Raw genomic sequence first — 72,089 nt, 5'->3', positions numbered from 1 at the left:
GTTCCAATTCAGGCGATCCAGTCTATACTTGTATGTTGTACGCATCACATAGTAATCTAGGCTAATAACCAGAATAAGAACACATAATGTTTTCAAAAATAGATATCATGGTTAGTAGAGGTCGATCTTTGATTGGGCGAGCGGGGGTGCTCACGAAGTGACCTTCCCCAATCGTACCCAAGTTCCCGAGCCGAGGCAACTTTGGTGATGACGGACACGTGGCCTTAGGCAATGAGTCAGGGTTTCCTAAATTTCTCAAAATAAAATATTTAGGTGGCGACTCTGTATCTGACAAAGCAGTCCATGTTTGGCACTTCTTTCAAAAATCTGTTTTCTCAAAACGATTTGCCAGATTTGGACTCTTTGGTTCAGATTTAGAACCGTGACAATTTTAGAGTCCTGAGCTATAGTGACCCCAAATGAACAGAACGGAAGCTCATCCTCCCGGGGCGTTCGGGGGACGTCTACACCACGCTCGAGCGAGATCCCTATTTTCAACAAATTTTGAAAAATGTTGCTAAGTGCATTTTTGCATCCTCATCCCATCCTAGGCATTCCTAGGCCATGTTTAAGGCATCTTAATGAGGATATATATGAAGAACCATACCAAGTCAAGATATGGGGCTAAGGGGCTAAGTTATTACTCCCGAGTGTGTAATTTAGTGTGTGTTCGTTCTACTACTGTGTAGGGTTGGCATCCGAGGACGCTGATTAGCCTGCCTATAGCCCAGTACTCTGTGAGTAACAATGTTGTAAAGCTATGTTCAATTACAATTATTTTCTGAATGATTAACTATACTGCTTTCTGAAATCATATTGTTTACTGAATGAATATTTGTCCTATTTTACGAACTATACTTGTGGCATCCATAGCAATTGACTGTTACTGCTACTGCTACTGCTACTGTTACTGTTACTGTTACTGTTACAGAGATCTCTGTCAGTTCCAATGTTTAGAACTACTACCGTTTACTGTTTTGATAGCCATCAAATGACTGTTCGGTCTATTAAGACCTACTGTACTGTTCTGCTATTGGATGTACCACGTATGATTGATATAATTTCTAAATGACTGATATGTCGTGAAATATGAGTCACTGATTAAATAACTGATCTACTTATGCAAATGACTATTTTAATTACTGAAAGGACATTCATTCTTAACCTCTTTACACAGTTGTTATTCACTGGGTTTTAGCTCACTGTTTATATTTATATGTAGGTGTCCAGGCACCAGACCGGAGCTAGAAGTGTCAAGTTAAGCTCATGTTTTGTCAAGCCAACCATTGTGCCTCACTTCGAGGTTCCGAGTTTTCTCGAGCCAAGGCTGTTTTTAGGGTGTTCCAGATTCACCCTTTTTGTCTCTGTTTTGCACTTACTGAATAAGACTTGATTGTGCAGTTATAATGAAGGGATTAGGTCCCTAACCTGGATGTTATGTGTATATGTTTATAATTATGAATGTGGTTTTGTCCATAAAAGTCTTTTCCATTCAAGTTTTCACAGCTCATTAGACATCTTTTTATTTACTAATTAGCTTCCACCAGCCCCTTTATAATATTATCTTTACTGTTAAGCAGGCCTCTGGTAATCACGGATTACTGGCCGGTTACGATACTAAACCCTTAGGGGCGGGTTTGGGGTCGTGACAATATTAAAGCACGTTGTCATATACAATGACTCATCAATTCACATATTCAATGGTTTACTCAAACCGTCACATTCAATGACATAATTCAATTAATTAGTTTCAATTTTCCTAATCCTTATGCATTTTCTACAACAATCATAGTTATCCTCCATCGATAGCCCAAAACAAATATTTCTAAACAGATAAATAAATCTATCAACAAATAATTTATCAAATTTTCCATAGGTGAGTGATTTATCAATCCAACCACACCATTTAATCACATATTCCCCCAATTTCATAATTCTCAAACCAATTTCATATTTCCACATTGATTTCATTATTTATACAAAATAATTTATTTAATTCAAACTAGGACATTTTTCCCCCTTTCCCGGATATTGCACCCAAGGCTAAATTTCACCTATTATACACAAATAATCCCATTTTCAAGGCCTCACATACACATATGGAGTCCAAAATAGAAAACCCCTCTTTCACAAAGTCAATCCCAAACCCTAACTTCACCCAAACTTTCCAACTCCACCATTTATGCAAAGATGACACACATCTAGGTTAAAACTCATAATAAAGAGTAGAACATCCTTACCTCAAATGGGAAAGCTCAAAGAGAAAGGAGGAGAAACTTGAAGATGCTCCAAACTTGAACTTTTTCTGATCAAAAGGAAGCCCACGCCAAACTCCACCCTTTTTACAAAGGAAGTAGGGTAGAAGGACTCTAGATCAAGGAGTATTTATAGAAAGAGAGAGAGTGTGTGTGTGTGTTTTAGAGAGAGGGGCAGCTGGTCTAGGGTTTTGAGTGAAGGAAAGACCAAAAAGTGATATAAAATCACGCTGCTGCGAACTGATATATGCGAGGCTCGCTCGAGCGAAGGAGTTGTTGCTCGAGCAACCAGACACAACAAGTGGCCTCGCTCGAGCACAGGAAGCGTCACTCGAGCGCACAATGCAGACGCACGCTCAAGCGCAAGAGTTCTCGCTCGAGCAAAGGAACAACTAATACGCGTCTCACTCGAGCGCAAAAGTTCTTGGTTGAGTGAAAGCTACGTCTAAGAAAGAAACCTAAGGACTCTCAATCCTCGCTCGAGCGTAAGAACCCTCACTCGAGCGAAGAAACAAATACCCAAGGCTCACTTGAGCGCAAAAAGCCTCACTCGAGGGAAGAAGCCAAAACCTGGGTAGCAACCATTTACACCAATAGACGACCAACCTGTTCCAAACTAGCCCAACAAGTCCCAAAACTCAAATTTAAAGAATTAAAGGAAGGAAACAAGACAAAGACAACAACATACAACTACGGAACCCGAGTCCGGAACACAACGAAGGTCAGGGTAAAACCTGGATCGCTATAGTAGAGGCAGATGGAACAATAGGAGTAAAGCCAGAGACAAGAAAAGTCAAGGTAACTCTAGCTTCACTTGCTATCACTGTGGCCAGGAGGGTCACATAAAGAGAAATTGCCCAAACTAAAAAGATAAAGGCCAAAGCAGTAAGTCAAAGAGAGACAGGAACACGACAGCCACAATAACTGATGAAATACTTCTTGCAGTTAGTAAAAATGAAGATTGCCTTCACGTAACTGACCACAGCTATATAGAGTGGGTGATAGACATTACTGCATCCTATCACGCCGCTTCCCATAGAGACCTTTTTAGCTCTTACAACGCTAGAGATTTTGGCACTGTTCAAATGGGGAATTCTAGTTATTCGAAGATTGTGGGTATTGGAGACATTAGTATTCAAGGTAATGTTGGACACAAGCTGGTTCTCAAAGATATGAGGCATGTTCCAGATTCGCGCCTCAATCTTATCTCCAGAAGTGCCCTGGACCGACAGGGCTATACAAGTACATTCGAAAATGGTCGTTGGAAGCTGACAGGAAGAGCTTTAACAATTGCCAGAGGAGAGATGTCTTCAACACTGTGCAAGACTCAAACGAAGATCTGTTTTGGAAGTCTTAATGTAACAGAAGACAAGGAGTCACCAGACTTATGGCACAGAAGACTGGCTCACATAAGTGAGAAGGGATTGCATCTGTTGGCAAAGCAATCGAAGATACCCTTATCCAAAGGGAGTGCCCTAAAGCCGTGTGATCATTGCCTTTATGGCAAGCAGTATCGAGTATCATTCAGTTCAACGAGCAAGAGAAAAACAAAAGTGCTCAGTATGGTATACTCGGATGTTTTTGGCCCAATCGAAGTGAAGTCACTTGGCGGCTGCAAGTATTTTCTGACCTTCATTGATGATGCATCAAGGAAGTTGTGAGTGTATTTTCTGAAGACGAAGGATGAGGTATTCCAACACTTTCAGGAGTTCCATGCAATGGTGGAAAGAGAGACCGGGAAGAAGTTGAAGTGTCTTCGCACAAACAATGGTGACGAGTACACTTCTAATGCTTTTGAAGCATATTGTGCTAGCAGAGGTATCCGGCATGAGACAACAGTTCCCAGTACCCCACAACACAATAGTGTGGAAGAAAGGATGAACCGCACTATTATTGAAAGAGTTGGATGTATGCTCAAAATGGCAAAGTTGCCAAAGTCATGCTGGGTTGAAGCCGCTCGTACAACCTGTTATCTCATCAAATGGTCGCCTTCAGTCCCATTGAATTTTGCGATACCTGAGGAAGTCTGGTCTAGAAAAAAGGTATCATATTCTCACTTGAGAGTCTTCGGGTGTAAGGCGTTCGCACACATCTCCAAGGAAAACAAACAGAAGCTTGATGACAAGTCCACTCCATGCATATTTGTGGGCTATTCAGATGCAGCATTTGGGTACAAGTTGTGGAACCCAGGAAACAAGAAGATGTTCAGGAGCAGAGATGTTGTGTTCCAAAAAGACCAGACAATAGTAGATTTTGAGAAGTCTACAAAGTCTAGAGATGTCATCACTCCAAACTTGTTCCCATCTCCCGAGCCATCACAAAATGCTAGATGTGATGATATGCAACAAGAAGTGCCAGAGTTGCAGGATCCTATGCCAAAAATTGAGGATCAAGAGGAAAGAGATGAAGACCCGGATAAAGAGGGTGTTGAGCAAGGGAAGCAACCCCTTCAACTAGAGGCAACTGGACCTCAGTTGCGGAGATCCAAAAAAGCTGTCATGCCATCAACCAAATATCCCGCTTCTCAGTATATTCTGATTACTGATGAGGGGGAGACTGAGAGTTTTTCAGAAGCAAAAAGTCATACAGAAAAAGACTGTTGGATGCAAGCCATGAAGGAGGAGATGAGTTCTCTGCAGAAGAACCACACTTATGAGCTTGTTTCACTTCAAAAGAGCAGGAAGGCATTGAAGAACAAATGGGTGTATAAGTTGAAGAAAGATGGCAACGGTAAAATACTACATCATAAAGCTCGCTTGGTGGCGCTTGGTGGTCAAAGGTTTTGGATAGAAGAAGGGAATTGATTTTGATGAAATCTTCTCCCCAGTTGTGAAGATGACTGCCATTCGAGTAGCTGTAGGATTAGCAACTCGCTTGAATCTAGAGGTAGAACAGATGAATGTCAAAACTGCCTTTCTCCATGGAAATTTGGAAGAAGAAATCTACATGGAGCAACTAGAAGGATTTGAAGTTAAAGGGAAACAGAATCTAGTCTGCAATTTGAAGAAGAGTCTCTATGGCCTAAAGCAAGCGCCGAGACAATGGTACAAGAAGTTTGATTCATTCATGGTGGATCACGGGTACACAAGAACGGTAGTAGACAAGTGTGTATATTTTCGAAGGTTTTCGGATAGAAATTTCATTATCCTACTGTTGTATGTCGATGATATGCTGATCATCGGACAAAATATTGCTATGATCAACAAGTTGAAATAGGACTTGTCACAGTATTTTGACATGAAGAATTTAGGCCCAGCACAGCAGATTTTGGGCATAAAGATTGTTCGTGACAGGAAAGCCAAGAAGATATAGCTATCACAAGAGAAATATGTTAAACAGATGATTGAAAGGTTCAATGTGAAAAATGCCAAGCCAGTCAACACACCGCTGGCCAACCATTTCAAGGTGACAAAGCGTTCGTGTCCTACGACCAGCTCTGAAAGGAAAGAAATGGAGGCAATCCCTTATTCTTTTGCAGTAAGGAGTTTGATGTATGCAATGGTGTGTACCTGGCCAGATATAGCTCACGCAGTTGGCGTTGTAAGCAAATTCCTCCCTAATCCAGGAAAGGAGCATTGGAAGGCAGTCAAATTGATTCTTCGGTACTTGAAGGGAACTTCAAAGATGTGTCTATGTTTTGAGGGAGCTGAACCAATTTTGAAGGGTTTTACAGATGCCGATATGGCTGGTGATCTTGATGGTAGAAAGTCTACATCATGATTTTTATTCACCTTTACAGGGGGAGCTGTTTTATGGCAGTCCAAAATACAAAAATGTGTTGCTTTATCTACAACAGAGGTAGAGTACATTACTACCACAGATACTGGGAAAAAAATGTTGTGGTTAAAACGGTTTCTCCAAGAATTGGGTCTACAACAAGAAGAGTACAAGGTACATTGTGATAGTCAGAGTGGAATTGATCTAAGCAAGAATTCCATGTACCATTCCCGTACAAAGCACATTGATGTCCGGTATCATTGGATACGAGAAGTGATGGAAAAACAGCTGATGAAGCTAGTGAAGATTCACACGGACAAGAATCCTTCTGACATGATGACCAAGGTTGTCACCAAAGACAAACTAGAAGTTTGCAAGAATCTGATCGGGATGGACTTCAAGTAAGAAGTTAGTTATCCATATGGGCGTGAAGGGGGAGAATTGTTGACTCTAGCTCACATGGAGAAGTAGTTGGAAGTTAGCTGGTTGGCTCTCCAAGACAATAAGGAAGAGGGAAGTTGGCAGTTGGCAACTAGGCAGCCCAATTACTTTTTCACTTGACTTTGTTCCCTCTCTTTTATGTATAAATAGAGGCTGAGAGGAAGAGAAGAAAAACACACAGACAAAGGAAACACAGAGTGTATAATCAGTGTGAGTTGTAATCTCCCTCTGAGAAAAAATTTATAGTGGATGTCTCTCCCATTGTCACGACCCCAAACCGCCCCTAGTAGTTTGGTGCCATGATGGCCAGTAATCCGAGATTACCAAAGGCCAACTTTCAAAATTCATACACAAACAGAGTATAAATATATATGGGGCTCACAAGTGAGGAAACAGAATTTTGAAGTACAAGTGGTCCATAAGAGCAGTGCATAAGTCCAATGGAATGGCATACATCTTTACAACTTGAATACAACCAAGCAAAATACGTATTACATCTTGATCAAAAGGCTTCTCAAGCCGACATATACAAAATACAGTGAATACAAGCCAAGAAGCATAATTTTCAAGATTCACCGACATAAAAGAAATGACATCGCCGACGTGAATACAAACAAAGCCAACAAAACCATGGATCCAAAACAAGCTTTCAAAAAACACATTCTAGGCGTCGCCGACGTCCTGCTCATCACCTACATATATATAGAGAGGGTGAGCTTGGATACTCAGTGAATGGTACTAGAAATAAAGGTTTTGCATGAATATAGCCGAAGTCTTTCAAAACAAAACATGCCAAAACCATACGAATATTAGCCGAGATCTTTTCAAAGCAAAACATATCAAAACTTTATCAAAACAAGAGATGAACCGTATTCATCTATCAAGTCTTACGAGTCTCAAGGGATGCTTACTGGCATCGGCAAAACACAAATCAAGCTTTCCGAACAAACAAATCCACGCGGTAAACCGTCAGTGGCAAAACATAGACTGCACGATCCGTAATCGATTAGTCGAAGGTACTGCGAAAGTTTATAGTTCTCCAGCACAAGGAACTTGTGTTACTTAAGCTCGTAGCTCTTTTTAACACGATGGTCTTGTGTTACTTAGGCCCGTAGCTCGCTTTAACACAATAGTCTTTCCAAGAAAGGACCGTTTAGAGTCCTCCAGTACAAGGGACTTTTCAAGAATGACATCGAAACAAGACTTATACTTGATACATCAAACAGAGCTATTCATTCATGCTTAGCAAATACTTTCGTCAAAACAAAACAAAGCAAGATTTATCAAAACAGTATAACATAGCTTTATTAAAAATACCACTCACATAGATCTTCTCGGGTGTAGGCTCAAAGCAAAGATCAAGGACCTCAAAACTCGTATAATCCTATTGACTAAGTCCACGCTTCTCCGTACGACGTCGCTTTGTCACCTGAAAACACAAATGTGAGCTAGCCGGCGGGTGTATGCCGGAAACCTCTCCGATGCCTAAGTCAGAAAACTTGACAAATAGACAAAGCTCAATGTATTCAGGAAGCAAAATTGTATGTTGTGTTATCTTACCTCCTCCAAGGTGATGCTTGTGAGCTTTTATAGGTTTCGAGTGGCACAATCCTAGTAGGACTTTTATTTCTCCCTGCAGAGTCCTCCTAGGATTCATACTCCTAAAGGATAATGCTTATCCTTTTACACCCCCCTCCCCACTGCTCAAACCAAGTGGGATGATTTTTACCACGGCCGAACTACCATTTGACCGAAGTACCTACGGCTATGTTGAGCCACAGAACAGGCCGAACTATTCCTTAGTTCGATTCTCCCTTTACTCCTTCTTACCTCGGTTCTCTCTTGTTCAACCCTTGGTATGTTTGGACCGAACCAACGATTTGCGGCCGGTATAACTCCAAGACCGGTATAACTTCCAAGACCGGTTTAAATTCAAGTTGATTCCTGAGCCGAAGTAACTTCATCTCTTTTGGCCGGAGTAACCTTATCTCTCTCTGGCTGGAGTAACTTTTCGGCCCTTTTTACTTTGGGCCATAAAGTCCATCTCATAGCTCGGCCCAATTTTCACCAAAAATTACCCTCTCAATTGCCCCTTAATTCCATTCTGCACAGCATGATTGGGATTACCTGGTGACCAGCCGAGCTAACGTTTTTAAGCCTTCCGAGCCGGGCTAAAAAAAAAACCACCTTTAGCCTCTCCAGCCGAGCTTAATTTGCTCCAAGTTCCGATTGTTCGGTCAAAACGTCTCTTCAATCACTGTGACTGTAACGCTTCACTTTCCAATGACACGTGGCAGGCTCTGATAGGCTGTGGGCAGCTGTCACGCCGCCCTCGTACTACGAAAATTTTGAACAGTTTCCCGCTTTTTCTCTCTCCCTTTTCACAAAACAACTCCTCCAGCCTTGAATCATTCACCCACACATTTCACCCTTTCCTTTCTTCGTGCCTCTGCTCTTCTAATCCTGAGTTCGTGTTCCTCTTTTGCTGCTACTGTTTTCATCCCCAGTCCCCTTTTCTTCAATCTAGTAAGCAAATCTTCTGTCCCTCCATGTTTTTGCTTTCGTATTTGTTCTATGCATTTGGTTTACTGTATTTTTGCAAAACATGTTCTTCCATTTCTGCTTCACTTCTATACTTCCATGAAAAAATTAGTAGAACTCATGCGTGTATGAACTATTCTATAGAAAACTAGTCTTGGATCCAAAATCATGTAGCAACCGAACTAGGATACTGTTTGTCCTATATAGGTAGATTACTTTAGCAAATAACCGAACTAGAACTTGTAGAAGAAACAGCAGTTTCAGTAGGTTATCAACTCTTGAATAACTCTAACCGGGATAATCCCACCGAACGATGTTTGACTTTATTAACTAAGGAACCTCGGTCTTCAACCGAGCTAAGCCTTTGGGGCTAAGTCAGGTTTCCTAGTTCTAAACCAAACTCAGAAAGCTGCCCCTAGAGGCTCAACCGAAATAACAAAACTCCTAGTTCAACCGATTTAGGCCTTTGGGGCTGAACCAGCTTTCTTAGTTTTTTAGACCGAACTCAGAAAGTTGTCCCTAGACGATGAACCGGTCTAACAAAAATTGTTTCCAAAGACAGTATGCCGAGATGCCTGCCAAGATTTGGCTAATAAGAACCTTACTCAAACCGAGCTACCAAGCATTTTGTTGAACCGAGATAGAACCTGTCCATAAAGCCGAAGTAGGACTCTTTTACCTCGCTTTTAATTTGTAGCACGGTCTAATGATCTGTGCTTAACTCCTGTGTTTTCTACTTTGCAGACTTAGGTTGCCCAGGCACTCCTGCGTGCGCTCAACCGAGCTACTGAGCACAATTTTTTCACCGATATAACTTATTCGTAAATTATACGATAGATGGGGAAGTATAGATACCTAGTAAATACTCCGGGCGGCCTAGCCGAATTCAGGAAAGACTACCAAATACCTGATGACGTCCATCTGGTCTTGGCCGAAAAAGACGTCATTCCCTGGGACAATGAAGGCTTCGTCCCCTTCACTCTTTTATCCATTATAGAAACCGGACTACGGTTTCCAGTCCAGCCATTGATTTGCGAGTTCCTTAGGCAAACCAGACTATGCCCAACCCAACTATCTACTAACTCCTACCGCATCATTATGGGAATAGCCGAACTGAACCGCCAAGCCGGACTAAACCTTGGCCTGGCCGAAATCTTCCATCAATATTCCATCGGCTCAAAAGAAGATGGGTGGGTTTATTATCTTAGAATACGTCGCCACCGAGAGAAAATAATTAAATATACACCGGACAAAGACTTAAACGACGATGATTTTTTCTGGGTCTCTGGGAACTTTGAGGATTTTCAAGCCCAAATTCCTGGCTGACCTATAAATTGGAAAAAAGGAGAGCCCGGTAATTTAACTTCGGTCTTCTTTCTTGCATTTTTTTATTTCGATTTGTTAGTCTATCAACCGAGCTAACAGTTCTTCTCTTGCAGATTCTGCCCACCTTAATTCCTTATACAGTTATCCAAACCTTGCAACTTTGCGAGCCGCATTATGATATCCAGAATGTAGCTGGGCCAAATTGCTGCAATTCGAGCCGACCTACCGATACAGCGGTCACCGGAAAGCCAGAGTAACTGACTTCCTTCTTGAAGACGCCCCAAAACCGGACCCATCCTTGCCCGAGATTAGACTAGTCCCACTTACAGCTGAAGAAGAGATGGCAAAAAAGAATAGAGTCAGGGCCCTTTTAACCGAGACAACCAGGCCCGAAGTAACGCCACCCAGCCAATCGCAGCCTGCTGTTGTGGCCCTCCCCTCTCAATAGCCGTCCTCTTCCCGCCGAACAAGCGAGCTCGGACTGCCGAAACTGAACAAACTTTGGTTGATGAAGAAGAACCTGCTCTTCCACCGAGATTACCACCGAGCCCCCAACCGGAGCCCTCTGACCGAACGACCGGTTGCTGGGCACCGAAACTTACTTTCAACAACCGAGACATCCAAGCCTCGGACTCGATTGTTGCTGAAAAAGACCATCAGTTGGCCTTCAATCTGGCCAAGGGTGTGTGCCTCCCCAAAGACATGGAGCACCACCAAAAATAACTAAACACCGAACTGAAGGCCATCCGGTCAACGACAAAATCCATGATTCTGGTAAGTGACTTCGGTCGCCTCTCTGTCTACTTTTCTTTTTTCAACTTTTACTTCGGCTAAAGGGAAATCTTTGCTTTGTCAGGCCATTCAGAATAACCAAATCACTCATAGGAAAGTGCTGGAGCTTAGGAAAATAACAAGGCAAGCCGCGGCAGAGGCTGAAGTAAAAGCGACCGAGCTAGAGGAGGCTAGAAAGCAAATGGCCGAGCTACAAGGTGAGATCGGCAGACTGACCAGACTGGTTAGTTCGGCCGAAGCCGAAAAGCAGAAGGCTGCCATTGCTCTGAAGGATAAGTACCTGTGTGAGCTGGTAAAGCTTGAAAAAAAGAAAGATGCTGAAATAACCCAAGTGAAGGAGAGCGCAGAAGGAGCCGAAAAATGAGGCTACAAGAAGGCAGAGGACGCCTATGTCAAGCAGTGCGAAGCTGCCAAGGAGCTATTCTTTAAGTGCGGCTGGAGGGGAGCCGTTGAGAAGCTCGGTCATGATCCACAGACCGAGGTTTTCAACCCTCCAGCCTACTTTATACCGAACTCCCTCATGGAATATGCATATGCCATGCAACAGCAGTTTCTTGAGGGCTCAGACTCTGATGACGACTCTGCCCCTGAGGATACTCCGGTTGTGCATGTAGATCAGGCAGTTCGGTCGGTGCCCATGGTGGAAGATCAAACTATTGAACAACCAGGTGAAACCGTGGTTCCGACCGAAACCACTCTTGCGACAGAAAACAACCTTCCGCCTGAAACCGGTCTTCATGTTGATGCCGATGCTGCCTTTGACGCCGAAATTGAAGATCTTTTTTCTTGATTTTTTCTCTTTTTTGTTACCTTTTGTCTTTGTAACCGGGCTATGCCCCTCTGTACTTGCTTTTTAATGAATGAAAATTTTGTTTGAACTCTTATTCCGGTTTTGATGTGTGCCTGCACTTGTAATGTCTTCTATTGTTCCAACTGTCGTTCCGGTTTTAAATGGTTAAATTAACTATGCTTATCAGCCAACCACTCCTTAGCCGACATAAGTACTTCGGCTGAGGAGTACTCAAGCCAACCACCCTTCAGCCATACCCTTACTTTAGCTGAAGAATAATAGCTGGTTTATTCCAGCTGACCACTCCTTAGCCGACATAATTACTTCGGCTGAGGAGTACAATGAGTTTGTTTGTAGCCAACCATTCTTCAGCCATACCCATACTTCGGCTGAAGAGTACCAAGAGTTGGTTTATTCCAGCCAACCACTCTTCAGCCATGCTCATACTTCGGCCGAGGAGTACAAAGAGTTGGTTTAATCCAGTGAACCATTCTTCAGCCATCCCCATACTTCGGCTGAAGAGTACTACGAGTTGGTTTATTCCAGCCAACCATTCTTCAGCCATCCCCATACTTCGGCTGAAGAGTACTAAGAGTTGGTTTATTCCAGCCAACCATTCTTCAGCCATCCCCATACTTCGGCTGAAGAGTACTAAGAGTTGGTTTATTCCAGCCAACCATTCTTCAGCCATCCCCATACTTCGGCTGAAGAGTACTAAGAGTTGGTTTATTCCAGCCAACCTCTAAGTTAGTTTTTTTCGGCTAACTTAGAACATTGTTTGGTTATTCCGACCAAACGTCCTGCAGCCTGGATCCTTATCCTGGGCTTAGGAAGGGTGTTGGTTTATTCCAGCCAACCTCTAAGTTAGTTTTTTCCAGCTAACTTAGAATATTGTTTGGTTATTCCGACCAAACGTCCTGCAGCCTGGATCCTTATCCTGGGCTTAGGAAGGGTGTTGGTTTATTCCAGCCAACCTCTAAGTTAGTTTTTTCCAGCTAACTTAGAATATTGTTTGGTTATTCCGACCAAACGTCCTGCAGCTTGGATCCTTATCCTGGGCTTAGGAAGGGTGTTGGTTTATTCCAGCCAACCTCTAAGTTAGTTTTTTCTAGCTAACTTAGAACAAAAGGTTTGCAATATTCCTATCTTTACTAAAACTGACTTTTACAAAGATCAACTCATGCTGAAAAAGAATTGGTTATCTTATTGAGAAAAAAGAAGAAATTACATGTTTGAAAGAAAAAAAAAGCTAAAAATAAAACAAATTGAGATTGGCCGTGTTCCATGGCCTAGGGATTGCTTTGTCGTCCTTGTCTTCTAGGTGGTATGCCCCTTTGCCTGCTAATCCAACCACTTTGTAAGGACCTTCCCACCAGTTTGGCCCTAACTTGCCATCTCATGGTACCAAGGTGTTTCCCATTACTTTACGCAGCACCCAATCGCCGATCTTGAATTGTCTTGGATGCACCTTTTTGTTGTATTTTCTAATTAACTCTTGTTGGTATGAAGCAATGTGAACCAGTGCCCTTTCTCTTCTTTCTTCCGCAAGGTCGAGTTCCAATGCTATGGCTTCTTCATTTAAGTCTAGATCAAAATTTTCGCTTCGAATTGTGGGGAGGCCAACTTCCAGTGGGATTACTGCTTCTATTCCATATGCTAAGGAGAATGGTGTTTCTCCTATTGATCGTCGAGGTGTGGTGCGGTAAGCCCATAAAACATGAGGAAGTTCGTCCGCCCACTTGCCTTTTGCCTTCTCTAGTCTTTTCTTAAGTCCATCCAAGACGACTTTATTTGATGCTTCTGCTTGGCCATTTGCTTGAGGATATGCCGGTGTAGAATTGTAGAACTCTATCTTGTATTCTTCACAAAAGCTTCTGAAGATTCTGCCGTCGAACTGAGTGCCATTGTCTGAGATTAGGGCTTTTGGTATGCCAAACCGAGTGATGATATTCTGCCAAACGAACTTCTTCACATCTTTTTCTTTGATTGATGCCAATGCTTCTGCTTCCACCCACTTTGTGAAGTAGTCTGTTGTTGCGATAAAGAACTTCCTGTTGCCGGGTGTTGTTGGAAGCGGTCCTACTATGTCCAAGCCCCATATTGCGAAAGGCCATGGGCTGGTCAATGGTAGGAGTTCTCTTGCTGGTTGATGAATTTGGTGTGCGAATTTTTGGTATTCCTCACACTTCTTTACATATTTCTCTGAGTCTGCTTGCATGTATGGCCACTAGTAACCTTGTAAAATGGCCCTGTAAGCTAGCGATCTTCCGCCTTGATGGCTTCCACACACCCCTTCATGTATCTCGTACAAAAAAGCTTCTACTTTGCTAGGATGTACGCACTTTAGGTAGGGTCCTGAGAATGACTTCTTGTATGATGCTAAGGATGGGGAGAGCCAAAATCGCTGCGATTTCGCTCTTATTCTGTTGGCTTCTTTTTTCTCTTCTGGTAAGATGCCGTCTTTTAAGAACAGGATGATGGGATCCATCCAAGAGGGGCCTAGTTCTGTGCAACATACCTCTTCTGCTTCGGGGTCTTCTATGCTTGATCTAGGTAGGTAGTCGATTAGTAGTGGATGAGGTATGGAGGAATCTGCCATTGAGGCGAAGCCTGCTAGTTCGTCTGCTCTGCCGTTTTCCTCCCTGCCGATTTGCTCTATCCTTACTACTTCAAATTTCTTGATTTCTGTTCTGACCAACTCTTGATACTTGGCCATCCTATCATCCTTTGCTTCATAGTCACCAGAAATTTGATTTACCACCAGCTGTGAGTCGCTGTAAACCATTAGTTCGGTGACCTTCATGTAGTATGCTGATTTGAGTCCTGCGAGAAGCGCTTCATACTCTGCTTCGTTGTTTGATGTTGGGAAGCCAAGGTTGATTGCTTGCTCAACAACCAAGCCGTCTGGGGAGATGAGGACTATGCCAAGCCCTGCACCATGCCGGTTGGATGCTCCATCCACAAAGAGCTTCCACATCTCTCCAATGAACAACTTCCAGCACGTGGAGGGGTCAGATGATGTCGTGGGGTCAAGAATGGTGTTTTCTTCAAGGTCCATGCTTGTTGTTTGCCCCTCGCCATCTGATTGTACTGTTGGTGAGCCTTGGTTTGTTTCTTCCTTGTTGTCCTTAGTCTAGTCTGCCTTGGAGTTTGATTGAGTACCTTCTACTAGGGGTTGCGCTATTCCGGCGTCAACTTCCGTCCCTAGTTCGGTTGTGTCAGTTAGGTCGACTGGGCAGATATGATGACTTCCAGGAGTAAACTCTGCGACGAAGTCTGCCAAAGATTGGGCTTTTATTGCGGTCCTGGGTTGGAACTTGATGTCGAATTGTCCCAACTCTACTGCCCACTTCAAAATTCGCCCAGAAAAGTTCGCCTTCTCAAACAAAGCTTTTAGTGGGAAAGCTGTGAGGACGACTATGGTGTGGGCGTGAAAGTAGTGTGCCAATTTCCTGGAGGCCATCATCAAGGCTAATGCCAGTTTTTCCAGTGGCAAATACCTTGTTTCGGCTCCCAGCAATGTCTTGCTGACATAATAGATGGGCAAGTGTTGAATTCCTTGTGCACGAACCAACACTGCGCTAACTGCGTACTGAGAGACTGCCAGATACAAGAAGAGTTCTTCACCAGGTACTGGGGTAACGAGCAGTGGTGGGGAAGACATATACTCCTTCAAGCTTTCCAGAGCTTGGTCGCATTCTTCATCCCACTCAAACTTGGTTTTTAAGGCATGAAAAAATGGTCGTAGTCTGTCTGACGACCTGCTTATGAACCGGTTGAGTGCAGCTGTCATGCCGGTGAGATACTGCACTTCTTTTACTGAGTTTGGTCTCTCCAGATCTTGGATTGCCTTGATTTGAGAGGGGTCTGCCTCTATACCTCGGTTGGTCACGAGGAAGCCCAGGAATTTGCCAGATCCTACTCCGAATGCACACTTGGACGCATTGAGGCGCAACTTGTGCTTCTTCAGGATCTGGAACATCTCGCCTAGGTCCTTAAGATGGTCATTCTCATCCTTGCTTTTGACCACCATGTCGTCGATGTAAGCTTCCATTGTTCTGCCTAACAATGGTTCAAACATCTTGGTGACCATCCGTTGGAATGTTGCCCCTGCGTTCTTCAGGCCAAAGGGCATGACCTTGTAACAGTATAATCCTCTTGGAGTTGTAAAAGATGTGACCTCCTGGTCTGGTTCATGCATGGCGATTTGGTGATAGCCTCTATATGCATCCAGAAAGCTAAGTCGGTTGTGCCCCGTCGTTAGGTCCATTAGTTGATCTATCCGCGGTAGAGGAAAGTTGTCTTTTGGGCACGCCTTGTTGACTGTTTTGTAGTCGACGCAGACTCGCCATTTGTCATTTTTCTTTGGCACTACGACTGTGTTGGAGATCCATCTTGGGTAGTGCACTTCTCTAATTGCTCCTGCCTCCAGCAGGTTGCCTACTTCTTCCATCACTATTTCGGCGTGGTGGAGTGCCGATCTGCGTGTGCGCTGAATGACTGGTCTGGCGGATGGGTGGACATTGAGTTGGTGACTGATGAAGTTTGGATCAATGCCTGGCATGTCGTAGGGCGTCCAGGCAAACACTTCAATGTTGGAGGTCAAGAATTCCAAGACCTCTAATCTCTCAGTGCTGGACAACGACGAGCCAATTAAGAAGAACTTATCCGGGTTCTTCTCATCTATTTTTACCTCCACCAAGTCCTCCACCGCTTTTTGATCAGCCTCTTTGCCGACGTCCGCGAATAGTTCATTGCTTTCAGGTTCCTCCACCGAATGAACGTATCCTTTGGCAGTGCGGCTGCCGTTTACCGTGACGAAACATTGCTTTTACATGATCTGATCTCCATAAACTTCTTCAATTATTCCGGTGTCATTGGGGAACCGCATTACCTGGTGGTAGGATGACGCCACCGAACGCATGGCGTGCAGCCATGTTCTGCCCAAGATGATGTTGTAAGTGGAGGGGACCTTTAATACCCAGAACTCCACTTGTTTTGTTACGCTTCCTGCTCTGACTGGAAAAATTATTTTGCCGACGGGCCACTCTGGCATGGAGTTGAATCCAATTAGGGGAGAGACTGCAGGCGCCAAGTCTTTGTCTTGTAGCTTCAGTTGTTTAAATGTGTCGTAGTACATGATCTCACATGAACTACCCTGCTCAATCAGAATCCGCTTGACGTCAAAATCCTTGACTCGGAGAGTGACGACCAGAGCATCATTGTGAGGACAGTATATTCGATCCAAGTCCTTATCCGAAAAGGACATGACGTTTGTTGCCTCTGTCTTTCCCTTCTTGATGGCAGGTTGGGCACTTAACACCTCTCTAAAGTGCTCAGCCTTCTTGATTGATCCCCTGAGCTCGCATACACGCTCAGGTTCAAAGACTCCATGTATTACATTGATAATGCCTTGAGGTGGGGCGTCGATTGGCATTCCGTTGGGGTTATTGTGATCCTGGAGGGCTGGTTGCGTCCCTCCTTCAATGTATTTGTCCAAGTGGCCCGCTGCCACTAACTCTTCCAGGTGTTGTCTCAATGGTGTGCAATTCTCCGTGCGATGTCCCTTTTCTTTGTGGAAGGTGCACCGCGATCTTTCGTCATAGTCCTTCTGGGCTTCTCCTAGCTTGGCTGGCCACTTGACGAAAGGCTCATCTCTTATTTCGCTAAGAATCCGATATATCGGTTTCTTGAACACCGTGGTTATGGCAGTGCGGATTCTCAACCATCTTTTATCCGGGTCTTCTCCGTTATCTCATCTGCCACGCCTGTTTTTGCTTTGACGATCTACTGTATTGACCTTCGCTGAGGTCTTCTTTTCTGGTACTGCGGTCGCACTAGATTTTGCTCTTGCTCGTGCGCCATCCTCTTCTACCCTGATGTGCTGATGCACTCTTTCCATCAGGGCTTCCATAGTGAGGGGTGGCGTCATGGTGATCGAGTCCCTCAGTCTGTTCCCAACTGGAAGGCCTCTTTTATACTGTGCAATGGTGAGATTGGTGGGGCAGTCCCCAATCTGATTGAATGTCTCCCAGTAGTGACTGTTGTAGGATCTTAGGGTCTCTTTATCGCCCATGTCGATGGAGCGTAGCTGGTCGATCTCCACCGGGGTTTTAGTGTTCGTTCGGAACCTTGTTACGAAAGCTTCTGCCAATTGCGCCCAAGAGGCTATGCTGCCCTCAGGAAGTTTCTCGAACCAAGTCAAGCCTAGGTCGCCAAGGCTAGACGGGAAGAGTATGCACATTAAGGCCTCGTTTCGTCTGTAAACGGCCATGACTTGGCGAAAGTGGCGAAAGTGTGAGTACGGGTCCGTCTTCCCTTCATATGTGGTGAATTTCGGCTGAAGGAAGCCTGATGGTAGGGGCGCGTTTTCGATCGCTGGAACAAATGGTGAAGTCTGTAGTCTTGCCAATGCTTTGTCCGTTGGTTCGTAGGCTGGGCGCGGTATTGGCATTCCAACCTCGACGCTTCCATGTGTCTGAGGAGCCAACCGCTGTAAGGCAGAAACTCTATGCGGATCCCGCGCCCTGGCATACTCCTTGCATCGTGCTTTCTCTTCGAGCACGGTTCGTAAGTCGGATGATCTAGGTAATTCCGTCTGTCTAGATCTAGTTTGATGCGAAGGAGACGGCCAGTATGTGCTTCCTTCAGTGTATGATCTTTTAGACTTCGTCCTCTCAGACCTGGAGTGACGAGTTCTGGAAGACCATGATTGAGTATCGCCTGTCCTGAGGCTTCTACTCTCTCCTTGTGTGGGTGTAGTATTCCTACTACGCTTTTCTGAGTGGCGAGAGGGCGTCTTGTTTTTGCGCCCCTCTCCTGTCGCTACTTCTTTTTTCTTCATCTGGCGTTTCAAGGCCTCCATGTCCGCCGCCATCTTTCTTATCAATTCATCTTGCTCTTTTACGCGATCTTCCAGAGCTTGAGGGTCAATCCTCCGCCTTTGCCTGTCAGGACTTTGCGAACGAGAGTGACGGGGGCTGTTAGTTCGCCTCCCCCTTGTATCCCTTCTGGTGTTATGTCGTTGGGCTCCAAGTCCGCCATGGGAGGGACAGAGGGTAATCCTTCACGCCTTGCGCCCCCTTCTGGAGTTAGCCCGTCGATGGCGGATTGCGGCAATTCTTCAATGTGTGCCATTGGATGTAAAGGGAAGAAGCTTTAATCAAGAGGTTTTGTTCTGTCTGTTTTTCCCACAGACGGCGCCAATTGTGCGGGGAAGAAATAATTCTCCTCGTATAATCCTGTTGACTAAGTCCACGCTTCTCCGTACGACGTCACTTTGTCACCTGAAAACACAAACGTGAGCTAGCCGGCGGGTGTGTGCCGGAAACCTCTCCGATGCCTAAGTCAGAAAACTTGACAAATAGACAAAGCTCAATGTATTCAGGAAGCAAAATTGTATGTTGTGTTATCTTACCTCCTCCAAGGTGATGCTTGTGAGCTTTTATAGGTTTCGAGTGGCACAATCCTAGTAGGACTTTTATTTCTCCCTGCAGAGTCCTCCTAGGATTCATACTCCTAAAGGATAATGCTTATCCTTTTACACCCCCCCCCCCAACTGCTCAAACCAAGTGGGATGGTTTTTACCACGGCCGAACTACCATTTGACCGAAGCACCTACGGCTATGCTGAGCCACAGAACAGGCTGAACTATTCCTTAGTTCGGTTCTCCTTTTACTCTTTCTTACCTCGGTTCTCTCTTGTTCAACCCATGGTATGTTTGGACCGAACCAACGATTTGCGGCCGGTATAACTCCAAGACCAGTATAACTTCCAAGACCGGTTTAAATTCAAGTTGATTCCTGAGCCGAAATAACTTCATCTCTTTTGGCCGAAGTAACCTTATCTCTCTCGGGCTGGAGTAACTTTTTGGCACTTTTTACTTTGGGCCATAAAGTCCATCTCATAGCTCGGCCCAATTTTCACCAAAAATTACCCTCTCAGTACAAAATAAGCCATGAAATTCTTCATCATCGTGTAGTTTTTTTTAAACTTTCTCAATCACTTGTTCACAATAAGTTTGGCTCTAGCATGTCCAGCCTCAATCCGGAACTGATCTCCCAAACCAAAATGTGCCATCAGTAACCAAACAAAAGTAATAAGCTCCCCACCTTTGCTGAGCTGCTATGCATGACCATTTGGTCTGATATGACTCGCAGCATAGGACAACAGTTCCACCCACACTTCACTCATTATCTTCCACCTGTTCTCAAATTTCAACTCATTCAGATCCTTTGCAAGCATGCAAGCATCAAATAACAATGACTTGCTTCTATACCCCTTCACATTAATGGGTTTAACATCCGTATCTACCCCAAGTAGTGCATTACACACTTCTCTCCATCTTGGCTCTAATTCTGATTGACTTCTACCAAAGAATTTATTGAACATTTCCTTTAAGGCTAATGAGGTACCCGATTGCCCCTTTTGAAAGAACTTTTTGGCTTCCGCACAAGTGTCCTGAAATCTGATTTGTCCTATACCCAATACTGCTGACATCATTGTGGGCCTCATGACCAGAAGATACAACATATATTCTGAGAGGATCATACAAATTTCACGCTTATTTTTAGTCTCTTCATCGCAATTTGGGTCAGTCTCTCCAGTAAAATAGCAGAGTTCAATAGCAACATGCCACAGCAAAAGGCTTTCATCATATTCAACTTCCTCACTCACACTCGCTAAGATTTCCTGGTGAGGACACAAGTGTTGCGAGAGAACCCAATTGCCCCTCGCTGAACATATCTCCTTGGCAATTTTTGAATCTTCCGCTTCGAGAGCCTTGCCCTTTAGCAGCTGAAAAATGAATATTTTTAATTTATGCACCTTCTCTGCAGATTCGTATTCTTTGTATCGCATCTCATCAAGGAAATCTTTGAGCCCAATATGGTCAGCTGCCGTGTCAATCCATTCGAACCGTTCGTTCAGGCAGTAATTTATCAAACCATACTGCGAGATAGATTTAGACAACCACCATTTTTTATCAAATGAAAGTCTTTTTCTGATCGCATAAACAAGTTCTATGGCCTTGGAACCCTTGAGCTTAACGGAATTATTAAGCTTAGCTACAGTCCAGTCGGAGAAGATGAGCTTGACGTGTCCTATGAGGTCCAAGACAACAGCACCAACAAGCAGAGTGTAGCTGACAGCAATGTCAAACTGGTGGAATCCATGTTTATGAAATGATGCAAAGAGGCAAAAGGAAACCACTATCAAAACAGAGCAAATGACGCGAAAAGAGTACCCTATCTTACTATGCACCGCGCCCACCTTTGTGAAGAGCACATCATACATGAAATTGAGCTCCCCCTCCATTACACTGAAAGCATCTTCCAGACGCCTTTTAAAAAAGAACTTTCGACTCTTATTGTAACAACCCTCGTCACTATTTACCGATTAACCACTGATTTCTGCTAAACTGAGACTGATTATGATTGGTAACTGAATTGATTGAAGTACTGAACTGATTGACTGAAATCTGGGACTGAATTGATTAAGTATACCTGTTTAACTGTATGTCTATCTGTTTGTCGTTCAATTATCTGTTCATGTTTTTGTGTTTAAATTGCGAATTGAAGGCCTTATCGGTGGCCATATCTGAAATTGATTAATGTTCTATGTTCGTTAGAATTTATAGGATTTTATGGTATATTTATCTGAAAACTGATTTGGTATGATTAAATTAGATTAAATATTGATAAATTGCATAGTTTGGCTTAATTACCAAAACACCACACTAGTGGCCCACTAGATGAACCATATTTGAGCCTTATTATATACTTAGGCAACATTTCATCAGCCACAATTGACCATCACAACCGACCAAAAGAGGAGAGTGAGAGGTTTGGAGTGAATTCAACTTGATTTTGTGCATTGGCTTGAAGAATTGGAATATAGGTTGCAAATTAAGCTTCCTCACCTTGTATTGGAGACTTAGGTAAGAGAATTCAACCTCTCATTGTTGTGTTTAAGCTTTTTCTTGCATGGTTTTGAGCAAAGTTAAAGTCTAGAGCCAACATATGGCTCAAATTGTTGAATTAGAGCTCAATTGTTGCATGCATGTTTGGATTGTTGAGTTTTAAGTTGTTTTCATAGCAAAATGTTACATGCATGCTCATAATTATGTTAAGCCCATGATTTCATCTTGTTTTGAAAAGAATTGGCTCCTTGGAGCATGTTTTGGAAGCTTGGAGGCTAGCTAAATTCATGCATGTCATGTTTGAAGATTGTTCATAAAAAACTTGGTTTGAAGTTGAGTTGTTTGAAACACCCTTGGGCTTTGATTTTACAATTGAGCTTTGGCATCATGTTAAACTATGAGTTTCGGGATGTTTTCTGGAAAATTGGCCCAAGAGGATCGAAATTTATGTTTTAAAAGTTGAATTTGAGCTTGAGGTTCAAATCTGGGAATTCCAGATTTTGAACTCACACTCGAGTGGGGTGACTGACGCTCGAGCGTGAAATTCGTGCTCTCAGTACTTTGCACTGTTTTGAAGTCCGCTCGAGCGAAATAATTGACGCTCGAGCGGGACTTTGTGTCTCATGCTCGAGCGGGTGTCGAGCGCCCAATCGAGCGTGATTTTCACCTATCCAGCACTTTTGTCTGTTTTGCAGAACGCTCGAGCGGGTAAGTCTACGCTCGAGCGGAAAGCTTTGTCTGCATGTCCGCTCGAGCGGAGTAACCTATGCTCGAGCGTGACCCCTGTTTTCTGAAAATTCTGAAAATACTTTTAAAGTGCATCTTTGCATCATCATCCCATCCTAGGCATTATTAGGCCTAGTTTAAGGCATCTTAACGAGGATATAGATGTAGAACACACCAAGGCAAATTAGGGATTAAGTTATTATCTTTCCCAACTATGTAGCTTAGTGTCTGTTCAATCTGTAACTGTGTAGGGTTGGTGACTGGGGACGCGCTCTAGCTTTACTGTAGCCCAGAACTCTGTGAGTAACAACTGTGTAAAGATATGTTCAAAATGATTATCTTCTGAACAATGGAACTGTACTGCTTTCTGAACTGATACTGTTAATTGAATGAATGTATGTCCTATATTCTGAACTGTATTGTGGCATCCTTAGCAACCACTGTTTACTATTACTGTTATAGAGATCTCTATCGGTTCCCTTGTTGGAATCACTACTGTTTACTGATTGATGGCCATCATTTACTGTTCGGTCTTTCAAGACCTACTGTTTACTACACTGTTATGCTAATGGATGTACCACATATGACTGTACTGACTAAACGACTGAAATACTGATTTAATGAACTGTTTTCATTACTGTAAGGACATTCATTCTAAACCCCTTTACGCATTATGTTATTCACTGGGTTTTAGCTCACTGCTCGTATATATATGTAGGTGTACAGGCACCAGACCGTGGTTAGAAGCGTCGGGGTAAGCTCCAGTTTTGTCAAGCCAACCACTGTGCCTCACTGCGAGGTTCCGAGCCTGTCAAGTTATGGCTTAGGGGTGTTTTAGTTCCCCCTTCTATCTCTGTAACCATTTTGTTTACTGTACTGTACTGTTTAATAGGGATTAGGTCCTTGAACTGAATGATTGTATATATGTACATACTGTTCTGTACTGTTCGTGTATATGTGTATGAAAAGTCTTTTTGGCATACAAACTGTCACAGCTCATTGGACATTGTTTATTTACTGTTTTGGCTTCCGCCATGCCCCTGTACTCTGTTTTACTGTATTACTGTTAAGCAGGCCTTCGGTAATCTTGGATTACTGGCCGGTTACGGTGCTAAACCTATAGGGGCGGGTTTGGGTCGTGACACTTATGGCGCTCGTGGAAGCTAAACATGTTGTCAACAATTAGCCCCTTGAAAGTGTCAAAGAAATTGTACCCTTCTTGCACTACCTCAATCTCGTTGATGACTTGAGGCTGCGAGTTTTTCTCTTCATCTGTGGTCCTGGATCCTTTCTCGGGTTCTTTTGTAATTTCAATCCTAACTGGGGCCTGAGCCTCTTTATTTGATGAGTATTCCTCCATGAGTTGAGCATAGTTTGGTCCAGGGTCGGGCTTTGGAAGCATAGAAGCCTTAAAATTACCCAAGTAGGCCATATATAAAGCACGTGTGCGCTCAGCATACTTAATCAATCCAGCAAAAATCATGAGGACTGTCGGGATCCAAAGTTTATTAGGGATTGATTGCGAGAAGACATAAGCTACTGCAGTGAGCTGGATGAGAAGGCCAAGCAAGTGTCGAATCCAGAGCTCATTATCTTCAAGTGCGAAGGCGGTGATTGTATCCGGGCCACCAAGGTGAAGCAAAAGGAACGGAGCCCAAAAGGCAGCAAGGTCATCGTTTAAGGGATGCACATCACAGCCATTACCTTGGCCATTGGAGATAAGTCCAACAGCAAAGGCAGCAATCCAATCTGCAAGAAGATACGCTGCCCAGATCATCAAGATTACAATTCTTCTCCCCGTACGTTTTCGTGATGTTGCAAGGAAAATCAACACTATCTGAAAGAAGAGACTAACAAGAACAGTTACACGGAGATTCCATTCATCCCATGCCCTCTTTAATTTGTATGGAATATGCCAAGCCATGGTACTTTGCTCCTGTGAAGTCTATCCTGATTAGTTGTATGGGGGAAAAAAATCTGCAGACTGTTCTATCACAATACATGTAACCTGAAGTACTTAAGTAATGAAAGGCAAATTATGATTTGGAGAGAGAGAGAGAATCCTTTGTAGCTAACATGGGGTTACTGCTTGGAATTGGGAATATATAAATGCAAATGCATAAATGTATGGAACATAGTTTTTTTTTTTTTTTTTTTTTTTTGAATCGGCAAAAGTTAGTTGTTAGCTGTTAGTTGTTATTAGCATCTATGGGAATTAGTCTTCCCATCCGTTGCAACTACGGAGAGTTGAACCCATGAGAAGAATACGTATTGTATCAGTTGAGAAGAAAGGAATACACGGTGATATAGATTGAAAATGCTCATAAATTAGGCTTTTTACTTTACAAGAAAATGAGCTGGTTTTAAATACATATTGTATCTGTATTAACCGATATGAATCGAGGTTTTGGACTCTCGATATTGATATCATATCGATACATCGGCTGATGCAGTATTATCCAATATTGTTCAACATATAACCGTATCATCAATACAATATTGTTATTTAGAACCATACTATTGATGTTGTTGCTTATGCCAACATCGGCAGGGCAACAGTGACTAATTTTTTAAAATTACATTATTGTTGTGTTTGGATGGTAGATTTGTGAAGGAAAAAGAAAGTGAAAGATAAAAATAGAAAAAGAAAATGAAGTGGAGTAAGTGAATTACACAAATGATTCCTAAAGTACACTACCTATTTAATTTTGTTTTCTTAATGAGAAAAGTTAGGGATCATGAAATTTTTTTCATGAAAATGATCATGAAAGAGTTATAATCCTTGGATTATCTTGATTAGTGTGCGGTGCTTTATTCTAAGTATAATCCAAGAGTACTCAGACTTCTCTCTCTCGTTTTAAAAAACTCTCTCTCTAAAAAACTTCCTTCTCGGGCCTCACCGCTGACCAGCCGGCCACCGCCGCCTTTGGCCATGGCAGTTGGCTGGCCTAGCTTCTCTTCTTGTGTTTGATGCTCTTTTCTTCTAATAATCTTGAGCCCCCATTTGTTTTCCATTTTTCTCCTTTTCAGATCTAATCTCTAGATTTGATTACGATGCTGTTGTTTAGGATGTTTGTTTTTCACAGTGTTGATAGGTGGTTTTGGTGGGTTCTTTCTTCGAATGAAGAGGTTTGGTGGTAGTGGTGTTTCGGCCATGGGTTCCAGTGTAGAGTGGTTGCGTTGACCATGGGTGGGGTTGTAATAACCCTCATGCTATCCTAACCATACTCATATGCATTCATGTGATTCTGTCTTGTAAACTTGCATTTCGAGTCTTGTCCTTGTTTGTTTAAGTGTTACAACATGTTTTGTATCTTGCTTGATGTGAGTTTAGCCGAGGTCATTTTCAGTTATCTTGGAACCACTTTGTTTGACCTCCACCATTGCCCTGACATGTTGGCCGAGATGTTCATCACCAAGGCCAAGGTGTAAATCATCTAGGCCGAGATGTTACCTTTGCACCCAAGTGATCTTGTCCCGGAGTGGTATGACCTAGACCGAGGTGTGGCACATCTAGGCCGAGGTGTGGCACAACTTAGTCAAGTGTTGTCCTTCCTAGCCGAGGTCATCATTCCCTACTTGCCGATGTCTTGTTATTAGCCGAGGTCCTTACTCGCCAGAGTGCCCGTCTTGCTTGTTGAACACACTTTGTCATAGTTTTGTCTTGTCACTCAGACACCTTTTTGTTTAGCACCAACCAGCCGCTGCCACGTGCCTCTGTAGAGGGTTAAGTCAGGCAACAGACTTAGAAATGAATCATTTTGCTATATGTCTTTGGTTGTGAGGAGAGAGAAGCTCTAGAATAAGAAGTTTAGAGTGAGAGAGTGGGTTTCGAACTTGATTCCTAGAGATCAAACCATTAAATTCGCGTATTGAGGTTAGATTCTTGATCTACTCTAGTCATTCTTATTGATCATCTAGCTGCATTGCATGATCGAACCCGTTTTGCATGTCATGCATCGATTTAAAGTTGGTTTTAGAAAGAAAAAATGGTGTTCACGTATTCTTGAAAGAAATGTCTTGTTTGATCTGGAAGGTTGCATTTAAGTTTCATGTTTTTGTGTTCGTTCTCACTGGATCCTTGAATATGGGTACCCAGGTCCATGTTTTTGAACTCATAGCATGAAATCCCAGATTTTGTAAAAACAAATCACGATCCTTGCATTCATCTCCCTCATATTCATGTTCTTCATGTTCATCATGTTCTTCAAGAAAGGGAAAACCCAGATTTTTCCCGACTTCATTCCGATGAATGTGGCCATCGAGGCAACACCTCGGCAAGGAGGTGTGGGACCTCGGCCTAGACCTGGTAGTCGCCCAGCATGTTTTCCCGAGATAAAGAATTGTGTTTGTTCTGATTTGACTTAGTCTTGGAGAAATGCCGAGATCATCTGCATGCATGTGAAACTTGTTTGAAAGTGCATTCAACCGACTTTGCCATGTGTTTGTAGGGTTTGGACTTGCCTTGACCCCGACGTCTCAAGAACTAAGTGAGTGGTATCTTTAATAAAGCTATGTTATAATGCTTTGATAAAGTCTTGTTTTGCTTGTTTTGGAAAGTATTTGTAAGCATGAATGGTTATTCCTAATTGGAAAATATATATATATATTCTTGTTTTGATGACATTCTTGGAAGTCCGTACGTGCTAAGGGACTATAAGCGTTTGTAGCACAAAGTTTGGAAGTCCGTACGTGCTAAGGGCCTATAAGCGTTTGTAGCACAAAGTTTGGAAGTCCGTACGTGCTAAGGGACTATAAGCGTTTGTAGCACAAAGTTTGGAAGTCCGTACGTGCTAGGGGACTCTAAGCCTTAGTAGCACAAGTCCTTAGTGTCCGAGGACTATAATGCAACGACACCATTGAATTGAGATATCTCCCTTGTCTTGCCTTGTCTTGTCTTGTTTGCCACTGACGGTTTACTGCGTGGGTTTTGTTTGCCGAGATGTCATCACTTGTATTATAATGATGTTAGTAAGCATCCTTTGAAACTTGATAGATTTGGAAGATAGACTTGATTCATTCCTTGGCTTGTAACAACTATGTTATGTATTGTTTGACAAAGATCTTGAATACCAGTCATGCAAACCCCTTTATTTCTTATACCATTCACTGAGTATCCAAGCTCACCCTCTCTATATATATGTAGGTGATGAGCAGGAAGGTGGTGACGCCTAAGTGTGACTCGCAAGCTGTTTTGGGTTCTGTTATGTCGGCTTAACTTGCATACACGTCGGCAGTCTTGAAAATTATGCTTCTCGGCTTATAATGCTTGTAATTTACACATGTCGGCTGAAGAAGCCTTTTGATCAAGATGTAAAAATGTATTTTGTACTTTATTGTATTTGTATCCAAGTGGTAATATTATGTAAAGTTGTATGCTATTCCATGTAACTTACGCACTGCTCTTATGGACCACTTGTACTTTAAAATTTTGCTTCCGCATTTGTGAGCCCCATATACATATTTATACTCTGTTTATGTGTGAATTTTGAAAGTTGGCCTTCGGTAATCTCAGGTTACTGGCCATCACAGCACTAAACTACTAGGGGCGGTTTGGGGTCGTGACAGATTGGTATCAGAGCACGCATTCCTTGTAGTACGTTATTCACACACTTCGAGTCCTAAAGAGCATAGGATGTCCTTTAGAATAATTTTTTAGGATTGCATCATATTGCTTGTTGCTTGACAAGGTGTGCATCATCTCGGCATAACCATTTGTTATTTGCATGCATGCCTCTTGGTTCAGTTTGTTTTAAGGTTACATTTTGACTACTCATAGCATCATAAGGAGAGGTAGACCATCAGTTGGCCGAGATCAACCAGAGGATAGATTGGACAAACTAGAGAGACTAGTTGAAGGCTTAACTCACGAGTTGAGGCAGATGAGGCAACAGAATGCAAGTGCTACATCAACCCCGGCCGAACAAACGGATGTCCGACATGCAGCCCCACCTCTTCCAGTGCCCCAAGTGCCTCCACAGCCAGCCTTGTATGGGGAAGGGACGATGACTTTGATTAAAGAGTTCAAGAAGATGAACCCACCAAGATTCGCAGGAGGCATAGAGCCGATGAAGGCCGAGGCGTGGGTTTTGGAAATGGAAAAGCTGTTCGAGATCTTCCCTAGCACCGACACTCAGAAGGTGACATTAGCAGCATTCACATTAGACGATGACGCTCGAAGGTGGTGGATGATGATCCGGGAGGCTAACCCTGGTTTAACTTGGGCCAGGTTTTTGGAACTGTTTTACAACAAGCATTTTCCGCTTAGCGTCCACGATCGCAAGACCACAGAGTTCCAGACTCTGACACAAGGCAGCAGAATAGTGGCAGAGTACGACCGCGCCTTCACCGAATTGGCGAGATATGCGCCTCATATGGTCAGTGATGAGTATAGGAAGGCCAGGAAGTTTGAAAGTGGACTACGAGGACCAATCCAGGATTGGGTCAACATGCTCAATATGCCGACTTACGCCGAGGTGTTAGACAAGGCCATCTTGGCGAAAGCTAACCTAAACCGATATCAAAGTTCAGGAGAGAGTCAGAGGAAGAGACAGAACTATGAAGGTTGTCGGATACCGTTTAATGCCAAGAAGAAAGCGAATGTGGGCAGTTCCAGCAACTCAGATCGGGACGGGAATGCTAAGCCGACGTGTGCGAGTTGTGGGAAGCCGCATACCGGGGTTTGCCGCTGGGCGACAGGAGCCTGCTTTGAATGTGGAAAGATAGGCCACCGCGTGAAGGATTGTCCAAAAGCAAGAGCTGGTGATGGTAAGAAAAGTGGGAGCACCTTAGGCTCTGCACAAGGAAGCAACGTTGGAAGGACACAGATGAGACAGGGCAGAGTTTTTGCTTTAGTGCCAGGAGACACCCAGAATGCTGAAACGGTCGTGTCAGGTACACTCTCAATTTGCTCTCAAGTTACATACGTCTTGATTGATTCGGGCTCTACGCATTCCTTTGTATCTGTTAAGTTTGCCGAGAAGTTGAACAGACCATTAGAACCCCTTGATTATGTGCTATCTGTATCTACTCCATCTGGGGGAACTATACTTATTGCATCCATATATAGGGCGTGTGTTGTGATGATTGAGGATATAGAATTATTAGCTGATTTGATGCCATTTAGCATGACTTACTTTGATGTCATATTGTGAATGGATTGGTTAGTAACGCATTATGCATCCATTAATTGTGTTACTAAGAGCGTTACATTGAGGACCCAAACAAAATCGAGGTCTTTTTCCAGGGTAAGGGAGTAGTACCCCCACCCTACTTAATCTCATCCATGAAAGCCTATAAGTTGATCCAAAAAGGGTGTCAGGGTTATTTGTGCAGTATACTAAGTGATTTGAACAGAAGTGTTGAGTTAGCCGACATACCAGTTGTTAAGGAATTTCCCAACGTTTTTCCAAATGAGCTGGCTGGCCACTTAATCGATAGAGAAATAGAGTTTACTGTGGACCTCGTGTCGGGAACGTAACCTATCTCCAAAACACCCTATAGGATGGCCCCAGCTGAACTTAGAGAACTGAAACTACAGTTACAAGAATTGTTGGATAAGGGATTCAACAGGCCGAGCACTTCACCGTGGGGAGCACCTGTTTTATTTGTTAAGAAAAAGGATGGCACACTTCGCCTTTGCATTGATTACAGAGAACTTAATAAGGTAACCATCAAGAACAAGTACCCATTGCCTAGGATTGATGATTTACTTGATCAATTACAAGGGGCACGAGTCTTTTCCAAGATTGACCTTAGGTCGGGCTACCACCAGTTGAAAGTTAAAGCCGAGGACATTGAGAAGACTGCTTTTCGGACAAGGTATGGCCACTACGAATTTTTGGTACTGCCTTTCAGAGTGACCAATGCTCCTGCAGCGTTCATGGACTTGATGAACAGAGTCTTTAAGCCGTATCTGGATGAGTTCGTAGTTGTTTTTATTGACGACATATTGATCTATTCCAAGAGCACAATTGAGCACGAGAACCATCTGAGGCTTGCCCTGCAAATTTTGAGAGACAAGAAGCTGTACGCCAAGTTGAGTAAGTGCGAGTTTTGGCTTTCCAGCATCTCATTTTTAGGGCATGTGATTAATGAAGAGGGTATATCAGTTGACCCGAGCAAGATTGAGGCCATTGTGAATTGGCCGACGCCGACCAACGTGTCCGAGGTTCGTAGTTTTCTGGGCTTGGCAGGTTATTACAAAAAGTTTGTGAAGGACTTCTCAAGGATAGCAGTACCATTTACACAACTAACTAAGAAAGGAACAGCATATGAATGGACCGATGATAGAGAATCAGCCTTCCAAGAGTTGAAGACGAGGTTGGTTACGGCACCAGTTCTTGTACTCCCGTCAGGTAATGAGGAATTTCAGATCTTCAGCGATGCTTCGCATAAGGGTTTGGGTTGTGTATTAATGCAAGGGGGCAGAGTCATAGCTTATGCATCTCGTCAGTTGAAGCTTCATGAAAAGAACTATCCCACCCATGATCTAGAGCTAGCAGCCGTGGTGTTTGCTTTGAAGATTTGGCGCCACTACTTGTATGGAGCCTCTTGCCAAGTTTTTACAGATCACAAGAGTTTGAAGTATTTGTTCACCCAGAAGGAACTGAATTTGAGGCAGAGAAGATGGCTTGAACTATTGAAGGATTATGACATGCAGATTCAGTATCACCCAGGTAAAGCAAACTCGGTAGCCGACGCATTGAGTAGGAAGTCAGTGGGAAGTTTGGCGTGCCTAGCCGTGATTTCAGTGGAGCCGACTACTCTTGGGGAGGTAAAGGCAAGGCAAATGGAGGATGGATTCCTGAAGAAGGTAGCCGACGAGATTACCACCAAGCCGAGGTCGGGTTACACCCTTGAGAATGGAGTGCTTAAGTTTGAAGGAAGATTGTGCGTGGCCGACGTCCCGGAATTGAAAATAAGTATTTTGCAAGACTCTCATGGATCCAGAATTGCAGTTCACCCAGGGAACACCAAGATGTATCAGGATGTGAAACAGACCTTTTGGTGGCCGAATATGAAAAGAGAGATAGCTGAGTTCGTGTCTCAGCGTTTGTATTGTCAGCAAGTGAAAGCGGAACATCAGAGGCTAGCAGGACTTCTCCAACCTTTGCCGATTCCTGAGTGGAAATGGGAAGACATCTCCATGGACTTTGTGATTGGGCTGCCGATGACACAGAAAGGAATGGATTCGATTTGGGTTATAATCGACAGGTTAACTAAGTCAGCGTATTTCTTGCCGGTTAGGACTTTGTTCAATACCGACCGACTTGCAGTGTTGTACATGAATGAGATCGTTAGACTTCATGGTGTGCCGATGTCCATCGTGTCAGACCGAGATCCAAAATTTGTTTCTAGATTTTGGCAGAGTTTACAAAGGTCTTTGGGGACCGAATTGAGGTTTAGTACAGCTTTTCATCCGCAGACCGATGGCCAAACAGAGAGAACAATTCAAACACTTGAAGATATGCTTAGACTGTGTGTATTGGACTTCAAGGGAAGCTGGGAAGTGCATTTGCCATTAGTAGAGTTCGCTTACAACAATAACTACCAAGCTAGCATTGGCATGGCGCCGTATGAAGCCTTGTATGGGAGAAAGTGCAGATCGCCGATATGTTGGACCGAAGTAGGAGATAAAGCTTTGATCGGCCCGGATTTAGTTCAAAGAACAACCGAAAAGATTAAGCTTATCCAACAGAGAATTAGAACCGCTCAGAGCCGACAAAAGAGTTACGCCGACTAGAGAAGGAAGGAGTTAGAATTCGAAGTAGGGGATCATGTGTTCCTGAAAACCTCGCCGATGAAAGGAGTTTCAAGATTTGGGAAGAAGGGTAAATTGGCACCCCGTTACATTGCCTACAGACTAGCTTTACCACCGAGATTAAGTCAAGTTCATGATGTGTTTCATATCTCGATGTTGAGGAAGTATATACGGGATTCACTACACGTGATCGATCATTTCGGGATTGTGGTTGATGAAGGCCTAAGCTATGAAGAAGAACCGATACGTATCATCGACAGGCAAGTAAGGCGTTTGAGAAATAAGGTAATACCGATGGTGAAGATTGAATGGAAAGAGCATTACGGCAAGGATGCTACGTGGGAAATGGAAGAGGAAATGAAAGTCCGATACCCGGAGTTATTCTCGAACCAAGGTAACTCAAGTTTGGGGACCAAACTTCTTTATTGGGGGTAGGATGTAATAACCCTCATGCTATCCTAACCATACTCATATGCATTCATGTGATTCTGTCTTGTAAACTTGCATTTCAAGTCTTGTCCTTGTTTGTTTAAGTGTTACAACATGTTTTGTATCTTGCTTGATGTGAGTTTAGCCGAGGTCATTTTCAGTTATCTTGGAACCACTTTGTTTGACCTCCACCATTGTCCTGACATGTTGGCCGAGATGTTCATCACCAAGGCCAAGGTGTAAATCATCTAGGCCGAGATGTTACATTTGCACCCAAGTGATCTTGTCCCGGAGTGGTATGACCTAGACCGAGGTGTGGCACATCTAGGCCAAGGTGTGGCACAGCTTAGTCAAGTGTTGTCCTTCCTAGCCGAGGTCATCATTCCCTACTTGCCGATGTCTTGTTATTAGCCGAGGTCCTTACTTGCCAGAGTGCCCATGCCGTCTTGCTTGTTGAACACACTTTGTCATAGTTTTGTCTTGTCACTCAGTCACCTTTTTGTTTAGCACCAACCAGCCGCTGCCACGTGCCTCTGTAGAGGGTTAAGTCAGCCAACAGACTTAGAAATGAATCATTTTGCTATATGTCTTTGGTTGTGAGGAGAGAGAAGCTCTAGAAGAAGAAGAAGAAGTTTAGAGTGAGAGAGTGGGTTTCGAACTTGATTCCTAGAGATCAAACCATTAAATTCGCGTATTGAGGTTAGATTCTTGATCTACTCTAGTCATTCTTATTGATCATCTAGCTGCATTGCATGATCGAACCCGTTTTGCATGTCATGCATCGATTTAAAGTTGGTTTTAGAAAGAAAAAATGGTGTTCACGTATTCTTGAAAGAAAGGTCTTGTTTGATCTGGAAGGTTGCATTTAAGTTTCATGTTTTTGTGTTCGTTCTCACTGGATCCTTGAATATGGGTACCCAGGTCCATGTTTTTGAACTCATAGCATGAAATCCCAGATTTTGTAAAAACAAATCACGATCCTTGCATTCATCTCCCTCATATTCATGTTCTTCATGTTCATCATGTTCTTCAAGAAAGGGAAAACCCAGATTTTTCCCGACTTCATTCTGATGAATATGGCCATCGAGGCAACACCTCGGCAAGGAGGTGTGGGACCGCGGCCTAGACCTGGTAGTCGCCCAGCATGTTTTCCCGAGATAAAGAATTGTGTTTGTTCTGATTTGACTTAGTCTTGGGGAAATGCCGAGATCATCTGCATGCATGTGAAACTTGTTTGAAAGTGCATTCAACCGACTTTGCCATGTGTTTGTAGGGTTTGGACTTGCCTTGACCCCGACGTCTCAAGAACTAAGTGAGTGGTATCTTTAATAAAGCTATGTTATAATGCTTTGATAAAGTCTTGTTTTGCTTGTTTTGGAAAGTATTTGTAAGCATGAATGGTTATTCCTAATTGGAAAATATATATATATTCTTGTTTTGATGACATTCTTGGAAGTCCGTACGTGCTAAGGGACTATAAGCGTTTGTAGCACAAAGTTTGGAAGTCCGTACGTGCTAAGGGCCTATAAGCGTTTGTAGCACAAAGTTTGGAAGTCCATACGTGCTAGGGGACTCTAAGCCTTAGTAGCACAAGTCCTTAGTGTCCGGGGACTATAATGCAACAACACCATTGAATTGAGATATCTCCCTTGTCTTGCCTTGTCTTGTCTTGTTTGCCACTGATGGTTTACCGCGTGGGTTTTGTTTGCCGAGATGTCATCACTTGTATTATAATGATGTTAGTAAGCATCTTTTGAAACTTGATAGATTTGGAAGATAGACTTGATTCATTCCTTGGCTTGTAACAACTATGTTATGTATTGTTTGACAAAGATCTTGAATACCAGTCATGCAAACCCCTTTATTTCTTATACCATTCACTGAGTATCCAAGCTCACCCTCTCTATATATATGTAGGTGATGAGCAGGAAGGCGGTGACGCCTAAGTGTGACTCGCAAGCTGTTTTGGGTTTTGTTATGTCGGCTTAACTTGCATACACGTCGGCAGTCTTGAAAATTATGCTTCTCGGCTTATAATGCTTGTAATTTACACATGTCGGCTGAAGAAGCCTTTTGATCAAGATGTAAAAATGTATTTTGTACTTTATTGTATTTGTATCCAAGTGGTAATATTATGTAAAGTTGTATGCTATTCCATGTAACTTACGCACTGCTCTTATGAACCACTTGTACTTTAAAATTTTGCTTCCGCACTTGTGAGCCCCATATACATATTTATACTCTGTTTATGTGTGAATTTTGAAAGTTGGCCTTCGGTAATCTCAGGTTACTGGCCATCACGGCACTAAACTACTAGGGGCGGTTTGGGGTCGTGAGAGGGTTGGTTCTGGAACTTCATTCGGGCACTTCTCTGCGAGCGGGAGTTTGAGGGGTGGAGGATCCAGAGTTTAGGATCTTCATTCGAGCGCTCCGTGTGTGTGGGAGTTTGAGGGGTGATTTCCGTTTCAACTCTATGGTGGTCAAAGTTTGTGGTCGAGAAAGAGGGGAATGGAGCCGGGTCTACAAAGAGGATCAACCGAGGGAGGTGTTTGGGAGAGGAAAACCGTGGAAGAAGTGGAAAACTGGGTCTTCATGGCTGAAGAAGAACCACAGAAGGAGGCAGCAGCAGCAAAAGAGGAGGCACCTGTAGCAGTCCCGGAGTTGCAGCAGCATGGGTGTGGTGTAACAGCAGGTGGGCATGAGTGTGGAGATGGCAATGGGTCCTTGGGTGTGGGTTTTGGGAGTTGCAACAGCATAGGCGTGGTGTAGCAACAGGTGGGCATGAGTGTGGAGATAGCAGTGGGTCCTTGGGTGTGTTCGGATGCATTGACTGCCCGGAGTTTGAATCAGAAAGGATGGGTGGTCAGTGGCTGTGTACAGATGGGTGGTTGGTCGGTGGCTATGTTTAGATGGGTGGAGTGTGACCTTGGGTGTGTTTAGTAGGTGTAGCCTTGGCTGTGTTCAGGCCAGGCGTGGGGCTCAAGAGTGTTGCAGTGGTTGAGTCTGAAGTGAGGGGCTCTTGAGTGTTACAGTGTTTGGGGGGTGTACCAGGGGAGTGTTTCAGAGTTTTTTTCTTTTTCTCTTGTTTAGGTGGGGGCTCAAGAATATGGTTTATTTTACTTTATTGTTGCATTTTAAAATATAAAATCGTGAGATTAAGGGGTTGGTTGTAAGATCGCGAGTAGCAGTAGTAGGAGAGTGAGGTTTATTCTTCGAATCTCTCTCATTGCGTTTTATTTTCTTATACCTGTAAATTTCATGTTTTTAATGGAATTTTTCTTTGCCAATCAAAAAAAAAAGTGTAATCCAAGGGTTACAAAGCTTTCATGATTATTTTCATAAAAAGTTTTTCATGATAGCTAGCATTACTATTTCTTAATATTCAATTTGTATCAATTACATCCCTATATTTCATACATTGATTCAATGTAGTCCCATCCTTAACTGTTGTGTAAAAAACATATTTAATATGCTTACCTCTGTCTCACATTTAGCATTTGTGAAATTTAACAGGGGATGAGACTATATTGAATTAATTGTGCAATTTAAGGATGCAAATGAGACAAATTGAAGATTGGGGACCAAAATAAAATAAGTAATATACTTTAAACAGTCATGTTTGTGTAGTTTTACCCAGAAAAAGAAAATGAATAGATAATTGTATAAGTAAAATTAAAAAAAAAAAAAAATTGGTTATTCATAAAATAAAATAAAAACGTACTCCTTTTGTCCCAAATTGTTACTCCATTCTCAGCATCAATGCCATTTAATTGATTCAATAAATAATATATTTTGATTAAAAAAAGTTTTTTTTTTAACAAATTAAAAGATCTTACTTAGTTCTTATTGATAAATTCTTCAAAATCATTCAAAAATAAATAAATTAAACATATAAACAAAATTTTGAGATATCTTGAAATAGTAAAAATAGATCAACAATTTAAGAGAACAAAGAGTATTTTATTTGGTTATCCATAAAAATAAAAAAATAAAAAAAGAAGAAAAACTAAACCGCCGAAGAGTAAGAAATGCACAATGAGGGATGGATTCAAGATTATCACAATGGTGCGAAAGTATGTTTAATTATTTTAAAATTTTTAATATAATATATAATATTTTTTATATTTTAGGCCAAGTTTGACATGATTAAAAAAAGACAAAAAGTCAAAAAGTCACTATCCTATTTAAGTCACATTATCTTATTTAAGTCACATCACCTCTCTAACACATCACTTCAAACCCAACCCAAACCCAACCCATATTTCATAAAAAGTCAAAAAGTATACTTATTTAGTCTTTCCAAACTAAGCCGCGTGCGGTCGCCCCATCTGCACTTCCATCCTTGTGCACAATTATATAACAGTTATCAAAACTGTAAAAAAAAAAGATTGTAAAAAGTAATGCAAGAATTACGCAATAAAACAGCAGAAAAGAAAGTTGTAGAACTAAGTAATGGCGGTAATAAATCCAAGTTTCTTGGAAAGTCTTAGGGTGAGTCAGATAGATTGACTCGGAATTTATGCATCAAAGGATCGGTGGCGTAGTTCAGCCGAGTTTTTTAGGTAACCCAATAATGCAAATTATATGTGTGTGTGTGTATCTCAAATCACTCATTCATCATCAAGAAAGAGAGATACAAATGGAAATGGGAATCAAATTACCTTGTTCTGCTCTTCTTTCTCCTTCTCTATTTCTCTCTCTCTCTTCTATTTTTTCTCTCAGTCTCTCTGCTTTGTTGTTTTATGCTGTGTTTAGTTGGGAGATTTGGGAAGGGATATGGAAAGGAAAATGGAAAAATTAGATGAAATGTGAATAAATCATGTCTATATTTCTTATAGTTTCACATACCTTTTTTCTTTTCCTTTCCAAATCTCTTCCTAAATCTCCCAACCAAACACAGCATTAGTGAATTCCTCCTGTAATCTCACACAGTTATATTCTGCTAGAAGTTAGTGCTAGAGAGAGAAAAAGAAAGGTCCTTGGCAATGGCAACTCAATGAAACCTTTTCGCACGTCAACGTGTTTACGCCATTCACTAATATAAGTGGTACTATTTAGTAGGGGTAGGCGCGGGTCGGTTGCGGCCACGGAACTTCCAATCCGCCATCCGTCCGCCAGATTGGCGGATTGAAGAAAATCAATCCGCATCCGTCTGCCAATCCGGCGGATGTGGATTGAGCAGATTAGCGGTTTGGCGGATGGATGCGAATCGGTTTGGCGGTTTAAAATTTTATAAATTTTCAACATAATTCAACTTGTGCACTTCCTCAAACAAAAAAAAGAAAAAGAAGAAAAAGAATGTATTACAGTCAATGACTTAAAAAATTATTACAATCACTGTATGCCTTATCCAAAGAAAAAAAGTTTGAAACTTTAGAATATCACGATCACTGCATGCCTCATCCACATATTACAATTACAGCATGATTCATCCCCATAAAGTATTACAATCTGTGATTCTTAAAATATAATAACAATTCAAACCACCAAAACCATGAACAGAGCAGTAGTAGAGATTGAATGTCTCTGTATTGTTACGTCTACATATGTTTTTTAAAACAAAAACCAATCAGCATATATCATATTTTCTACTTATTCTTTTAAGAGTTACATTTAAAAACTAAAAAATATATATAAATAATACGTTTATTTTTTTCAATTCAAAAAATATATTCAAGTTGAAAACTTTTTTTCAACAGAATATTTAAACTCTTTTTCAATTGAAAACACAAACATAATATTTAAACAAATTGAAAATACAAAGTCTTATAAATTACTAGGGGTGCTCACGATTTGGCGGTTTGGCGGTTCGATTGCGGCCAAAAAATCTCAAATCCGCCATCCGTCCGCCAAATTGGCAGATTTGAGAAAATCAATCTGCAACCGTCCGCTCGTCATCACGCATCCGTCCAAAATGAGGCGGATCGGTTCGGTTCGGTCGGTTTTGGCGGATCGGTTCGGTTCGGTCGGTTTTGGCGGATCGATATATCCGCTGCTCACCCCTACTATTTAGCTTACTTTGTTTTCATTTTGGAGAAAATATTTTTCAAAAAATTTTACATTCTTATTTTTTATATTTTTTATTTTTATTAAATTTTTTTAATATTTTATGTAATTTTTTTACTTTTTAGACAAATTTAACATAAATACACCTAAAAATTAAAAAAAATTATAAAAAAAATCTTTTAAAAATTCACTAAATACCAAAAATACGAAAAAAAATACAAGAATTCAGTACATTTTTTATATTTTTATGTATTTATTAATTTTTTAAAATATTTTTTCACAAATTTTTTACTTTTTAGATACATCTAACTAAGATGCATCTAAAAAAGTAAAAAAAAAAATGTTTAAAATTTAAAAAATATTCACTAAAAACAAAAGAATACGAAAATAAAAAAACTCAATTTTCAAAAAACTTAATTCAGAAAACTCAAACTAAACACACTGATTAGCATCCATTAATTTTTTTATTATAATAATAATCTTAAATAAAATTATTAAAAAAGATATAAATAATTTTAAGACACCACATCTCATAATTAAGTCCACACATTTATTATATTATGAGTTAAAATTTATGAGAGCACCTATCTCCTTCACCACCCACCCATCTTTTTTAAATTTCACCTTCAAAATCTACCCACCCTCAAAATCTTAAAAATTCTTTTGCGGCAATATTTCGCGATAACTATGGCAACTATTTAATTACCTACACTTCTCCAATAATGATAATGAATGAAAGTTTTTTCAGCAACTACAGCTCTATAAAACAAGAAGAGTATAACAACAAAAGTTCAGAGAAAATTCATAACTTTGACGGTCTTCGTAACTCAAAAGAAATTAGCTTTATAAGGGTAAGTTTCTTAAAAAAAGGCAAAAATAATAAAAATTATTCATCATTTTGTCAAGACTGAACTCCCGAACATATAACCAAAATTTTGGAATATAGTCCCAAATATTGTTTATTTGTTCAGGAACAAGTAACCGAACATTTATTTTCCCATGTTATGAACAAGTATATAGAGATGAAGTAGTAATCAACTTGATGAGGTTTGTTATAGTTTTTGGGAGAGAAGCTTTTTAGGGTGTGGGGATGTGCATTCAATTGAATGGGTAGAATGTTTTTACAATAATAATTTTCATATTATTTGGGAGGAGAAAAAAAAATTTAAAAGTTTTAAAATTTATAAGTGGGTGTTCAAAATAATTAATGGAATACAAATAGTAACATTCTTTAATAATAATAAAAAAATCATAATTGTTTTTGGGACAACTAAAAAAAATTCCAGGTTTGGAACCTTCTAACAAAATAAATTTTAAGTTTTTTATTTTATCAATTTAAATTTTAATCTTTTAATTTGTTTTCAATTTGAACCATTAGCCCTTCTTTTTTTTTTTTTTTTTTTTGTTAAGTAAAATCGACAAAAAAAAAATATTTTAGTTGTTAAACTCAATGTAAAAATACATAAAATGTCTAAAATATCATTTTTTTATTGAGTTTAATGATTAAAATATATATTTTTCTATCGATTTTACTTAACGAAAATAGACAAATAATTTAGATTAAAAATAAATCAAAAATTTAGGATTTAAATTGATGAAATTAAAAAGGGGTATTTTTTTTAAGGTACCTGATATTATGATTTTATAGTATAAAGGACATCAACTATTTTCATGATGTCTAAGGTCCCTCAACATCAATCCAGAGAAATTTCAGTCCTAGAGAAAATTCGATCCAGAGAAAATTCGATCCAGAGAAAATTCAACCAAAGAAAATTTAATCCAGAGAAATTCTCTGGTCCAAACCAGAGAAAATTCAATTCAGAAAAATTCAATTCTGTCTAAAATTTACCTCTCATTGTAGCCAAAATGAGGTGTACAGTTCTAGAAACTAAAGAACGAGAAAATGAAAAACATGAGTTGCAGAGATAAATCTCTCAACAGCAACGGTATACGGACACAGCTCGTTGCCTTGAAGGTGGCATGCACATAATCACCATGATGAGTATGAGAACAATTAGCATAAGAGTTGACTTGATATCTGGAGCTTCGTCTTCACATTCTGCCATGATCAACACTTCTTGCTCAAGCTTTCTGCTTCTTTAGTTTGTTTCTCTGTAAACTGTCAGTTTGATGCTTTTGCTTGTTCTTGTACTCTGCCCAGAATAAAATGTGAAGTTGTGGTTAACAACCAAGTTGACTTGTTAATTATTTAGTGCCTGAGTTGGGAGTATACATTGAATTTGCATTTAGTTTCTTTGAATTTGCATTTAGTTTCTTTGAATATTTGACCTAAAATTCAGTTCAAATGAAAAAAAATAATCGAAATAGATGTTTTGTGAGCTAAATTACCAGAGAAATTCTCAATCCAGAGAAAATTCTCAACCTAGAGAAAATTCAATTCCATTGCCAAATACTCCTGGAAGCTTGAATCCAGAGAAAATTCAAATTTCTCTGGGTTGAATCTAGAGAAATTTGAGAAATTCTATTACTAAGAAGGTGGAGAATTTAAAAAATAAAAAAAATAAAATAAAAAAAAAAGAACCTATTTTAACCTCCTTCACTTGTGCATGTGTTTGGTCTCCAAGAAACTGTGAAAAAATTATTGAAAATTTTCAAATTCAGTGTTGTATTTTGGTTGTAAGTGGCTGTATTGATGTTTCAAATTTTCAGATTCAAAGCATCAATCGGAGCTCTGTTTGACGAGGTCTGGTAACCCTTTCACATTGATTCTCTTTCCAATCTTTTTCTTGCCCAACAAAACCACCCACCTGAAATCGAGACAGAAACTTGATTTCTAGAGAAAATGAGGGACAGAGGGAGTAGAGAGAGAGAGATGTAGGTGTTCCATCTGATCTCGCTACCTCTAACATTGGGCATGGTGGTATTGATGCTGTGGTACTTCACTGGACCATATGTGCCTTGCTACGTCCTCTTCACCGTCGGCTACACCTAGTCCTGCTCTATCTCTGTATGTATGTATGTATGTACATGTTTGTGTGTGTGCGTGAGAGTAGACAAAAGGAAGGGGCAGAATTTCTCTGTGATAAACAAGAGGGACCTTAGACATCAAAAAATAATTTTGTGAATCTCTTCCATTATGAAAAGTGGGAGAGGGACCCTAGACCAATTTTCCCAATTAAAAAGTCAAGATTTATTTTATTACCAGGGTCAAATCTTGTAATTTTTTTATAATTTTCCTTTTTTCCTATTTTTTTATATATGTTTTTATAAAAAAAAAAAAAAAACTAATATTTAAAAAAATCACTTCACAAACAAATTCTTAATTTTTTTTTTTTTAGTGACAAATTTTGCTTTCGTAATATGTGCACATATTCTTTGGAGATTAAATACTTTAACGCCCTATCATTCATATACTAAAATAAAACACATCACTAATTATTTAGGGAGTCTCTATAAATTTACTTTAAAAAAATTATTCAACGCCAAGAAAAATCAGTGGGACATGTAGAAGACTCAAAATCTCACAGATGATTATATGATCCATTTAGGACATGTGTACATTTATTTGAGGAAAAATGTTATAAGATTCAAATTTTTTACTAAATAAATTATTAAATGTCTCATCTGGGTGTAGAGTTCATAAAAGTGTAGACCCCACCCCATGTGACCCCACATCCATGTGAGACATTTGATCATTTATTTAAAAAATTTAATATTCCTAACATTACCTTTTTATTTATGCGAGTATATTTTACATGAGCATAGTGGTAATAACGATGTGGCGATCCTAGCCGTGTTTGGCATTGTTTCGTTTTTCGGTGTTTTTTTTTTTATTTTTTGTTTTTTTATTTTTTTAGTAACAAAAAAATAAATATTCTAAAATTATTGAACAACAATTTTGAAAGGAAAAAAACAAAATACCAACTTGAAAACCCCTAAGTTATTTTCTTATATTTTTTAAATTATTTTTACACAAAAATAAAGAGATATGAAAATTCTGAGCCGGGTGTTTTTGAATTTGCTATCATTTTCATTTTTTGATTGTTGTTCTCAAAGACACGTTAATAAATTAAATATATATATATATATATATATATTAATTTGTATATCATTATTCTTTGCCATATTGTTTAGAAACGAATATTAATATCTTTTTTTTTTACTTTTCTTTTCCACTTTATTATGTGGGGGATATTAGGATTTTTAATCTTGCCTAGGGCACGTACTGACCAAGTGCGTATCAAAAGCTGCCAATTTTTTTGTGCACTAAAAATAAATAATGATGTGGTTATTCTGAATGTGTAGTAAAATAAAATACATCACTAATTATTTAGGGAGTCTAAATTTACTCCAAAAAAAATTATTCAATGCTAAGAAAAGTCAGTGGGACATATAGAAGATTCAAAATCTTACAGATGATCATATGATCCATTTAGGACATGTGTACATTTATACAAGTAGATTTTATATGAGTATAGTGGTGATAATGATGTGATTAGACGTGTTTGGTATTGTTTCATTTTTTGGGTTTTTTTTTTCTTTTTTTAGTAAAAATAAATAAATTTTCTAAAATTATTTAACAAACTATTTTGAAAGAAAAAAACAAAATACTAGCCTGATATTTTCTTATGCTTTTTTAAATTATTTTTACACAAAAGTAAAGAGATATGAAAATACTGAGCTGGGTGTTTTTGAATTTGCTATCATTTTCATTTACAACAATGTTAGAGACTTGCAAAAAACACAGCCCCCAACTCATCTATGATTGTTTTAGGAAGGAAAAAAAAAAGCATGATTGATCCACATCATTTTGAGAGTCATGGAGATCCCAACTTTAGGGGTCCTAAGCATTTTTGCCTCACTTATTGCTTCTTGTTCTCAAAGACACGTTAGTAAATTTTTAAAAAAAAATAAATCAATTTGTATATCATTATTCCTTGCCATATTGTTTAGAAAATAATATTAATATATTTTTTCTTTACTTTTCTTTTTCACTTTATTATGTAGAAGGGAATTTTACAATTCTTAATCTTGCCTAAAACGTACTAGCCACTAACCAATTTTTTGTGCACTACAAACAAATAATAAAGCAAAAATTATCATGAGAAATGAGATTAATATAGTGTGTTTAACTATAAAGCGATATATGCACATATGATTTTCATGTTCTGAAAATTATGATATCCTGCACATACACCGTGTTTATTGCGTAAATTTATATATAAACAAAAAAAAATTGATGAAATTCAATGGATGATATATAGTTTTGTTGGGACCTAGCCAATGGCGATTATGTAGCATAGTTATCAAAATCATGATTCACATTACAGAATTGTACAATTTTAAATTATCCAATTGATGATTTAAATCAGTATATAATTGATAATATAACAAAATCAAAATGAAATCATAGTAGAATTGTAGTGAGAGCAACTCTGAATTTTGAAAACCTTGTTCTTTGCTCGTTATAGTGATAATTTGGAAAATTATGATATGTTTGTGAACTTGAGTAAAATTACTCAATGACTATTTAAGTAAATTGTGTCGACAAATATATAATCCTATCTTTAGTTAGTAAATATATACAGTACGAAAATTGCATTATGTCATATTTATATTTTCTTTTTTCTTAATTAGTCAGAAAGGTACTACTCCAACCATAATTATACATTTTAGATGGGGATTTGGGAATTGAAAAAATACCATAGAGAAATTGAAAAAAGTTAAAACAAAAACTACTTTTCTTTCATTTTGGATGGGGACTTGGAAATCAATCATCATAGTACATCCTCAAGAGGGGGAAAAAAAAACAGAGAAGCATCTGGAAATTCCCAGATGAATTTTTCCCCAGGCTACAAACAAATATTCAGATCTTAATTTCTTTAATTTTTACAAATGATCTCCGAATTGTGATCTAAAAATTAAACAATTCAAATCATCAAGATAGAACTCGTAGCAAGCTCCACAAGCCCAAATAACACGGTCCAATGTGCACTGGAATATGCACTCTTAAAAAGTACCAAAATGTAGGCCTATTTGGCAATGGTTCAAATAGTCACTTTTGACTAGTTGAACCAAAAATAATTTATCCGTTTGACAATATGGCTTGATCTTGATTTAGCTAACAAAAGGAAGAAAAAAATAAATAAATTTTTCACTCAATTTTTGAATAACAAAAAAATAATATCAACTTATTTAATAACTATTCTTTCCTTTAAAAAAAGGTATTTATCAAACGCTATCTAAAAGTGGGTAGTCATTAAACATGCAAAATGTCCAGGTTGTTAGGTAGTACAAGAACTCCAGTACGATGACCAAAAGTCTTTAAGGGAAGTAACACATGAAGACTGAAAAGATAGTACACAATAATACTATTCTATGTACTTCATAGCCTTATATCTATCTATCATATATACGACAACGGGGAAGAGACAGAAGAAGACGATTGGGCACAAGTTGAGTGTGGGAAGAAATCACAAAAGAGAGAAGAAAGTATGCAAAAAGATCTTAAAAACATAATTGAGTGCAGCGTTGATGAATCATCCCATTTCATTTACAAAAAAATTGTGGTTTCATCCGCGCTGCACTCAATCATGTTTTTAGCTCTCTTCCAAACAGTTTCAATGTAGAGAACCAAATTGATCCAACAGGTTTCTTTTCTTTTCTGGCATTTTCAAATTGATGATGACTGTGTGTGTGTGCATAAACTGCTGCGCTGCACTCAATCATGTTTTTAGCTCTCTCCAAACAGTTTCAATGTGGAGAACCAAATTGATCCAACAGGTTTCTTTTCTTTTCTGGCACTTTCAAATTGATGATGATTGTGTGTGTGTGTGTGTGTGTGTGTGTGTAAACTGCTGCCCAACTTCTAGTATTATTAAATTCTGCAATTTTCCTAGTTTGACAAAATCATATCCCGAATTTAGGTTGTATCACTGCAACTTCTTAAAAAAGAAATTTCTACATCTTTTGCCCAAAATATTGGACGGTGCCTGCCTACCAACTATGAACTCAAAAACACAATTTTGACTCAATTAAGAATATCATTGAGTCAACTCAGTTTAACTCAAGCTTAGATCATAACTTGGGATAAAGCATTTTCTATTGTCCCAGAATGGCTTAAAAACACGTCAATTAAAAAAGGCTAGTAAGAGACATTACACAACTTGTAGCATTTCCCCTCGAGTTACATTGGGATATACATATATACACACTAATGATTTTCTGATCTATATAAGTCACTAGGTTCCTTTTGTGTGATTCATTTTTTCATTAACTCAGTCAACTCAGACCGAGTCACTTCAAGTTTATAAGCATTGTCCCACCATCCATAGTAATCATAGAATTAGCATGTGTACAATGAGCCTATATAACAGATCATGTTCAAGTAAGGTTGTAACAATTAAGAAATAATGTATATGCATCTTTCAATTAAGAAACTGAAACGATACTAATTTGAAAATCAGGCTAATAAAGTCATTCAGGTAATGGCTCAAACCAGGACCAGGGTGTTGGAATATGCATGACAAAACCAAGAAAAAAAAAAGCAAACAAACTACAACAACGTGACAACAAATCTAAGAAAAAGATTGCCTGCCAACTATGAAGCATGGACACGGCAGATTTCATGCCGTGGCAGTGTCTGACACGGGGACACACCAGGGATACGGGAACACGCCGGGGACACGTACGGGACACGCCGGGTGGCGTGTCCCTTTAATTTAATTATTTTTTTGCAGGGGACACTATGGAGACACGGCGGAGACATGCGTGTCCACCAAATTTGGACATGCGTGTCCAAATCTGGACACAGAGAGCAAAAAAGAAGAGTAAAGGAGAAGGGTAAAGGTCTTGAAACAAACCTGGACTTCGATCCAGTCCAGTCGACTCGCCGGCGACCTCCATCCCCTTCGACTTCGACGATCCAGTCGCCCTTCGACTTCGACGAGCTCTCTCTCTCACCTTCTCTCCCTCGCGATCGCGATCGATCGCTTCTTCCTCTCTCTCTCTCAGTCGCGTCTTTATCTTCTTTAATCTGCTGGATTCATATATGTATATAATATATAACTATTATTATAATCTGCTGGATTCATATATATATATATATAATATAACTATTATTATTATATTATAATAATAACTGAAAGTATTATTATTATAATAGTTATAAAGGATGTCACCGGTTATTATTATATAACTATTATATTATATATACTTACATATTAATAAAAATAAATAAACATGTATATAAAATAAAATAAAAAAATTAATTAAAACATATTACTTAAAAAATATAATAAATAAATAAAATAATTAATATGTATTAAAATAAAACTATTTATAAAAAAATTAAAAAATCTGCCGTGTCCCCTGTCGTGTCCGTGTCCCTATTTTTTAAAAATTGACGTGTCCCGTGTCCGTGTCCGTGTCCGTGCTTCATAACCTGCCAACCCTCACCCAGCCACCATAAAAAGAAACCAACGTTTATTTCGTCTGTTGAATCCCTAAAATGTCTTGCTTTGTAAAATGTAATAATTACGCAAATGCAAACAAGATGTACATATAGGCATCTTGCCAGTGAAAGTAAAGAATAATAACAACAGAGCAGGTGTGAAAGAAAACAGATTTGAAACATTCCACTTTATGCCAGGACTATTATGTGTGTACCCTTATTTCTCGGGACCGTAATTTGTTTCTCTTTTGTTCAAAAATTTATGTCAAAATTGTGCGAGGAAAAAATGGAACAGACAGGCACCTTTTAAGGAGCCATGAGTCCTTCAATTGTGGAGAAGAAAGACTCCGCCCAGTCAGCTTTGAATAGCAAAGTTTGCAATGTGTGCATCACATCATACCCCGGATCAAGCTTTCGTTGCCAACCCTAGAAGAAAGAAAAAAGATGGACAAAGAAAAAGTATTTAGAGAGTGACTAAATTGGATGACATACTATTTATTAGAGCTAGCATATTGTTAAAGAACCTTTTTCCTCCGTCAAGCAGAACAATTAAATATAACAATAAAAACTACATAAAAATATTGAAGCTAAAAAATGATGCAATCAAATCATGGCTGGTAAAACAACTTCCATATTCTTCCAAAATATGGAAATTGTCACTTGCAACACATGAAGGAGCTTACTCCAAGTCCAACAATCCTATTGCACTTGACCAAAAAATTTAATTTCATTAACCTCAAGGGATAGATGAGATGGCCAGGAACACACCATCAAGAAGTAGAGGGTTTGAGTTCGAGTCTTCCCCTTGGGACCAACTAGGAATTCATCCTGTTAATTACTAGATAGATGTAGGAGTGGGGACTACAGTCTACGTGTGCCAGGGATTAGTAGGGTGCTCTACGAGACCCAGACATTTTTGTTCGCCATGAAAACAGAAAAAAGGGAGGAAGGAAGGGAGAGAGGGAGGGGGGGCATGGGTTCTGGAGAAGAAAATCAAATAAATGCTATAGAAACAAGAGTCTAAGGATCCGAGTGCAATTTGAGAGATTAATAAAAATAAGTACCATCGATTATGAAAGAGAGAGATAACACTATATTATCATCTACTAGACTACTAGTTAATAGCCATGATAAATCACAACGAAAATTGGGGTAAGACTCAAACTATTGTTGACATCAAACCTACGAGTTACAAAACTAGTAGTAACAACGAGATAATCTAACAGAATGTTGATGACTCAATCAATCAGTACAGCGCACTGGAATATGAAATCCTTCTATCAAGTAGCATAGTAAGCAGAATATTAGTGGCATTAAGGGTGGCAGAAAAGCTAAGATACAATATGCAAGAAGCAGACAAAGAAAAACAAATGTTCAAAAATGAAATTTTCGTCTAAAAAGAATTTCCAGACAGTAATGATGTCAAGTAAAATTTCACAGATATCCCCTTAAAATATTAGTTCTACAATTTATTCAAAAGGCCAAAACTGATACATTTAAGGAACGCCAGACAATACCTCTAGGACCAACATGGTTACCATCACAGTGCAGACATTACCATCGATGTTTACTCTATGACGCCGAACTTGCTCAAGCAATTGTTGCATGCACTCAGCAGGGTGAACAAAACCACCTTCTGCAGAACCCCAGTAGCTAAAAGTTTGTTCTACCTCCTGGGAAACCAGTAAAATCTCATTTTAAAAAAATAAATAAATGACTAAAAAAATATACAACTCCAAACACTGATTTTTTATTAATCAATTAAAGGGATAAGCAGGTTACTGGTTTATTCAGTGGGGGGGGGGGGGGGGGGGACATAACAAGAACAAAGCCAAAGCTGATGTAGATGTAGTGCAGTGGCATGGCATCTCAAAGGGATAAGCGGGTTACTGGTTTGTTCTTACTGTTCATTATGAATGAAAGTAAAGAGGAACACTTGTACATAGGTATATTCATACATACATATACACAAAAACCATACGTTGAACGATTAAGCTGCTTAGTTTTAAGCTGGTAAAATGGCTTTAGATTAGGCATAATACACCTGAACCCACCTCAAGCACAAGCAAGCAACATAAAACATATATTGATGCTGTGACAGACAGTCAATGGTTAACAAACCCATTACGCACAATCAAAAGAAGCTCACCCAGATAACATAAAGCTTGATAAGATGTGTTGATTTTTGCTAACACTTCTAGTAAAATCGCATATCTAGTACCTTGAATGGATGTTGCAAAACTGTCAGATTCTATAAAAGTATGTTGTTGCTATGAGCATAAGATCCAAAATAACATGTATTCTATACACGCTTTAAAATATATATATATATATATATATATAATAAAAAATAAAAAAAGAAGAGGAAGGTGGCTGGTTTTTTATAAACTATAAAGGTTATTTAGCATTAAATAAATAATCTGTAAAGGTCGAAGGTATCTGTCCACCATATAACTGCTTAGGAGGGAATAATGTGTTGTTCAGAATGTTTTTCTTTAGAGAAACTCTAAAACTGCACCTCCAACTTAACTAAGACAATATAATTTTGTGGGAAATCTAAAAATTGAAGTACATGCAACAGAATAGCTGCAGATAAAGTATAATAGGTGAACTAAGAATGAGCATCATTTTGTGTGAAGACAATATAGAAGACTTTCATGTTACCTCAATGAAAGCCTCTGGGTTTGGGCAGTCCTGTTGTTTAGATAATTTAAGTGTACACTCTGCAGCGGTGCGACCGTCTTGAAGCGCTACTGCCTTAAAAAACTCTAGTAAAGTGATTCGATCTTTCCTAGAAAGTTCAGCAGTCATGCCTACATCAAGGAAAATGACATGAGGCCTTGAATTAAATAGCTGTTTACTTGAAGCCTTACTCTCAGATGATCTGACAAGAATATTTCCTGGATGCATATCCGCATGAATAAAATTGTCCACCTGGAAAAATAAAATAAAATCTCAGATCAATTATTAAACTATTTTACTATGGAAAAAACTAATGAATCCATAGCGAGTCAATTTATTATTGACAGTGTTATAACAAGGATACAAATTAAACTATGCAAAAGAAATATTAAGATTAAGAAAGGTTGTATTAAGATAACTTCTTTTTTTTTTTGGATAAATAAGCAAACCATTTATTGAGAGAGCATCAAGACGATGCAAAGAATATAAAAACTAGTCAAAAGCTAGAAGCAACCCAACCAAAACTGCACGAAAACATCAAGGCAAAGAACAACGAAGACTGAAACTAAATCAAGTCCTCTACAAAATCAACAAAAGACAAAACATTCGGGTCTACTGACAATGATAGCCACCTGTGCAACACAAGAAACAAACGCCGCTCCAACCAAACCCCAGTACGCATCTCCCATAAGAATACCCTCCTATTATGCTCCAACCAAACTAGCCACATAAGACACTGCCCAACCAATAACCATGCCTTCTGCCTTCTCTTTCCCACCCTCCCCCCAACCCAACTTTGTAACACCGGCCCCATTGTCCCCAGTTGAACCCAAGCCAAACCGAAGATAGAAACTATAAACATCCAAAGGCGTGAAGCCATCGAACAACAAAATAAGCAGATGGTCCACTGTCTTCGCAGCTCCACAACATAGACAATACCAATTCACCAAAATATGACCACGACGAATCAAGTTATTAATCATCAAAATATGACCTAACGCTGCTATCCACACAAAGAAGGCCACTTTGGACGGACAACCCACCACCCAAACACTCTTCCACGAGAATGGCACCCCAACCCCTCCCGCAAGCCTATGGAGCAAAGAATAAACAGAAAATACCCCTTTAAACTTTAGGCACTCCCACCTCATCGAATCCTCTCCAACCCCTCCAAACCGAAGACCGTATAGAAAACCCAACAAATCCAACAATTGCCCCTCTTCCCAATCCTGCAGCACCTCACGACGCAACCCAACATTCCACACCACCACCTGGCCTTGCACCTGGGAATAAGAAACCACTGTTGCCTCCCGATCAAGCACAATACAAAAAATCAACGGGAACCTCACCTCCAATGGGCCCTCGCCACACCACCAATCCTGCCAAAACCGAACTCGATCCCCCACCGCAACCCGAAAACATACTTTGTTCCAAAATTCCTCCCGGCCCAACCAAATACCCTTCCACAAACTACACCCACACGACTGTCGAACCTCCTCCGTACTCCAATCCCCCCTACCCAACCCATATTTAGCCCCTACCACCTTTCGCCACAACCTCTCCCTCTCTACCCCAAACCGCCATAACCACTTCCCCAAAAGAGCCAAATTAAATGAAACGAAACTCCAAATCCCTAACCCCCCCCCCCCCCCCCCCCCCGCCCCCCCAATCGCCTTAAGAGAACAAATCTAATTCCAAGCTACTAGATGATAATGGAAAGACTCAAACCTTCCACCCCATAAGAAATCCCTCTATAGCTTCTCCAACGTCTTTGCAACAGACACCGGAATGACATGAACTGACATAAAATAAGTCGGAATGCTCAAAAGGACACTCTTAATTATTGAGACTCGCCTCCCTTTCGATAGATATTGCTGCTTCCAACCTGCCAAACGACACTGCACCCTATCTACAACCCCATCTCACACCCCTATAGCCTTAAAAGAAGCACCCAAAGGTAACCCCAAACAAGCTGTGGGCAAAGCCACCATCTTGCACCCCAAAATAGCAGCCAAAATAGGTAAACATGCCACTTCACCAACCAGAATCATCTCTGACTTCCCCAAATTCACCCGTAGCCCCGAAACCGCCTCAAAACAGAGAAGAACACACCTCAAATAACCAACCTGACCATCCTCTGCTCCACAGAAAATAAGAGCATCATCCGCATAAAACAAGTGAGACACCACTAAACTTGGATACGGAGCTAGGCCCACCTCGAAGCCCGTCAACAAACCCCTCTAAACCGCATTAGATAACAACCGCCCCAAAGCCTCCATAATCAATATAAACAATAAAGGAGACAATGGGTCGCCCTGCCGCAAACCCCAATGAGTTGGGAAAAATCCTACTGGCGTCCCATTCACTACGATAGACATCCGAACCGTCGATATGCAAAACTGAATCCATTGCCTCCACAATGCCCCAAACCCCATTCTCTCCAACATATACATCAAAAACTGCCAGTTAACATTATCATACGCCATCTCAATTAGGGGTGGGCGCGGGTCGATTGCGGCCACGGAACCTCCAATCCGCCATCCGTCCGCCAGATTAGCGGATTGGAGAAAATCAATCCGCATCCGTCCGCCAATCCGGCGGATATGGATTGAGCGGATTGGCGGATGGATGCGAATTGGTTTGGCGGTTTAAGATTTTATAAATTTTCAACATAATTCAACTTGTGCACTTCCTCAAAAAAAAAAAAAAGTATTACAGTCAACGACTTAAAAAACTATTACAATCACTGTATGTCTCATCCAAAAAAAGAAAGTTTGAAACTTTAGAATATCACAATCATTGCATGGCTCATCCATATATTACAATAACAGCATGATTCATCCACATAAAGTATTATAATCTGTGATTCTTAAAATATAATAACAATTCAAACCATCAAAACCATGAATAGGGCAGTAGTAGAGATTGTTTGTCTCTGTATTGTTACATCTATATATGTTTTTGAAAATAAAAACCAACCAGCATATATTATATTTTCTATTTATTATTTTTAGAGTTAAATTTAAAAACCAAAAAATATAGATAAGCAATACGTTTATTTTTTTCAATTCAAAAAATATATTCAAGTTGAAATTTTTTTTTCAACTGAATATTTAAACTCTTTTTCAATTGAAAACACAAAGAAAATATTTAAATAAATTGAAAACATGAAGTCTTATAAATTAATAGGGGTGTTCGCGGTTTGGTGGTTCGGTGGTTCGGTTGCGGCCAAAGGAATCTCAAATCCGCCATCCGTCCGCCAAATTGGCGGATTGGAGAAAATCAATCCGCAACCGTCCGCTCGTCATAACGCATCCGTCCAAAATGTGGCGGATCGGTTCGGTTCGGTCGGTTTTGGCGGATCGGTATATCCGCTCACCCCTAATCTCAATATCTAACTTGCAAATAAGGCCAGCTTGCCCCTACCGAATCCGCGAGTCAACACACTCATTTGCTACCAACACAGCATCCAAAATCTAACGGCCACCCACAAAAAGCATTCTAGGACTCTGACACCAACCCCTCCAAGACACTGCACAATCTGTTAGCCAAAACTTTCGCCAAAAGCTTGTATACACTCCCCAACGGGCTAATAGGACGAAAATCCCTAATGTCCTCCACTCCTCCTTTCTTTGGAGTTAAAGTTATGAAAGTAGCATTAAGACTCCTCTCGAACTGCCCTGTCTGATAAAACTGAGCAAACAAAGCTAACACATCTGACTTGACCACTTCCCAGCACTGTTGGAAGAAAAGCATAGTAAAACTATTTGGACCTGGTGCCTTGTCCCCAGACATTTTCTGCAGGGCCCCTAAAACCTCTTCCTCTAAAAATGGCCTCTCCAGCATTTGCTGATCCCCCTCTGAAATAGCATCAAACCGAACACCGTCCAACCCCGGTCTCCAAGGCGCATCTTCCCCTCGAAGCAGGTGCTGATAGAAACTCACTATGCCCTCCCGCACCTCTTCCTCCGATGATAACAACACACCGTTAACCCATATCGAACCAATCTGATTCACCCGACGATGAGCATTCGCCATACGATGAAAAAACTTCGTATTCCGATCCCCATCTTTCAACCACAAACATCTCAACCATTGGCAATAACTAACCTCCTCCATGTGAGCCACCTGACCAAACTCCTACCTCACCCCTGCCTGGGCCACCAAATCCTCATCTGTGAAATTTTCTTGAACTTCCTTTTCATCTAAACCGTGCAGAACCTCCAAAAAAGTAATCTTTTGGGTTTCCAACTGACCAAACACTGCCTTTAGAAGCTTTAATTTCTTAGCCAACCTTCTACTGGGATCACCTATCACGTCATAACCGTCCCACTACGACTGAACTGCATCCACAAATCCTACAGCCTGTAACCACATATTCTCAACCGAAACAGTACCAGACCACTTCGAATCCCACCACTATCGAACAACACCGGCCAATGATTAGAAACAGGACACTCCAATCTTTGCTGACCCACTCGAGAAAAGTGCTCGTCCCAATCTCCCAAAATCAAAAAAGATCAAGACACGACATCACCCGGCTGCCAAACCAAGTGAAGTTGTCTCCCTGCATCGGCAAATCAATCAACTCTAGGTCATCAATCAGTGAAAAGAAATCCCACATAGATCTCCCTGCGGGGCCCAAACCCAACTTCTCCTCCGAACAACGCACCATATTAAAATCCCTCCCTACACACCACGGAACCGACCAACAAAAAGCAATACTATGTAATTCTTCCCAAAAGAAAGGCCGTTCTAACGCCCTCACCGACCCATACACTCTCATAAACACCCAACGGAAGTCATTCCCAATACAGCGAAAAAGACATGACAACAAAAAACCACCCTCCCTCTCGTCCTCTTTTTCCACTACCCTCCGATCCCAACATACTGGAATTCCCCTTGACACCCCAACAGCTAGCAAGAATGTCCAATCCACAAACCTACCCCCCCCCCCACATCTCCCTAACCACTTGCCAATCTATATTTTCCATTTTGGTCTCCTGGAAACATACAACATCTGCCTTCACCTTCCGCAATACCACCCGAACCGTCATCCTCTTGCCCCTATCATTCAATCCACACACATTCCAAGATAAGATTTTTAACCGCATGGCAACAATAGATGGCTAGCACACTCCTTCTTCATGGCCCTACCGCCGTCTTGTGACCCCACCTATCATAATTAACAGTGCACTGTAAGTTCCGCAACTCTCTAGCACCCTTTCCCTTTTGCCCAACAACCTGTAACTATTGCCCCACCGGATCAGTCCCTCTCCAAGATGCCTCTATGGCCGAAAACAACCTCATTGCTTCTTCTTCATGCCCAACAAATGAGACCCCAAGTAAGGAACTGACCTCCTTAATCTGCGGCAATACCCAAGCCGACACCTCTCCCAGACCTAGAGGGTCGTTGCCTTGAAAACCAGTTACCGGTGTCTCACTAACTGTCCCAACCTCTACGACAGTAGACTCCCCTATCTCCATTGCCAACGGTAGCAAAACTAGAGGTAGATTTTCACCCTCATCAGCCCATTGACCTACTGTCGCACCACCTTCTATCCCAATTCCATTGTCGACAGTATGGCGCAGCCCATCTCCCTCCTCAGAATCATCATCTGACCGCAAAATCAGCATCTGACTCACCTCACCCTTGCCCTCTATCGAGCTGGGAACGGACTGACCACGCGATGGCCTAGTCTCAGGACTATCACACTGCTCCGTTGGTCGATGACTCATCCCTGGCCGCCGATGTTCCTCCCCTGACGACGAAGACCCCACTGTTGACCGCGAGCCCACACTCCGATGTAATAGCTCAAAGACCCGATGCACAAGTGGATCCTCCTCGTAACCCGAATTCTGCAACGATAGGCCTTTTGGCAAAGGACCCAACCCATCCCCAAGAACCTGGGTTAAATTAAACTCTCCCAATTCACTCTGTGGGGCCCCGTTTAGGCAAATCGAAAAGGCCAAATTCTTCAGCCTCTGTAGAATTCACGGTTTGGGCCTGATTTGGTTCTGACTGGGCTATGTGGCCCACCTCTTGCTGGGTTTGGGGCCTCCAAGCCTGCCTAAGCCCATTCTCCTTTGGACCATGCCTCCGCTGATCCCCACCCCTGAAATCCCCAAATCGCTGAGGATGAGGATGAAATCCTAGCTGCCTCTCCAAACACTGATGTTGATTTAGTCCCCAAAATCCTCGCCACTCCTTCTGCCCATGATTCACACCTTCCATAGCCGTCCGAATCTTGACCCCAAAACCACCCGTCGACGGAGCAACCACCACCATCGACCCACTTTTCGATCAGATTGGAAGCGTGTAACGCCACAAACCCTATCGGACCAAAATCTACGGCAGAATCCCACTGAAGAGACCACGAACCCGTATCCGAACACAGCCTAGCAACTCCATCGATTCGTCCACCAACACAAAGCCGCCACACCTATTATCGATCTTGCGATAAAGCATAGTTAATTCGAAGATGGATCAGAAGGCCCAAAATCTATATCCAGTTGCCTCTGGCCAAAGCTAGTGCCTTGCCATCAGCACAAAGCGAGTCAAGCGACCACCAACTAAGAAACAAATCACGGCCAGCTATTGTCCACCTCTGACGCATCACCGCCTCCGCCTCTTGCCTCGATTGAAAGACCAATAGGTAAAATTGGCCTCCAATTCCATGAACCTCCACTGCCCCCGATGATTTCCACCAGTGATGCACCCAGTTAACGACAGCCATAGTGTCCAAACCTCTATCCCCTCATGCCCCCACCCACCCCACAACTGCTCTATCCAATGTATGAAACCAACCCCCTTCAGTTCTTTCCTGAACCACAACTTCCTCCTCAGCTCCATCCCGATGCACTGCCGCAATTGACTTCGATGGCTCCTGTGAATCAACCACCCTCTATTGGCTTTTCTGTTGTTTGGTCCAACCATCCCCAAAGGCAAAACCTTCCATAACCAAAGCACAGCCCTCTCATCCACCACCAAAATCAGATTCTGGCACAAAAATCTGTTCTCTACGGCCACCCGTCATGGCCACAATCTAAAAAGAGGAACTACCGTCCTCCTCTCGTGAAATCCACACCGCCACACTCCGCCGCCCCCCAAGCAAACATCCCAAGTAAGCCATACGGCCTGGATCCTGCGAGGCCCTTCGAAGCTTCTGGCAACACCACTCCACCTCATGCCCGCATAGAACAATCGCTCTGCGAAGGCCCTGACCTCGCTCCACAGTCTCCAAACGTCGACGCCCAATCGAGTCTTCCCCCTCTTCTTCAAACCCAAAAGAACGGCCTCCTAAAAAGAGAATCCGCTGCTGAGGGACGGCCTTCTCCCCAGAGAGCATCAATACACGCTTTTTAGAGCCTCAATTATGGATGTGCAATATCTAATCATACCTACCTAGATGACATTAGTGTGATAAGGCGAAGAACTTGTATTGTCAATGTTAATTGGTTTGTCTTTGTAATCGTATTATTAAGATAACTTTTACTGAAGTCTGACCGTTAGTCGTGCATATTGTACACCACCACGTTCATGCAATCCTAACTCCTAAGCAACCAAATTCCTTCAAGTATTGACCTACATTGGATGACCATAATGACCAAGAATATAGAATTTTCACTTCCTGAGCAAGGGAACTTCATTGCTACTCTAAATCAATTGTTTTTATGTATTGCTCAAGATAGTCTTTTGAAAAGTTTTACCATCTAACAATAAGTTCTGCATATAAATTTTAGTTTCATTCTTTCTTCACATATTTGGACAGAAAAATAGAAAATGCCAATCACAAATCAATGTTTCAGTAGGCATATTCCTCAGAGAGCTTAGCAAGTGAAACTTGTTTGTGATTGATGTATTCAAAGCAAGTCAATGGTGGAACATATTTGCTTGATTCAAGTAAATACACACTTAACAAAGCCAATTTCCACCAGTACAACAACAATGACAATATCATAATTTAACATAAGAAAAATGATAATATGACAATTTTTAACATAAGAAGAACTCCAACAAAAACAAATGAAATCCTACCAGTAGCATCTTTAGGAGTGCATGAGTCCCAATGTGAGCGAGGGCACTTTTAATGCGCTCATGTCCTTCAAGCTCATCAACATAGTGTAGAATATTTTCACCATGTTCATATGTTTCTACTAAAACAGCAGGATGAACCAGGGGATACAAAGGTTTTGGAAATGAGGCATCCTTCCATCTGCGAAAATTGTAAATGAAACGACTCAAATTAGCTGCCTCCCTTGCAAGATCAACTTGAGACATCATAAAAACAGCAAACTGTTGTATGCTTTCATCCAGTCTCAACCATTTCAACGTGGGGATGAACTTTGAAACTTTTGCAACCAAATTAATTAACACAAAATCCCTTCGAATTGCTTCACCAACGCCAGGATGTCTAATCTTCACAGCAACAAGAATAGGCTTAATATGTTGTTCAGGATATCGGAATTTTAAGGTAGCTCGGTGAACTTGAGCAACACTTCCAGATGCTACAGGCTCCTCTTCAAATTTTTCAAAAATTTCATGCAACTTCCTGCCAAATGCCTTTTCAATCGTTATTTTTGTGTAGGCATAGCTATGTGCTGGTGCTTTCGTGTGAAGCTTTGCAAGCTCAGTACATAGATCTCTAGGGAAGAGATCTGGTCTGGTTGCTGCCCACTGACCCCATTTAATAAAAGCTGGACCTGCTTTTTCCAATGTAAGATGGACAACGTGAATCCATTTCTTTCTAAACTCAATGCCAAGGCGGTCCGCAAAAGGAGCCATAACTACACAGGGTGAGAACAAAATTGCTAAATATATAGCTCTCAGAAACAATATTAAACCCTCTACAAGTGAGTACACAAATGAAGTCACGTAAACATGCCCATCTTGTGCATGCAAATGCAGAGCATTCCCTCTTGGGAAGTGTTCTGCCTCTGCCCATGTTCTTTTTGTCCAAACTAGCTCTCCAAGGATAAAAGCAAAAATACCAGGACCTACCACTTGTGAACGTGTTAATGCAATGCTCACTGCACAAGCAAGCCTACTTACTGGCGGTAGAACTGGTCCAGTATAGGAACAAATATGAGAAAGCCTTTTCCAGGCAATGTGAGCACGGTGTGATATAGTATTACTTGCTGAAAGGACATATAAGTTTTTCGAACTAGTACTCCACAAGTTTTCCTTTGCTTTGCATAACTTAAATGAAGTAAATCCGTTATTAGCGAGTTTATACAGCGAATACAATCTGCAAAGGGAGTAAGGGGGGCCGACCATAAATTTTGTCCCAGTATTATTAATCCCTGAACAGCTGGTCTTGCGGCTTGGGAGAAGTGAATGTGCAAGCCTCCTAACATTCCCAAACGCCAAAACTCTGCATTTTTAATGTATCATATGTTATATCATGCAAATTATGGAATTTGAAAATACCAGTAAGTTTGTAACAATAAAGCAATGGCGATGGAGATATAACTTCATCGTTATGATAAAATTTTAAGAAATTATAGTGTCTTCCTGTTTAAAAGTATTGCAGTCATGTAACTCAAAGCCCACATGGTGTTTAGCAAATAAATCCTAGAAATTTTCTAGAAATGGTATATAAGTTTTCATTTTATGTGAAAAGTGGTAGCTTTATACTTGAACTGTGCTCCTGCACTAGGTGACCCAAACTTTGACCATAACACTGAGCAACAACCCTCAAATACATGACACCACAACTCACGAATATCTATCACAACCATCATGGCATTATACCAGGCAACCTCGAAAGCATAACTAACAACCTTTCCTAGATTCATTTTCCATTAACACAAACAAAAACCATAATCAGATGCCTTTGTCACATGGCTAAGCATATTGACATTTCATGTAATTTTGTGAAGACATGCATTAATCTAAATGGACATAGATCACACAAATGGATTCACTGATAAAAAAAAAATTGGAGTATGTTCATAATTGCTATTCAGAATAACTTCTTGCCAAATGATGGTATATAATCTTATTTATTATAAACTTTTTAATAAGAGTTTAGTTTCTATCTTTTTTTCAAGAAATCAATCTTTATACTTGCTTTGCACTTTTCAGTTGGTAGGAGCTTTGCTTACAGTCGAGAGTGTTGTAAGCCAATCGACACACACTCCCTTCGAACCAATTTGATAAGGAATCTATCATACCCCTCATCTCCCAAGTGTCATAATAATTTCTTAACTTATACATGTGAAGGAGGAGGCAAATATCACTCTGTTTCAAATACCACCTTAAATTGAAAGCCTTTTCAAAATTAAAATTCAACAGACATCCAATGCACTCATAAAACTGATTCTCCCAATATTTCAATCAATGAAGAAAGCTAGCACAAGCAAGTCCTCATGACTACTATAAAAAAAAAAATCAAAATCAAAATCCAAACCCCAAAACATTACATCTACAATTACCCAACTGAGGTCGGTAATCAATACACGAATTGAAAATTTATCATAGAAAGGTTACAGACCTTGACATGGCGATAGATATCACGGTCGATCTGATCTACGATGTGAAGGTGGAGTACAAAACTTTCTTGCATTTTTAACAGAGAGGGCATGGATCATCGTTATCGCAATCGTATGGCGTGTCTCCAAAACCCTAGCCAGTCAGCAAACCTTGCCCGACGCATGGCCGGTGGTGGTGGTGGTGGTGGTGGTGGTGGCGGTGTCAGATGTTCCGGCGGGTGGGGTGGACGGTGGCGCCGCCGTATACGGTGGTTCACTACGGTCACTCTGGCCGTTGATGCAATGATGCTTGATGATAGGCCCTTCAGTTCTTCTTTTATAGTGACCCGTATTGGCTGTTTAGGTCGGATCTTTGTCTTTTTCTTCGGTTTGGGATCCGAAAACAGTCACCCGTTGGAGTTCTGGGGAAGAGGCTTTTGGTATTGGGTTCGGGTTGTATTTTGACTAGAGCTGTAGCCCAAGTCTTATAACCCTTGACTTCGGCCTCACTGGTTTACACGTGGACTTGAGCTTGTCGGCCCAGATAATGTAAAATATAAACGAAATATCTATATTTCCCCCTGCTTGGTCGGCCCAGATAATGTAAAATATAAACGAAATATCTATATTTCCCCCTGTTTGGTCGGCCCAGATAATGTAAAATATAAACGAAACATCTATATTTCCCCCTGTTTGGTCGGCCCAGATAATGTAAAATATAAACGAAAATGTAATGGAACATGAAATTTTTTTTTTAAATTTACTCCTTTTTTTTAGAGGGCCTTTTTAAAAAATTGAATATATAGTGTAGATTTAAAATTAGTAGGATGAAATTTTTTTTGTGTGTGTGTGAATGAATTTTTTGTGTTTTAGCATCGAAAGGCTAAAAAAATGCCATTCTATTTTATTTTACATTTATTTCAATGAACCAAAGATTTCATATTGTTGATATTTTTGTTTGTTTATTTTTCTCAAAAAAAAAATCGAAGTAACAAGTTGAAGTCGGTGGACCCGTAGTTGACCTCCTTTACCTATAAAAAATCAGGGTAATAAAAAAATTAAAACTTAAAATGAAACCACGGTAAATGTCCGTATTGTGTTTAGAAAAGGGAGTCTCCACACAGTGTATTGGAGTATGTTGTTGAGCTTCTAGAGTTTATTACGGGTTTTGTTTTAATAATTCGAATTATTCAATGTGAAGAGTTCGTTAAGTACTTCATGCTTGTAAAAAATCATATTGATCGGAATCGATACGGTAGCTGCCTGATCGGAACACAATTTTGTTAATAATTTACTTTTAAAATCATATTTACCATTGGCAAAAATGTGTTTCAATTAAGAAGCTACCGATATTTGATTAATGTGATTGTTTGCAAGCATGAAGTAGTCAATGAACTCTATATATTGAACGGCTCAAATTATCGAAATGGGACTCGTGGTGAATCACACGGACCAAACAATACACTTCAGTCCACTCTGTAGATTAGAGAAAAGCCTCTCCCTTAAAAAATGTAGGTTATGTTTAGTTTTGAATTTGCGAAATAATTTTAAAAAATAATTTTTTAAAACGAGTTTATAAAATTTGAAAATTTGTTTGATTGTATGTTTTAAAAATAATTTTGGAGTTTGAAATGATTTTTTTTTTTTTTGTAGTTAAATAGATTGATGTGAGAGAAAAAATTGATTGATTGATATGTAGGATGTGAGAGGAGAGATGAAGGGGAAAAAAAAAAAAAGTGAATGATTAATGTATAGTGGGGAAAAAAAATCATTTTAAATTTTTTTAAAAAAATTTCAACCAAATAAATTTTTAAATTTTTTTTAAAAAAAATTCTCTCAAGACACAACTCAGACAAGCCTAAAGTTTAGGCAACAATGTATTTTATTACCAAGAGACCCTATGAAAGAACCCGGATATGAGGCGTAAGCACAGTAATGGAAACTGCCACTGGTAATCGATTAAGACTTATCATGTTAAAGGCCTATCATAATGTTCTTTCCTATACCACATTTATTCGGTGATTGTGGGGAATAGCTACATGGTGCTCTTGTTGTGTTTTCATTGGTGGTACGATTTTGTCTTGATTATAAAAAAGGAAAATGAGTTGAACCCCCTCAAAGAGGCACCCCTTTGACCTCCTCTTTCTGATTGGCCAGTTTTTCTTCTTTTTTTTTTTCTTTTTTTCCTTCTCCTCCAATCACCATCCGCCACGTTCACCATCCGCCACGTGTGTGTGGGAGTGGTGGGGTGGTGATTGGAGGGGGTCTCAATCACTTCCCTTATAAAAAATAACAAAATGTATGATATTAGGTAATTAGTGAGAAATATTGTTAAGTGGTCCCTTCAATCACCAGATAATTTTTCCTATGTCTAAGGGCTTATTACTTAGAAATAAACGAGAAATACAAATATGTCCTAACCTAAGTGCATAGAAGGGACAATGCAAAATCAAAGAAACCACCAATTAAACCAAACATAAAACCTTGGACCTTAAGGAACTTTTGCGCGTACTGCTGTGTCCAAATTGATTTTTTTTTTTTTTTTTAATTTTTAACAGGCATGTCTAAATTGATTGGTAACTTTTAGACTCCGTATGCGTGGAGATATTTAATGAGAAAAGAAAAGAAATAGGGAGGGTAGAAAACTTTTCACTTGTGTTGATGGTTAAGTAGATAAGTAATTATGAGAGATTATGAGAAAATGATTCTCACTAAACTTAAGAATTGGGTATAATGAAAATTTTCTAAAATATAAAAATTACCCTTATGAAAAATATAACTTATTAGTATGAAATCTTATTTTGGTAAAATAAAATATAACACTTTCCTTTATTTTTTTCTTATTTACTCTATCCAAACAATAAAGGTGAGAAACCATATTCTCTTTTCTTTTATTCATCCAAACATAATGGTGAGAAACCATAATCATTTATTTCTCACCTCACCTCACGGAAACTCATTAGAGAATATAAGAAAGTGAAAGAAAAAGAAAAAGAAAAAAATTAAAAAATTAAGTATTTGTTTAGAAAGAGAGTCCAAAAAATGTAACAGAAACTCATATTTCCTATACAACTCAAACTAGCATATTAGATACTCTATTGATTTCAAGCAAATTTCACAAGGAAATTTGAATATTCCCACAAAACTTAGCACGTTTATTTTGGTTTCCCTCTTTACCATCTTCCCTCCATAACTCCCTCTTATGCAGATTGATCTGATATATATTTTCATGTTTCCCTCTACAAAATCAACTGAGTACATTGAAGATATTGTATCTCTCTTATTTCTCTCCCTCAATATTTCATCGTCTCCAGTTGCAAGAACTCAGAGCATTGTTGATTTTTCTTTTCAACAGATCAACAATTTCAGCTTTGTGATTCACTGTGAGATATTTTCTTTCTTTACTCTATACTATTGTATTCTTAGTCTTCTTAACAGAATCAATGTCTTATCTTGAATATTTTTAAAAATATATTTCTGTTATTATTTATTTATTTAATTTTTTTTGGGTGGTGAAATAGCTATCATAATTTTTGAATTTGTTTTCATTTTTATTTGAATTGATAAGTGGGTGAAGTTTAGGATATTTATGTTAGGCTTTTTGTAACAACCCCGACCCATGATTCACGTTAATCCATGCTTAATTATGCCTAACAAGGAATTTAAGTGAAGTTTTATATAATATCTTACCTTATTTATGTTTATATCTGTTTAACGTAAAAAGATCTGTTCATGTTTTCGTTTCAATTGCGAATTGAAGACCTTACCGGCATCCGATTCAGAAATTGACTTGATTTATAGGCTAATTAGACTATTTAAAATTTTATGGTAACTTTGATTGAAAATTAGAATTAAGCATAGTTAATTAACCTTAGTCATATGTGATTAGACTAACTTAATCACACCTTATAAATAGCTTTAAATAAGCTTATGAGCTCATTTATATACACATTTGGTTGAGAATTGAGGAAGGAGGGAGGAGAGTTCAACATTTAGAGCGAGAAATAGGAGATTTGTAGAGAATTGGTGGAAGATTCAAAGATTGGAGCCATAATACACTTGAATTCACACATTAGGTATGAAATTCTTCCTAAATTCTTAGAATCAAGCCATGTAGAAGTTGTATTCATCAAGGTTTTGAGTTTATTTGCATGGAATTGTTAAATAGAAGCTTCAACAACCTGGAATTTGGAAGTTAAGAGTTAAACATGTACATGCATGCCTAATTTGAGTTAGAATTCATGAAATTCATACATGCATGGCACAATAATACCTCATTTTGGAGAATCCTTCATGTTTCTCATGTCACTTGATTATGTTTTGAAGAAATATACATCCAATTTGAATTAAACTTATTTTATAACTTGAAATTGAAGTTTAATGGTTGAGAATTTGCCATGATTTCGAATAGATGGTTTCAAATTGGAAGTATTTTCATGTTATATGATGATTCTCCATGTTTTTGTACCAAAAATATAAGATTTAAAGCTTTGAATATCATGTTTGAACTTCAAATACAGTTCTGAAAATTCTAAAATTTGGTTTGTCCACTCGAGCGAGGAAAGCCTCACTCGAGCGTGAAAATCCAGCTCCTAGAAGTTTTGCAAAATTTTGCAGTCTACTCGAGCGACCAAAGTGGCGCTCGAGCGAGGACCCCTTTTTTCTCAATCTTCCGCTCGAGCGACCGTCGAGCGGGAATTTCATGTAACCAGTACTTTTGCAGACCGCTCGAGCAACAGAAGTTACGCTCGAGCGACCACCTTTGTTTGTGAAACCCCCGCTCGAGCGAAGGAAGTTACGCTTGAGCGGAGACCCTGCTTTCAGCTAATTTTGAGAAACTCTTTTAAGTGCATATTTGCATCCTCATGTCATTCCAACCATTCCTAGGCCATAATTAAGACTCAATAAGAGGTTAAGACTTAGAACACACTAAAAAAATGAAACGAAAGAAGTTATGTATCAACTGGGTGTTTGTTTCATTATATGTATCTATTACGTTTGGTGTAGGTCACGCGCTGTGAGCGATTGATCCATTTGTTTACTGCCAAAGTTATCTGTAAGTAATAACTCTGTAAAGTTATGTTTGACTTTAATTATTTTATGATGATACGAAATGATCAGTTTTCTGAAACACTATGTTTCGTATGAATGAATGAATGTCCAAATTTCTTAAGAAGTAATTGTGGTGTTCTTAGCAGAGGCCTTCGCCCAGGGACATAATACTGTAACTTATGGTCATGAGGCCCTCGCCCGAGGGAGATAATACTGCGGCACAGGCCCTCACCCGAGGGAAAAAATACCGTGGCTCATGTATAAGATATGTTACCCAGTACCGGAGGTTCCTTTTTAGAACTTGATATGTTTGACCAAAGAGACATGTTTATGCTAATAGATGTTCTACGTATGATTTGAATATGAATAAGACTATGACTCTAATTCTGCTATAAACCTCATTATGATTCTGATTTGCTATGAGATTTGAAATATGTACTGGGCATTCATTAAAATCTTTACTCTGTTATTATTCACTAGGCTTTCGCTCACTATTTATATTATGTATGTAGGTAACCAGGTGCGTGACCAGACCCAAAGTTGAGGATCTAGTATCTCTATTTTGTCAGCCAGCCGTTGTGCCTCCGAGAAGGTTCCCTTTTGTGCGCAAGTCAAGTCTAAATGCCATAAGTTAAGACCTTGTATTTTTAGTAATATGAACAAGTCTTTTGTTATGTGTATATTAGGCTATACCTCTTTTTGGCTACAACTGTATTAAATGTGACGAAGATTACTGCATTTTGATGCCACGTGTATGTAAACATATTACATAAGGTTTCAAATTTATGTCTCATGTATATCTGCACGGCTCTATGGACTATGTATTGTTGGTATATTTGCTTCTGCAGCCCCTAATTGTATGTTATTTTGTTTAGAGGCCTTTGGTAATTCAAGGATTACTAGCTGGTTACGACGCTAAACCTATAGGAGCGGGTTTGGATCATGACACTTTTTCTATTATCTATGTATAAGATTCATTGCTGTAAATTGATGATGGATTTCAATGAATAATTTTTCTTGGGTTTAGCAATGATGGAATTCTTCTGTTAGTTTGAGTTTGGATTTGTTCTATTGGATTTGTTTTATAAAATTATTTTTAACTTTATGTTTTGTCATTATATATATAGGTACCAACTGTTTGAAAAAATTCCTGAACCAGTATGACATCATATGTTCTTATAAGATAAATCAAGGTTGTATGATTTATGTACTGAATATTTGCCCCTGTGTGTACTAATAAAAAGGGCACATGTGTCTTCTCATTTTATACCATAAGAATATGATTAATCTGGTAGTTGTTCAATTGTCTTGCTCTTCCCAAATATGTTTAGTTAATCATTCATCCTGATAATTTTTATTTTTTTATTTTTAAATTTTTTGGGTTCTTTTCTATTTTCCACTTGTTTTTGCCAATTCCTATTCTAACTAGTTATTTACTCCTCTCTTTCCCCCCCCCCCCTTTTTGGGTGCATTTTGTTAGTGAGATGTCCTTATGTACTTATCACATCAATTTCATATTTGTAGATGGATACAAATGTCGAATATGATGAAGAACTTACATTTTTAGATGCACAATTTGTTGGCGTCTTAGCATATGCATATGGTGCATACTACTTAGACTACGATAAGAGACCACCACAAAATTGTTATCTGACGCAACATGAATTTGTGGGTGAGGTAACACAAAGTGATGAGGATTGTCACGACTTACTACGAATGAACATAGAGTGTTTTCAAAAATTTCTTGCACATAGTAGCACACAATGTAAAGAACCGTCCTGCAAAACGCTACTATAAGCAGTCTGGTGAAACTGTGTCCTAATATTTTCATATGGTCTTAGATGCAATAATAAGCATGGAAGATAATTATTTAAAGCAACCTTCAATTCAAATGAAGACACCTAAAGAGATACATGACAATCCTAGAATGTGGCCATATTTTAAGGTAGAATCTTATTATATAGAATCTTATTATATAGAATCTTATCAACAATATTTTGAACTTATTATGTATTTTTAAGCCAAATGTTATTCTTTTGTAGGAAAATACTATCTTGTTGATGCGGGATTTTCTTTACTAAAGTATTACATTACCCCATTTCGAAGTATAAGATACCATCTAAATGAAATTAGAGGTCGAGTGCCCACCACAGCAAAAGAATTGTTTAACCATAGGCATTCGTCACTATGAAATGCAATTGAGCGAGCTTTTGGGGTATTAAAAAAATGATTTAGAATTTTGGTGGAAGAGCCAATGTTTAGCTATGCAACGCAAAGGAAGTTAGTAATTGGTGCTTGTATCATGCACAATCATATTCGAGGAGTGAGGCCATATGATCTACTTCTCAATATGTTGATAGAGAGATTAACAATGAAACTGCTCCTATTCATGGTATCGTTGATGTACAATTAACTAGGGCTGAAGATGGAAGAGAATGAAAGAGAATTCGAACGCAAATACTGAATGAAATATGGGCTGATTTTGGTTGAAGACATCAATAGAATTCTCGAAAACTATATGTTTTCTTATTTGTAGATAAATCTAAATGGTAGTATTTCGTTGTTTTCTATTATTATTGAACAATGGTAGTATTTTGTTGTTGAACTCTAAATATTAATAATATAAATGCTAGTCTTTTTCAATTGTAGTATTCTTAGTTGTGTAATGATTTGATCTTATGTTATTGGTTAAGCATACTTGTGAGTTGTTATTATAGGAAATGGAGGCATATGAGTCTCAATAGCCCATATGAGATGGGAAGAAAAGAGAAAAGAACATAGTTTGGTCTAAAGAGATGGATAAGTGTCTTACTTTAGAACTAGTACATCAAGCTAATGAAGGATACAAAGTGGATAAGGGCTTTAAAGATCAAGCTTATTTTGCAGCTTGTTCATCTTTAAATTCAAGCTTTAACCTTTCTCTCAGTCGCGAGCATTGTGTTAATCGCTTAAAAACTATCAAGAAAAAATATAGATTGGTACATGAAATGTTGAGTAAAAGTGGATTCTCTTGGAATCCAATGACAAAAATAGTTGAATGCAGTGATCAAGTATGGACTACATATGTTGCTGTAAGTATTTTTTTATATATATAAAAAAAATATAAATGTGCTTACGAATTGACTATTGGTTATATACATAAAAATCATGGTGGTATATGACTTATGTAGGCAAATCCAGATGCAAAAGGATTACGAGGTAAGAAGATTAAAATGCTTGATGAATTATCTATTGTGTGTGGCAATGATCAAGCTACCGATGAATGGGCGTGTTCTGCCAAGGATGTAAATGCTAACTATTCAAAGAAAACAAATAATAGTGAGGATGAGTATTCACATCTCTTCGATCCCATTGACAACAATGTGGCAAACGACGTGGGGTGACATAGAAGGAAATGAATTTGGAACTCAACAAGGCAGTACTAGTAGCCAAAAACCTACACTTGGCAAGCGCAACCACAGATCTACAAAGCTAGTGACAGAGCATGTAGGAGATCAACCCAAGTTGAGTTGGCTACAGAAATTCTGGCCATGTGAAGGAAAGTAGCAGCCAGCTACATGGTGGGGAAGCCATGTGAGTTGGCCATGAGGCCATGAGGCCATGAAGCAATCTGGAAAGCCACCGAAATGGGCTGGCAGCCAGCTCATTTCAAAGGGTGCCTCTTGCCTTTGTAATCTCTATATATAGAGAAGTGATGGTGAGTTGAATATAGGGGCATCATAGCTGAGAGAGTGTGTTATATAGAGACACAGTGAGTTGAGAGTGTGTAATCTCCTCCATTTGTTGATATATAACGACATCGCTCCCGTGGACGTAGGCCGGTTTGCCGAACCACGTTAAAAGTCTTGTGTTTTTTGCTTGTAAGTGTCCCCTGGTGTGCCCAAGATCCGCAACAATTGGTATCAGAGCCCGGGTGGAGAAAAATCGAGTTTTTTCCGAAAGTGTCCAGATTTCGAAGTGGTCGAAATCCACTTTTGACCATACCAAGAGGAAGAACTCCCCGAGAGGAGTCCAAAACAGCAAAAACAGAGCCCAGAGGAGCTTCCACGCGCCCTCACGCGCCTCTAGAAGTTTGCGCGTGACTCCCAGTCTCATCACGCGCCCACACGCGCCGTTCAGACTCCCGGCACGTGGTCCCAGTCTCACCCACGCGCTCCACGCCCGGACGAAGGAAGAAGACGCGTGAGTTCACGCGCGACACGCGCCGCACGCGCGCACCAAGCCGCCGGAGCCGGAGCCGCGTTGACCGAGCTGGAGTCGCTGACCGAGCCGCTGACCAAGCCGCTGACTGAGCCGAGGACGTCAGCCTGACGTCAGCAGAACCGGAGGAGTTATCTGGTGCTTCTCAGGCGCACCAGATTCAGCAGATCGGAACCGTTGAAACTATTTTGGCTAGATCTAGGCCATTCGGAGTCCGTTTTTGGCGATCCAATAGTGAGTTCCAACTATTTGGAGTATTCCGGACACATCCGTACGGTTAGTTTTTGAATCGGAGGCATTCAAACTCTTTTGGCTAGATCTAGGCCATTCGGAGTCCGTTTTTGGCGATCCAATAGTGCGTTCCAACTATTTGGAATATTCCGGACCCATCCGTACGGTCAGATTCTTAAATCGGAATTTCTTTAAAAAGGGAAGAAATTTACAATGGTAGGAAAAGGCGCAAGTTTCATGATTGAGCCTTTTAATGGCAGTAATGACTTTACCCTGTGGCAGCAAAGGGTGAAAAACATTTTAACACGAGAAGGTCTGGTGAAAGCTCTTCTCAAAAAGTCCAACAAACCGGAAGACATGAAGGATGACAAGTGGGAGGAGTTGAGGGAATTGGCAAACAGTACAATTCAGTTGTATCTCGAGAACAACACACTCCGGGAAGTCATCAGTGAAGTAGATCCGGCGGAGCTATGGGCAAAGTTAGAGATGAGGTACAAGTCAAAGTCTTTGACAAACCGGTTATCTCTGAAGAGGCAGCTATATACACTTAGAATGCCAGAAGGTGCGAACCTCACAGAACATCTGGACGAGTTCAATAGGATCACAATGGAATTGGACACCATTGGAGACAAGACCCAGGAGGAAGATAGGGCTATGATCTTGCTGGTCTCTCTACCTGCATCATATGAGCATCTCAGGACAACTCTATTGTACGGGAAGGATGCTCTTGGACTGGATGAGGTGATTACTACGCTCATTTCTCATGAGTCGATGAAGAAACAGGAAGGTAGCAGTAGCAAAACACCCAGAAGGAAATGCCATCGTTGCCTCAGAAAATGAGCAAGGCAAAGGTAGGTCCAACGATAGACGGGGTAGATCCAAATCAAGAGGACGTTCGCAATCAAGGTCAGGCTTCAGGAGAAAGTGTTATTACTGTGATCAGGAGGATCACCTCATAAAAGACTGTGCAAAGCTCAAGGAGGACAAGGCACACAAGGAACAAGCGAGCTCATCAAATGTCGCTGCTGCAGTAAATGCTAAGGATGAGTATGCATTTACAGTTTCGTCGAGTATGACGAAACCTGACTGGATCTTAGATTCCGGAAGCACATATCATATATGCATGGATAAGAAACTTTTTTCTACCTACCAAGCCAAGGATAGAGGTATTGTTCGAGTGGCTAACAACACTGTGAGTAAGATTGTTGGCATGGGAACAGTACGGCTGAGAATGGAAGATGGAAAAATTTTCACGTTGGATGGAGTCTGACACGTGCCAAGACTGAAGAAGAATCTAATTTCCTTAAGTATGCTAGACATGAAGGGTTATAGCTTCACATCTAGCAAAGGAAATCTCAAAGTCATCCATGGAGATACGGTGATGCTACATGGACGACTGGAGGGGAATCTGTACAGGCTTGTGGAGAAGGTTGTGACAGACGGAGCTACTGTCACTTACCGGGCAAGACGTACAAGACATGCACAGAAGAGACATAGGGCCCAGCAGACATGGCAACCAAAGTGTACAAGAACGCATGGAGGCAGTTCGGAGGTGCACAAGACGGAGCCATTGCGGCCAATTTTAAAGACAGCTCAGAGCAAAGAGACCAAGACAGCAAAGCATGTCCCAAGGAAGAAAGTTTCTTTTGCTCCTGAATTAGAGACATATTGGGATCTCTCCAAGACTGGATGGAAGGGAGAGATGCCATCTCAAAGAGTTGCAAAGTAAGCTTTGCATGGCACCCCAGTGAGGGGGTGCCGGGCACTCCAGGCAGGGGGTGCTATTATGGATCACCTCATATGGGTTGAGGGGGTGATTTGTAGGAGATCAACCCAAGTTGAGTTGGCTACAGAGATTCTGGCCATGTGAAGGAAAGTAGCAGCCAACTACATGGTGGGGAAGCCATGTGAGTTGGCCATGAGGCCATGAGGCCATGAAGCAATCTGGAAAGCCACCGAAATGGGCTGGCAGCCAGCTCATTTCAAAGGGTGCCTCTTGCCTTTGTAATCTCTATATATAGAGAAGTGATGGTGAGTTGAATATAGGGGCATCATAGCTGAGAGAGTGTGTTATATAGAGAGACAGTGAGTTGAGAGTGTGTAATCTCCTCCATTTGTTGATATATAACAACATCGCTCCCGTGGACGTAGGCCGGTTTGCCGAACGACGTTAAAAGTCTTGTGTTTTTTGCTTGTGAGTGTCCCCTGGTGTGCCCAAGATCCACAACAGAGCAGTCAAAGAAGCCAACAGGTGCGGAGCTTGTTACTGAAACAATGGTTGCCATTGTAACTAACATGGTGAGATTGGTTGATGCATATGAGAAGAGTAAGCC

At 40.2% G+C, this 72,089-nt stretch overlaps 4 protein-coding genes across 8 annotated transcripts; 1 reads left to right on the top strand and 3 right to left on the bottom strand.

Moving 5' to 3' along the window:
- Positions 1-19,986: 19,986 nt before the first annotated feature.
- LOC114319758 (uncharacterized) lies at positions 19,987-21,177 on the bottom strand. Its single transcript, XM_082885857.1, has one exon. The coding sequence runs from the start codon at positions 21,175-21,177 to the stop codon at positions 19,987-19,989; it is 1,191 nt and encodes a 396-aa protein (XP_082741983.1).
- Positions 21,178-23,624: 2,447 nt separating this feature from the next.
- LOC145798333 (uncharacterized) lies at positions 23,625-37,398 on the bottom strand. Its single transcript, XM_082885856.1, has 2 exons — positions 37,361-37,398; positions 23,625-24,443 (listed from the first exon to the last, which is right to left on the bottom strand). The coding sequence occupies exon 2, from the start codon at positions 24,429-24,431 to the stop codon at positions 23,625-23,627; it is 807 nt and encodes a 268-aa protein (XP_082741982.1). The 5' UTR covers positions 24,432-24,443; positions 37,361-37,398.
- A 3,080-nt stretch (positions 37,399-40,478) lies between these two features.
- LOC114319786 (uncharacterized) lies at positions 40,479-60,733 on the bottom strand. 5 transcript variants are annotated; one of them, XM_082884291.1, is made up of 6 exons: positions 60,297-60,733; positions 57,839-59,174; positions 49,783-50,052; positions 48,636-48,791; positions 47,422-47,544; positions 40,479-40,858 (listed from the first exon to the last, which is right to left on the bottom strand). In XM_082884291.1, exons 1-5 carry the CDS (start codon positions 60,302-60,304, stop codon positions 47,425-47,427), a joined length of 1,890 nt encoding a protein of 629 aa, XP_082740417.1. In that variant the 5' UTR covers positions 60,305-60,733; the 3' UTR covers positions 40,479-40,858; positions 47,422-47,424. The 5 variants fall into 5 exon arrangements, with proteins under 5 accessions (XP_082740417.1, XP_082740416.1, XP_082740419.1 ...); XM_082884290.1 differs by lacking the exon at positions 40,479-40,858 and adding an exon at positions 44,390-44,787; XM_082884293.1 differs by lacking the exon at positions 40,479-40,858 and adding an exon at positions 45,690-46,031.
- Positions 60,734-68,120: 7,387 nt separating this feature from the next.
- LOC114319760 (L10-interacting MYB domain-containing protein-like) lies at positions 68,121-68,708 on the top strand. The gene is made up of 2 exons (XM_082885855.1): positions 68,121-68,396; positions 68,496-68,708. The coding sequence occupies exons 1-2, from the start codon at positions 68,121-68,123 to the stop codon at positions 68,706-68,708; spliced, it is 489 nt and encodes a 162-aa protein (XP_082741981.1).
- Positions 68,709-72,089: the final 3,381 nt, after the last annotated feature.

This window comes from Camellia sinensis, chromosome 8, assembly GCF_055761805.1.
Source record: "Camellia sinensis isolate YWXY chromosome 8, ASM5576180v1, whole genome shotgun sequence".
NCBI classification, from domain to species: domain Eukaryota; kingdom Viridiplantae; phylum Streptophyta; class Magnoliopsida; order Ericales; family Theaceae; genus Camellia; species Camellia sinensis.
This window is presented reverse-complemented; position numbering and strand designations above follow the sequence as displayed.

What these genes read in the sequence shown, in the direction of transcription:
- LOC114319758 (XM_082885857.1), bottom strand. Translation starts at nt 21,177, where the DNA reads ATGGAGGGGGAGCTCAATTTCATGTATGATGTGCTCTTCACAAAGGTG.
- LOC145798333 (XM_082885856.1), bottom strand. Translation starts at nt 24,431, where the DNA reads ATGGCTTGGCATATTCCATACAAATTAAAGAGGGCATGGGATGAATGG.
- LOC114319786 (XM_082884291.1), bottom strand. An exon ending in CACTCCTAAAGATGCTACTG is followed by an intron (nt 50,053 to 57,838) that starts GTAGGATTTCAT and finishes TTATTTTTCCAG; the next exon opens with GTGGACAATTTTATTCATGC. An exon ending in ACCCAGAGGCTTTCATTGAG is followed by an intron (nt 48,792 to 49,782) that starts GTAACATGAAAG and finishes CTGGTTTCCCAG; the next exon opens with GAGGTAGAACAAACTTTTAG.
- LOC114319760 (XM_082885855.1), top strand. Translation starts at nt 68,121, where the DNA reads ATGGATAAGTGTCTTACTTTAGAACTAGTACATCAAGCTAATGAAGGA. An exon ending in TATGGACTACATATGTTGCT is followed by an intron (nt 68,397 to 68,495) that starts GTAAGTATTTTT and finishes TGACTTATGTAG; the next exon opens with GCAAATCCAGATGCAAAAGG.